We start from the raw sequence: 72089 nt of genomic DNA on the forward strand, positions 1-72089 counted from the left end.
CTCTGTGAATAATTAAACTAAACCTTCCTCAGTGGACCAGATGGGTTGACATGGCAAAAGAACACAAAATAATGCAAAGGTAATACCTACAATTTAGTGCCTAAAATGTGGGAAATAACTGAGTTCTAGAGAAAAAATATTTGATGTATTTAATTATGATAGTAAAGACATGTGACTCAAAGGTTATTTGCAATTGCTTTTGGTAAATTTACTTTATATTACTTATTTTTACATTATTTATTTTAAATTTCTTCAGAAATTGAGACTAAAGACTTGTTCCAGTGAAGTGAAACTAAGCTAATGCACAAACTGATGAAATTAATTAAGAGATTTATGTTTTTGTTATGCCTTCTGGAAGAGTGATTCAGAAATCTTTTACACATTCTCATAGGATTGTCTGTACAAAAAATGCAAGAAATTAGCAAACTGGCTCCAGAAAGGCAGCTATTACACTCTGTGCCCTGACACGGGCCTTGGTATGCTAAGCGCTTTAAACATTTGCATACTTTTAAAAATGGAAGTGATATGGGAAAGTTCTGTGTTTATTTTTGAGTATGTTGCTGGAGTGAAATCTTGGGGGAGTCTATCAGATTTCATTTCACTTGTTGCAGGAATCACCATTAGCAAATGCATATGGCCAGGAGTCCATTTATGAGAAGAAGAAAAAAAACCTAAACTCATATTATGTTTGAATGGAATAAGGATTTGCATATATCCCTCTTTGGTTTCTATACTGAAAAACAGTACATGCTGCGCATGGCTTAATACGGCTTTCTGTGAAGCCAGTGGAAATACATCCATTGACTTCAGAAGGAATTAGAGCCAACTCCAGAGAATCCTCCTGAATTTCGTATATTGGACAGACTATGTGGCATGATTTTTTTTTCCCCCCCCCATCTCTGGAAGCTCGGATCTAGGGGAGTGGGAGACATGGACTGGGATTCAAGAGCACAAGTGGCCTCCAGAGCTGGGCAGTGCGGTGGGAGCGGGGAGGTCCCTCCAGAGCTGGGCAGCGCGGTGGGAGCGGGGAGGTCCCTCTGCGTGTGTTCAGATGCCTCCCGGGCTGCCCTGCAGGGCCTGCTGCAGGGGAAGGGCGCCTTGCAGAGCTCAGTGCTGGCATGGGGCCTGCTGTAACCACGGTCTGCTGCCCTCAAAGTCTCGGAGGACTGAAAATACCTTCTCTGTCTTTAGCAATGTTTATTTCTGCCTGTGGAAAGAGATAGGGGTCACTTTAGATTGAAAGAATACTAATGCAAGGATTTTTTTCAGACTCTTTTTTTTTTTCTTGATTTGAATATTTGAGTCTAATGCAGTTAGAGAAAAAAAAGCAACTAGCTTGATTGTAATGAAAATAATTTTAATGAGTATATCAAGTGAGTGCAATTAAAATCTGGATACATAAATAATATGCTATCCTAATTAGAAATAATGTGAGGGTTTTATTTTCGAGAATACACTTACTAAAACTTCTTGCTTTTTTTTTTCTTAAGATTAACTGAAAATATAGGCCACTCCATACTGGGAAAAGAGTATAAAAGAAATTAATTTTTATTTAAACATCAGCAAATACCTAGGGTCCTTGGTTCATCCAACACTATTATTTTTCTGAAAATATTTTTCTGCGCTGTCTTCATTAAAGGTCCTGCTATTTTGATTTGTTAACATTCATACCAGTAATGTTACTTTACACCTTTTCTTGATTGATAAAACTAATTCAATGTATTTTATTGAGTCAGAGTTTCCTGTTTAGGCCCAGTCCTCCATTAAGGTGTGCATGAGAGGAGAGAGAGTGCAAAGGAAAAGAAAGGAGAGATATCACTCTTTGCAGAGCCTTACTAAAACAGAGTGGGATTTGTCCTGCGTTACACAGGAATCCACAATCTGTGGGATTCAGTGAGAGCATAAAGCGCACAAGTGACAAAGGTTTGTGTCGGTGTACCAAGATCTACTTCCTAAAAGCATTATACAAAAGTGCTATTAGATTTAACTATGTAAATGTTATTTTTTCTGCCCAAAGCCAAAATCTTGGAAAATTGTAAAACAAATTAGTGCATTGGCAACATATGTTTTGGTCCATTCTGCAAAAAATTATTGACTGGATATAAATGACACATCACAGAAGCAGGAGGACATAGTTTGTTTTCAGAAGTCAGAGATTTACAGAGATGAGAAATGGAATGGCATATTAACTGGTTCGCATATCTGTAAGTATAGGACTTCTGTCATACATACAAATTACCTACTTTTTTACAATATAAAATGAATCATTCTATTTTGTTACTTGGTCCTGACTTTCTGCTTGAAAAGTTCTACTTAAATACTAGTTTGGATTGCTACAAAGGGATTTTTTTTAGAGGTTAGTAAATCAGTGATGCTTGCATTGACTGAGCCAAGAAAATAATAGCTTGAAAGGTCTCCCGAGTCTCACATACCACAGCATGATGGCTGCTTGAATATCACAAATAAGGTGGATATGTTTGTCAAGTAGAAAAACCAAGAGATGATTGAGACAGTTCAGAGACTGATGAAATGCATCAATAGAGAAAGGTACCTACCGTTTTGCTGTCATGTCCTGTGACTAGTCTCCTGTGAGCTGGGTGCTCAGGAGAAAGACCATCTGACTTTCCATGGGAGGCAGAGATGGCTAGATGCTAAACAGTGCGAAGCCTGCTAATCTGCAGGAGCAAGAGTTCATCTACATTCACTCCTATATGTACTTTCATTTCCATTCATGAAACTGTGAAGCAAAAGGAAGAGAAAGAAGTAGGCTAAGCCTTAGAAATGGAACTAAAGAAAGATAATCTGGACTACCAACCAGGAGACATTAGGTCCTGCACTGCGCATAGTCATCATTTGTTCTCAGAGGGGGACCCTCAAAGTTAAGTACTTCACTTCCATTAATGCAAAAAATTAATAAATTTCACTTCCTGCTCTGAAACCCATCCCTGGATTTTGATGCTCTAATCAACTAATAAGTGCAAAAGGACATAAAAGAAGATTGTCAGAAATGGTCTCCCATTAAAGGCCTTACTGATTTTTGAATGAAAACTTGTTGCCTTTTTTAGTCACACTGAGTTACACCGAGTTCCCAAGGAAGAGAGGAGCGGTCTTGCAAGGAACCGTGCAAGATTCGGACTCCACAGGAGTATATAGTTTTCCCTAGCAACGTTGTGCTAAGCAGCTTAGCTGGAAAACATTTCACATAAATAACAATTTGTCATTACAACTGTAGTAGAGAAAGGTAAGGTTAAATAAAAAGCATTCAGGCTCTTATCAGGAAAGCCAAATGTATTCGTCATGTTGAAAAAGCATGTTTAGACATTGAGTAACTGATGTATTTAGCTTGCACAGCGTTCTGTAAATGCAGATAAACTTGATAAGCAAAGACACATCTGCTGAATGGGAGCATGGTTCATTTTTCTCCTGAGGTAATGACTACCTATTCAGCCTCCCCTGCCCCGCCAGCATCTATAAAACTTCTCCCACATCCCTACACAAAGTGACAGTGCAAGTTGTTCTACTTATTATTCTTGTATTCCCTGTGCTTGCCTTTTTTAATGATGTATGGGTTTGCCTTAGTGGTGGTTAATCTAACGATGGACTAACTCCCTGGAGGCTACAGGCACCATTTTCTGTGTTTCTAGCCAGCAGCCAGAATAACATGGTGATGGATGTCTTGGGTTCCTCCCTCTCCCTGTGTGGACTAGGTGCATATTTAATACCGTATGAAATTACAGGTATAGCTTCAAAAATAGCATTTTCCTGGTAAAGGCACTCTTCAGTGTCTTAAGTGCTTCATTCACCAATTAGACCATATTAAAAAATGAATTAATTAATTCAGCAGAGCAACAAAGTGCAGGGGTGGCTCCGGGATGAAAGCAATGAAGTTCCTCAAGTGAAGAGTAAAAACAAGCTCTAAGACTTTCTTAAATACTTCTGCAGATTTGATTAAGAGCTCAGGCCCTCTTATTATGCTTTAGCCAGCAATCTTCAGCATGCTGAGACATTATTGGACTAAAACTTGGCCAAGCAGTTCCAAAAGGAAACTCTGTATAGTTGAGAGAAAAGGTTTTTTTGTTTTTTTGTTTTTTTTTTTTTAAATACTGATTAATGCATGTCCTGTGAGCTCCCTTTTTGACAGAGGAAAAATAGTCAGCCTTGCCTAAGCTTCTCAGGAGTACGATTAACTTCTCTAGTAATGTAAAGCAGGTAATTATATTCAGCTTGGGATTTTAAATGGTAATTAGATAATGATTATTATTACAAAGGGTTAAAAACACTTAGAACTCTGAAATCTATTGCTTATGGAAAGTAAAGAAGCAATGTGATTAAAACATAATTTTGTAACATGTATGTTTACATTGCTATCCTGAAAGATACTTGCATTTGTAAAACAAGTAATCCCAGTGCATACCTGAAAGCAGTCCTCAACATTCACCATCACACTATGTAGAGCTTATTATTTTTACTGAAAAGCTACTACAATGCTGGCTTGCTCGTGTGCCCTGGCCTAGGTGTTGCCTGTTATTTTATGGCCTTTTTGATTTCAGCGAACCTTGACGTCCTTCACTTTTTCCTTCTTGGGTGAGTAGTTTCCATTTTACGACCAGTCTATGTCCTGACGAACTGTGTCTTCATTGCAAACACATACTGTGGGGAATGTAATATAATTTTGCCATTGTGCACTTACCAGCTTAGAAATCAGGGCTCTGCTACTGCAGGTATTGTTTCTTCACCCTCCTCTCTACCTGACAAGATCTAGCATATTATGTCCCAGTGCCGATTTTTCCACAGAGCTCCCAGCTTCTGTTTCCATTCATCTCTCAGAGAATGAATACTCCAGAAAAAAAAGCAGTAGCCTGTCTTAAGGTATACCTATGCCTTAAAGAACATACTGCCACGAAAAGCTAGATGAAAAAAAGACATCAAAGATTCCTCAAGGAGAGATTCACTGCAAATGAGGCAATGTTTCTCTGCAGATGTCAGTGTGTGAGAGCTCAGAGAAATAGTTTAAAGACATTTGGTGTGATTGTTTGTAAGTGCTAATACTATGGGGCACTTCACTTTCTGAATTCCAAGAATTTTGACTACATTATTGCCCCAAGGAAAGCTAGCAGATAAATTACTTTAATGAATTTATTTTAGGAACATTCTTTTTCAAAGCTCTCTTATAACTGCCATTTATTAATGTCAATATTGATGCTTCGGCTTGTGGCTCTTCTCTTACAGTAACTGTTGTACTAGTATACTTCTGTCATACAGGGACCGATAACAAGAAAGACCAACAGAAAACCAAAATGACTGACAGTGGGCATTTACTTAACTTTTTATTATTATTATTATTTCCACAGAATGTGCAAGTCTCACAATCAAAGAAGCATAATTGCAAGATCTTAAAACATTGAAATTTAAACCTTGTAATGCAGTTTTTGCAGATATCATTTCACAAATGCTGTTGAAATCCCAGTCATGTCCTGACTTGTGCCAGAAAGCACTTTACAAAATTTTGCCTGTGGCTCTGGCTCTTTGGTTGCTTGTTTTGTTTTGGGATATGCTCGTCTGTTTTTGGAAAAACTGTTACAAAGGAAGCCGTGAGATGCAGCAGAAACAATCGAATGCAGTGAGCTCCACCCTGGGTCTGCCTCCACCCGGACCGTCTGACTTAAGCAGGTAAGTGTCATTAACTAGGTCATTAACTATGATTTTTTGATCATGCATGAATTTGTTAACACACGTAGCTCACAAATACGTATTTTGTTGGAACATACATAGCAGAATTGTAATATTACCTCTGATTAATAGTTATCTTCAGAAATGGCTAATCAAAAAAATAAGGAATTGGCCCAATTTTCTCTGTAAAGTGAAACTGAACAGAATTAGGTTTGTGGAAATGGAATGTTATGTTATTTAGGGGTTTCTTTATTTTGCATTTTTTTCTTATATTCAATTTTTACTTTTTTTTTTTCTCTCAGATTTGAATGACCTCAGAATGATTTTTTCAGTCATTTTTTATCCTTGGTCAGACTTTTAGCTGCTAAGGGAACACTAGCTGTTCGTGGTGACTGTTGATTAGTGATTTATTGGTACGTTTTGAACTTCGGGATTCCTTGCAATTGCATTTCAACACTTGTGACTTTGTTAGGCTAGATGTGCAAAGATAAGTAGAGCATAGTCTGACTGAAATCATTCATTGATCCAACTGCCCCTGCTTGCAAATTCCCTTGCAGTTCATAATGTGTATGGGCTTTGCAGAAATTTATTCATACATTTTAAATAACGACTACATTTGAGAATTTCCTGTTCAGTCATGCACAATTTATAAACATGGAGTATTAGGTAGAAATAATGAAATTATTCCTGATAAGGCATTTGCTCAGATTTAACTGCCAGTTCTTTCTGCTGGCATTTATTAAGCCCAGCCTAGTTTCCTACCTCGGTTCCTTCCGTGGACTTGACTGTTTTTGCTGTAGTTTCCTCCGTGATCATCCCAACTCAAACCCAAAAGTTTTTACTGAGAAACTATAAACTGGGAAAGATTCTGTCCTCTTAGGAGAGAGCAGGACTGGGTTTAGATTAAAATTCATAGAATAAGTTCTCCCATTTTGACTGGATTCTTATGTTCAGTTTTTTTTTTTTGTTTGTTTGCATAGAGTCAATAAGGGCTGCAACAATTGGGTTTAAATCCTCCAGAACTCAGCTGAAGACAGCAGTATACTGTGCAAATTTATTACCAATTTAATGGCTTAGAAAGCCACTCTTAATTCTGATTTTCTAATGGCTCCATGGAGGAGCTCAGGAAGAGACGAGATAGTCAGACTGAAGAACACTTACAAAGCTAACCAAACAGGGAGCGAGCATTTTCAGATCACAGCACCGTAGTGCTGGTGTTTTATATTCCCATGACAAGCTCAAGGAAGGTTGTAAAATCACATCTTTTTTTTCAGTTTACTCTAGTTTATACTTCCCAAAGACCACTGGGATGCTAGGTTCACCGAGACAAAGCAGAAGAGAAGTCTCAAAATAAATCACTTATTTCTCAGCATGATACAGAAAGCCTCTAAAGGCTGAGGAAAGAAAGGCCACTGTAATTTAATGGGCAAAATGCAGAGGTCCCTTCCCATCTCTAAGGTACACCACAATGTGTAAAGGACATTTTGTCCCTTATCAGACACATGCTGAACAAGGAGATCCTTTTTTTCCCTTGTCTGTAATGCTCCCTTGCACCTCTAACAACAGGAAAGTTGTTCTTTAGTTCCTTCCTGAAGTAAACATCCAGAAATCAATACTGTTTTTGTGACTCTTCATAGCAGACATGCTCTCTCCCAATCCCCTTTAAAGAAACTAATCTCACTTACATGACGACTTAAACAAAATTATTTTTATCTTGAACACAAGTATTTTCCCTGTATTGTGCAATATGTGGGAGAAGCCTACTGGGCACTCTTTGTTTTGGATATCTATGAAAGAAACATGCAATCTAGCTTCAACCAATTGATCCTCAAAGCTAAGATATAAATATTATGATGTTTCTCAATGATGCTAACAAGATGGCCTTTAAAGATTAATGTATTTATGTCTTTGCAAACAACCCTATTTAGGGCTGATCCAATTACTTAAGAATTCATTAATCTGAGATCTGAATTGTTAGATGGGCAAGTTTAGAGTTGTCTTTAGAGTCAGCTACTCATCTCTATTATTTTGGACAAATACAATCAGACCTCCTGGGGATCGATATTCAGCTGACTTAGATTTACAATTAGAGCATGGCTTCTGTCAGTACTGGAGAAGGTAAATGAAGAAGCACAGGAATGCAAAGCCAAAGAGCATTTTCAGTGCTTATCAGTGGAGCCTTTTCTTTCTCTGAATTTCCCAGCCTGAAAAGATGGAGAAAAAGGTCTTTAAATGACACTGCCATCTCATTCCAATCTTAAACCGCCCACCCTTAACTCTAGGCCTCAATAAATATTCAGCTCAAAAAATGAACGCTTACCACTTTCAAGAAAAGACCTGAGGAGCTGCTGTGAAATTACTTAAGCTTTACATTTTCCTTTATTTATGTATTATTATTCCCCTTCCCTTTGCATTAAGGAGCTCTAATCCTCACCTTCATTCTCCCTACACATTTCTGCTCTAGCAGGAAATCACATCTACCCAGAACAAGCCGGCAAGAGCTGAGTCCAGGCAGGAGCAACCCTGGGCACTGCTTGGAAACGCTTTCTAAGCACTCCAGTGTTAAAGGAGGTGTTAAATGATTGCTTATACTAAACATTTACTGAAAAATAATCACCTACTGCTAGCTGACATCCATCTAAAGTAGAGAAGATTCCCAAGGTGATTATCTACTGTTTTATGTATGGTACTGTTACATTTAAGATGGATTTAAAGGACTAACTTGAAAACCTAGTATCTTCTTTTGAATCTTTATAGTAAGGCATAATTTACTTTAATGACACTTCATATAATTGTGTTTATATTAATTCTTAATGGTCTTAACATTTCTAAATAATCTTAACTAGCTAAAAATGTGTATAAAATAGGCAACCGCAAAAAAGCTGTGATGTAGATCCTCTCTAGAGTTTTTTTTTGCTTGAATACATCAAAAACCATTCTTACATCTTATTTTGTTATATTTTATGACTCTGAATTTGCTCAGTATCAATTCCTCACATAAAAACTAGAATAAACCCACTTGTCGGTTTAATGTTATAACCACATCCACATTAAATGTAATGTCTCTGAAGATAATTGCAACTGGGCTCAGGACCTATAACCCTTGATCCCAAGGGATAATTCAGTTAATGTGTATGTATGAATAAACTGAAATGCACTCTAGCTTTTACACATGCACCCACATGCATACCTACACACACAAAATCCCATCTCAATAGGTTATTGTAATGAAACAGGTCATGCATAGAGGGCTTTGAAATTTTCTACTAGAGCAGTAATTGTTTCTATCAAATACCCAGTAACTTAATTTGACACCTGTAATGTCTCTGCTTTGTCTTCATTTGGGACACCATTGCTCCAGTGGCTAGAAAACATGACAGTGAATCATAAAATTTAGCAGTTCAAAATACTAAAAACTCAGTGTGGAGGTCATTAAAAAAGCAAGTTAAAAATATGTGAGAAGTCTGTGTATTTATAACAATACCTTTCTAAAACCCAGCCTTATATAATTCTGGGCTGTCAAAAGCTCCTTATGAGCAGTGACATTTTAAGAACAGCTACTGCCCATCTCTCTTCCTATTAAATCTGTAGAATGCTTGCATTATCCCTTGCCACTTTCAGTGAGGCTGGCCTTAATAAAAGGGGAAATAGTGAGAAAAACACTTTAGAAAAAGGAAGTTTGTAAAACTGCCAGAAGAACCACTCGCGAGGTGCAGGTCCTGATGGAGATTTTCTGGCATTTGTTAGTGAGGTGCTGTGCTATACGATTGATATTTTCTACCTCAGTCCCAGGTGAAAGCCTAACACTAGCAGGTGAAGTATGCATTAGCATCAAGGTACAACTTCATGGAATCATTTATCTCCAGGAACAATGCCCATCCACCACATAGATACTTGACTTCAGCAGGACAACTGGCATTAGGGAAAAACACTCCTTATATTCACCTAGAGACTATGTTGGAGAGGGAGAAAGACCCCAGATACAGCAGTCATTGATCTCTCCTTTTCTTTCCTCAAGGCTTGCCAGCTTATCATCTGAAAACTGCCGCTGGAGATGGTCCTAGTCCCATGTCCCTGGAAGCCACAGCTGCAACAAATACACAGGTAGAACAAGCCATGCGTGCCAGCGCTAGGAGGACAGCAAACCCTACTTAGTCTGGTCCTCCTTGGCTTTTTAGTAAATTTCCTTCCTGGCTTATCCATAACATGAAGGATCTAATAGAAGCACAGCAGGGGAGGAAGCAGATTTGGAAATCCCCGATGCTGTTCTGGCAAAATAGGTTACAGCAGGGCCTTAGAGGAACCTCTGAAGATTGAAAGAGTGGTGAACTTAGCAATAGCCAGAAGAAACCCTCCCCCGGGGAACATGGCCCTTCCTTCCCTTACACTTCTGTCCATATGCCTTCAGGCCTACACAATCATACCTAAATGCTAAGAGCAAAGTAATTTGTGGGAAGATACAAGAAAGAAAGTAGAGAAAACATAAGCAAAAGAAAACAAACCATGAAGACAAATAAACCTCAGAAATATTTTTAAGATTTATCCCACGTTAAAAAGTCACATAAATGAAAACCCACCTGTTTCTGAAGATTCATTTCAGTCAGTAGGACTACTCAAGAAAAAAGTTATGACTCAAACTAGGAAATGTTTACTCACATCTGGCCCTTTGCAAAAATGCAAATCTGCTAGTAGCTTCCAGAACTACTCTCAAGTAATCAATCAGGTAAAAGAGCCTTTACATCTAAGAAATGTTTTTTTACATCTTACCGTTTAATTTCCTGTAGTTGAAAAAGACAGTTTTAAGTTAATAGAGGCAGCAATGTAAGTTATGTTAGTATCCAGCTAAAAATAGTAAGCTATTCCCTGAATTGTTGTAGCTTGAGGATGCCATTCCTTTTAATGGTTTAAATTTGCATATGCCTTGGTAATGCCTTATTATGATTTACAAGAAGCAAATGTAACCAAATCACCATTACTGGTACTTACGCAGCTTTTAAATGTTAAGGATGGCAATTAGCACTTCTTTCCAGTGTTAAGTTACTGCAGGTAGGACTTTATGTTGGAAATTATCTGTTATTTTCAGAAAATCTAAGACAGTTTTGTCATTGGCCACCTTAGCAGTTCAGCACTTCCCCATAGGGAGGTTGTTATGCAGAGGTGACGGTTTGTGAAGGCAGTCACTAAGTGTGGGCTATTGAAAGACAGAGGAAATGGCATCCAAGCTTCATGACAAGTAAATTATTACAATTTTAAAGCAAAATGTCCTCAAATTCATCTCAAGTTTTGTAAATTCATGATGTTAAAAAGTTTAGAGTTTAAGCAACCTCCAGATATAATATGCTTACAAAGTGTAGGGATATTTGGAAAGACAGTAGTATAACAAACTATTTCATTTTGGAGGTGGGCTTGCATGAGTATAAATCATGTCATTTGACTTAATTATACAGAACCAGTGCTTACTGTTATTATCTGATTATTAACCCCCACGCGAGCTATTTACATCTCAGTCTTGAGCAATCAGTATAATGATTACCTGCCTGTTGCGGGTAATTAAGTAGAAAAGCCAGCAACAAAATAATGAGATTTTTTAATATTCTTTTTAGGTCAGACATAATGAGCACAGAGCATAACAGTGGATCTTGAGCATAATGCAATTGAGATTAGTTTTTAAGAGGCCTAATTTTCTTTGCTTACAGATATTTATTTTTCAGCAAGGGGAAGTTAAAAATATTTAGGAGCAAAATAAACTGAAAGGTCTGATTCAATATAAGACTTAGATGCTTCAGAAGACTTAGACACTTCACAGCATGACACTGCAGAAGAGGATGGGATTATTTACACTTGACCCTTTCTTATGCCTTTCTTATTCATACACATACTTAACTCCATAGGCAACCTAGCAGGAGATCCTCACTGGGGTGAAATGTCATGACTTCATTTCCCATGTGGCACTGCGGCAGTTTGCGCCAGCTAATCAGCAAGCATTAGGAGTAGTTCCTTTGAAAGCAATGAGTTCATTCATCAGCAGAGATTTTTCCAGCACCTAAAAATTATGGGCATCTAATATTTATTCAAAAGAAGAAAAGGTACTTTCGACTTAGTATCAACATACTATCAGGGTTGATTCAGCTTGCAGAGTTGTCTCCAAAGGGAAGTGGTAGGAGCTTGCTGGCTGTGGACATTGGAAATTAGATTCAATGATGCTCTAAGAAATTTACTGCAAGGTACTAATAGCACAAATGTTCTTGTACAGCATATGGCTCTGATCTGAAAATACTGAAGCATGAGCTCATTTTTACTTGAGCAGTCCTGTGGGACTGGCATCTTAAATTCATCTGAAATTCTGCAGCTGGTGTACAGTTTGGAGGATTACTTGTAAGAGTTCATTTAAGCCACTGTTGTATTGCATCACATTTATGCTATTAATCCCAAATTATAGATTATTTTACTTTAACTTCGTAGTATATTCTGCTTTTTTCTTAGTGTTAACATCCTGATGAACGTATATTAGCCATATATAAGCCAAAATGACTGACTGTAGAAAGTAGTTGCCTTTGGAAGACCAGTATTTTTGTTGATTTTTCTCTGAAGCTCCTCCATTTTGTTTATGGTTAACTATCCATTTTTCATCTGAGGACAACTCAAAGTAACACCTTCTTCCAGCCACATTAGGGATATACACAGAAGGACTTTTATCTCCGTTCTTGGTAATGAGATGCCCTGGTAGTGCAGCCTACATGTGTTATGTCTTGGTTTTATTTGCTACCATGTTGCAAAGAAATCTTATATATACACCATACTGGGAGAGCTTTTTTCTGAATGCCTTACTTCATCTGAATCAGTGCTTAAACCGTACCTCATTTTCTTCTTTTTATGTTTCAAACAAATTTACCTTGTTTAATAATATTTCAATTTAAAATCCATCTTTAGCACTGTTGGTTAGTTCAAACTTGCAAACTACGGTGACAGACCTATGCTAACCATTTTTAAATGTATTTTCTCTGTTTTTAGGGAAAAAAGTAAATATCAAGCATGAATCATAGATGGTATCATCTTTCATAAGATTCAAAAATGAAAGTCGTCTTTGTTTCATCAGAAAAACATCTTCATGCAGGATAGAAGTTACTGGGAAGTCACTAAGCTATCTGTGGGTTAATAAGGTTTCAGTATTCTTATCTGATTTTGATTCTGATCCCTCTGAAACACTGATGATCTGTGATCAATTTCCAACTCTGCTCTCATATTGCCTCTTTCACAGGCTCTTTGACTGCAATATGTAACACTCATATAGTCCAGCATTAGTTCTCTCTTGAGGGTTTTCTCATCTAGTTTTGTTCTTTGTCTTTTTGTGTTTTATTTCTCTACTGATGGGCATTTTGGGATGTTTCTGGCTTCCAGTGGGAAACAGTAGTAGGAGGTCTTAGCTCTGCAGTGAGTAGCATAATCAGATTGTGATAATTGCAAGAGGGCTGGTGAGGCCCATCTAGAGGTTATTGCATGACTGAGACCAAAACAGAGAAACAGAAGTTATTTTATGTATGTGTTAAGGAATGTGCAGCACCAGCTTATTATAAAGTCCCCTGATGTTGCAAATACTTGTGTATGTTTATCTTCACAGACATAAGTAATCCACTGACAATAATGGAACTACTTGTGTCCACTTCAGATGAAGTATTTGCTTATCCAGGAATGAAAGTTTCGGTCCTCCGTCACACTGCAGTTCCTTTCCTTGGAAGAACGTTTTCACTTACATTTCAGCTCTCAGTACAATGATCCTTGCATGGACCCTTCATTAGAAGAGCTAACTCTTTAAATAGAAAGGAATTATGTCTTCTGATTTTAATGGATACATGTTTTATAACCGTGGTGTTTTAAACCTTCTGTCTGTTTTTTTTAAACAAAGTGAGTGGAGATACTTTTGCTCAGTGAAATAAAAATACTGGGGTTTTCCTTAGCTCTAAAGTGTAGAGAAGAGCATTCCACATGATATATAAATGGTTGGAGGGGAGAGATGAAAAGGCCAAGGTAAAGATGGAAGTAATAGCTTTTATTTCCTAACCCTATTTTTTTTTAAATATGCATTGTTAAAGATGAACATGTTTGCGAAAAAGATCAAACTTCAGCCAAGCTTCGGCAGATTGAAATAAAGATGAGCTAATGTCTAAGATTATCTTTCAGTAATTGTGAATACCTTTTTTTTCTTCTTTTTTTCTGTTTAGCTCTGACAGCTAAATATAGCTCAGATTTTCACATTTTTATAGACCATGTGAGTTCCCTGCAGGCACTTTGTCTCTTTTCAGTGATTTGTATAGTTAGAATTATAGCGGATGATAAGCATTTGCTGTTCAATAGTGTAGTTAATGCTCAGCCCCCTGGGTAACAGAGCACTGAAGCATTTACTACTCCGTGGTAGTTCTGCAACAATCAGCAGCAGCGTGGCTCTATCACAATAAATTTACGTCTGTACGCTTGGTCTTCAGGGAGTTGAACATTCACTCGCTAAAGCCTAGGGAAAACAACCAGAATGGAGGTTGTCCAGGCTTTCAGAGTGGCACAGCAAGAAAAGTGCACTATTGTAACAGAATCGGGAGCAGAAATCACAGATGGCACAGTATGAAAATAACCCAACTTTTATTTTCTCTCCTTTTTCCCCCAGCAGCATAAAAAAGAACTGCCTGGACTAGGAAGTTTTTGGAAAGCTAGATGTTACAAGAGATGCAGCACTGACAGACGCACTGCTCTTCTGGTGCAGAAGACAGAGACCCTGGGAGGGCTTTTGGGGCCCTTCACTCCTCCATCAGCGAGTCGTCTGCCTTATTGTGTTCCAGTCCTAGAAGGAACTCTGAGTTTAAAATAGTGGGAGAGGTGAGGGGAAAAGAACTACGAATAAAATCAAAAAGAAGAATGAAAAGGGCACACTTAGAGTAAAAGTAAAGACAAAAGGGCACTAGAGTAATAGCAAACCAGCTGACCATGAGGCAGAATCATATTCTCAGCAGGTTTGGGTTAATGAACTTAAGACTAAAAGGCAGGCCCTTGGGGAGAGTGGTAGTAATACCTGAATACATTCAGGAGTAATATCTGAAAGATAATCAGAATAATGAAGTATAAATGGTCACAATTCAGAATCTGGGGTGTGAAAAATAGGAGAGGAGCAGCTGTGGAAGGAAGATACAATATTAATGTTATAAGTCTCAGTGCACATGTATATAATGCAAAGAATCTGTATCGCTTTATCTCTGATAAAGCACTCACCTCTGCTGCTGCCTCCATGCTCTTTTCTGTATGCTTAACGCGAAAGAAGTGAGCTGAGGTATAATATGGAGTTACACAATACCAATGAAGGTGAGGATGCAGCACAGAACATGTATTATAAGTGGTAGTGTGTTTGATCAAAAGAGTGATATCTCCTACTCATAGGAAAAGATATATGCATATTTCTTTAAACTTTGTGTAGCTGAGAGAGAGCTCATTGATCTAGTCAGGATGGAACTATATCAGACCTTTTTTTTTTTTTTTTAGGCTCTTTCCAGAGTACAATAGCATATGGAAGCAATTTTGGATAATGAGTTGTAAAATACATTCCAGGGAGTAATGCCGTGCTGGCAGGGATTTAACTGAACAATTTCATAAACCTTCCATCCCTAATTTCTCTCTGTCTATGATTCTTTAAGCTATAGCCAGATAATTTTACGTTCTCTATAGCTCTATTAGTCATCTAATATCTTCTGATTTACAGCTTGACCGGTGTATGACAAAGCCTAGCTTGTCTGAGCACACCCTAATCATAACAGCAGGTTTCAGATATGACATTGCCAGCTCACGACCCTCATTTTATTTATTTATTTATTTTTTCCTATGGATTGAAATATACTAATAAGAAATAGCAAAGGTGGCCAGCCTCTCCTAGGGCCTTTATTAAATCCTTATATTGAGAAAGTATAAAACAAAGGAAATGACAGAAAAATAGGGGCCCAGATAAGCAGAAATGGAGTGAAACAGGTTTGAGTGAGGTTTGATCCTCATTTCTTAAGTGTGACTGTTGGGAGGGCGTGGTGTCTTAACATTGAAAGGATAGTGGGCTCTGCGTAGCCACAGAGGACTGCAGACACTGCACATCAAAGGCAATGACGTGGATCCAGAGAAAACAACCCGTTGCTTCTGAGCACCTTAGAATTTCTTACCTCTACTGGGAGTCATTGGCAAAGTAAATCTTTGGCAAAATGGTAGATACCTGTAGCCTCAGTTTGGGACTAATTATTATGGAAAACAGGAGTTTGGTCTCATTTTACCGAGTGTAGACATCTAAATTTTATAATGAGAACTACTAGCTTCTGGAGGTACCATGCTCTCTGCTACCTCTTGTAGCCTTAACAGGGGGAGATGCAGGCACTTCCAGAGGACAGTTTATCCCCCCTATCTGTCCTAAGGAAGATAACTTCAAACGACTAAGAGTAAATCCTGTCCTTCATGTTTCAGTGAGTGAAGTTTTATTGGATGAATATCAACTAACCACTGGAATACTTCCAAATTTTTCCTGGAAAAACAAAACTCATTTAAGAAGGTTGAAGTATGTAATAAGGTTGTGATAAACTCTGAGGCTTTGATGACCTGTATTCTTACCAATGGGAGCACGAGGAAAATTGTAAAAACGCTAGGAAGTATAGGTAAAAATCTTTCAGAAATACTTTGATCTATGTAAGACTATTGCTTGGGGAAGATTTATTTTAAGAAACTGTCAGGTGAGACTTCTGACCATTTTGTTAATGAATGCCATAATAAAAGGAAGTCGCACGAACTGTTTTTGCAAATAGGTGAACTAAATAGAATTATTTATAACTGTGTCATATGAAAAGTACAAAGAGAGACACCAAAAAAAATTATATTCACTGGCAGACTGAATGCTACACTTTCCAAATGATAGCATGCATAAGCAAAGGAAGGACATGAACTGCATCTAATTAAAAATGTATATCTAGAATTTTCAGTGGATAAAGGGAGGAGAAAAAGGAGGCAAGAATACAAAAGCAAATAGAGTTTTTGCAGTAATTCTAAAAGTGATATAATTTCTTTTTTTTTGTAGGGAGTAAAATAGTGTGGAGATTTATTACAAGTAGTAAATCTATTTCAATTTCAAAGGGATTCCGGGTGTAATCCCAAGTTTGGAAGAACTCTCTTTTGAATAACTAGAAATGGAGTAGTTTGTTTGTTTGTTTTAATTCAAGACATAATTGTATCACCTGTGATTGTATCAGTAAGTTTATTTCAATATGAACATATCAAACATGGATATGACAGCATTGGTTACTTAGGAAGCAAATATGCAAAAGGTAAGTGACTGGAAATATCTCCCATTTTAATTCTTCTATCAGTAAAAGTTTGCTAGACCTTACTTAGTAATATATTTGAGCATAAATCAGGATAATTAAATGCATCTCTGATAGACTTAATCCTGCAAAACACAGCAGTCAAACTCTGCTTTAATAAAGCACTGAACACTTAATTTTAAGAATGGTTTAAGCTGGAATGTTCCTAAACATCATCACTGAGGAAGCTCACGCTAGTGACGGCCTGAACCAGCATCCCAGATGTGCGTGCACAATGGTATGGAAAGTCCATATTCACTGTCCTGTGGTTTTGGATCAGTCTGAGTGAAAATTCATTATAAAGGACTAAATATGTAGTCAAGAAAGAAAGCCAGCTGCTTACTAGCATTGATTAAAATCTCAGTATAGGCTGTATTTGGACTAAGATTTGCCACATAGAGGTTCATGTAAACATATGAAGTTTTTCATGTCAACTACTCATGCCAGAAATGTGTTTACAATCATTTATACACTACAGTCAAAAAAACTAAAATAGGCCTGTTTCCTTAAAATGACTATGAAAAGATTTTCAAAACTGTGGTTGTTGCTAAACCTGTCCCAGGCATAGATACAACCTCAAACCCAGTCCTACCAGAAAAGGCATTTGCTAACTTCAACCAGGGGAGCTCAAGCCAGCTCCAATAGTAGGAACTTAGCAGTAAAATCAAAACTCGGTCGTCTTACCTGTTTGATATTGCATTCTGGATGGCAAGAAAGGAAAAGTGCTCGAGCAGCTGAATGAGAAGTGGGAAAACTTAATGTCTTTGCATTTACCTTCTACTGCACCAATATACAATCCTGAATCCTGAAAGAGCTCCAAGGCCCTTTATGGCCTAAATGTAAACCAGTCAGAACTGCTCTAATAAATGAGTCAGATAAGGACAAATGCTATTTATCAAAGCCATACCAGTTTGTACATGTGATGTTCATGTTATTTGGTGATGATGAAGAGGGTTCATGATTTTTACTTCTTTTCTCAGAATAACAGATTAGAATTTGAAGCCACGTTTCAGAATCAAGTGCAAGCTCAATGATGAGGTAAGAGATGAAAAGGCAATTGATTTGTATTTGCAAACTATGTCTTTACCTTGATCAAAATGAGGTGGTCTAACTGTGTTGTAGAGTTAGCTTCATTCAAGGTAATTTGATATTGATCAGCTTTCAGCTGTAGTGCCGCAACAATCAAACTGATCAAATGTAATGCTACACAGACATGCTTTTTCTGGGATATTATTTCTATGGGAAATCATTGCATCAGAGAGGAACAAAGTGGGCTGTCAAGTAAAAATATATTTATAATGCTTAGCTTCTTTTTCTCCTTTTTGATGTTTATGTATTGAATTTTATTTTTAATATTTGCAAAAGGTTGAGAAATATGTGGTTATTTCACACATGCCCTGAACATAGGTTTTTTTTGATCATCTTATATGCACTAATAATGTAAACAAAAAACACAAAGCAGGCTTTTCAAAAAGAAGCAGTATCTAAGCATTTCTTTTGAATTCAGTGATTTCCCCCAACCCATCTCTGAAATTCAATAAATTCTCTAAATTTAACGGAACATTTTCTCATTTACTTGAACGACAAGAGTGTTTAGATCTTGCCAAAATTCCTATTTATAAATTAAACACATTCATCTGGTTTCTCATAATTCCTCCATCATAGCAGTGGCAACTGCACCCATTTCCAGTGCAGAACTGTGACTTTTCTATGCCTTATCCTATTTGCTGTTTGCAGCTGATCAACCCAGTGACCACGTACATTGCTGTATAGGCTCCCATATATAGTTCTATTACTCCTGCTGTGAGAGTAAGATTGATCCAAGATATATCAATTCCTGAAAATTTTATTGGGGCTTTTGGCCAGTCTAATTTGCATTGGATTGCTACAGCCAGACAAGTTTTGAAAGGTATTTTACTTATTATAAAGATGTGAGTGTCTTATCTAAACTGTCTTGTTTCTACATCTTCAGTATTCTCTATGGCTTATTTTTCTTGAAAAGCAAAAGGTGTTTGGTTCTGTCTTCAACTTAGAAATAGAAGTTCTGAATAGTCATGCAATTAAATTTGGTAGAGATTTACCTTAATATTAAGATGAACTTAGAATTATATACTTTGTTCTCATGTTCAATATATAAGTAGAGGCAATCAGTGTGATTGCTTAAAATAGTCCATTTTCAATGGGAATTGTAAGCAGCATTCAAAATTCATCAAGGTTATGGACATATGTTACTCAGACAAGTAGTTAGCATAGTCTTTTTAGACAGTTAATGGCATTAGAAGCTAGCATACTGTATTAGATTCTGGCAAACAATCAGTCTTGAGCAAGCCTGTTAGACGAGGAACATAAAATATGTTAATGAATAAGTCCAAGTGCCAAAGTCATTAGCTTAAATCTGCATAGGAGAAGCATGAAAACAATTTCGTTTTTCGCCTTAGGATGACAACTTCACAATTGTAAACAGAGCTTGGGAAGATATGCTTGCGAGGCACTTCTTTCATATGAGTTAATTAAGAATGTTCTACTCATATTTGTGTATGCCCAAGTGCACAGTACTATTAGGGCAGCAAGAACTGGATAGTTTTTAAGTCCTGTTCACAGTTTCTAAGTGGTCAAGCTTGGTTTCAAGGCAGGGTTCAAACATGGTGTGGACACATTTTATTCAGTATAATTTTAGAAGATAATAAAAATGCAAACAGCTCCTGGAGGTAAGAGGTAAGTCATATCACCTAAAGGAGAAATTCAGATGTCCTCTTTAAAACAAAAGCACTGAGTTAGAAAAAAGAGAAAACATAGCAGATTCAACAGGAATGGATCTAATGGTCTAACAGAAGAATTAGAAACCGCGGTGTTTGGAATGATCTTGTCCACTACCCAAGAACGAGAACTTAAATAAGTATTTTTCCAGTGCTACATTTACACTTACAGCATCATGTCTTCTGTTATTGAAAATATATGCACCCATCAAAACAAATCCCATTGGTTAACTTTATACTTTCTTTTGCTTTGATGCTTTGCTACCTGACAAGAATTGATTCATATCAGTGGAATGACCTCAGCAGTAATCTCAGCTGGTGTATTCATCTGTGCAGGAACTGAAAATATACCTATACAAACTTTTCTATTTGAGAATAATTCTTTTTAGGATGGCTTGTGAGGACTACGGAAAGCAGTAATATTAATAATAAAGTTGTATAGCTGCAGGTATATGAGCATGTAAAATTTCACAGCAAACTTTTCCATTGTAATATTAAGGATTGAACTGCCAATGCTGCAGGGCAAGTGCAACAATGCAGAAAGAGTGTCTCCTTTATCACCTGCATGAGTGGGGTAAGAACCAAGGCACCTTTTGTAATTAGGATACCTGTAGCTGAATGGCCAGAGCATATTGTGTATCAGTGTATATGATGTGCATTATAGGGACATAGAAATCACTGTGCTCGATCACAGCATTGACCATGTCAACATGCCATGTTGGAAATTATACAAGTGCTTGTGTTACTTTACACTGGCTTAATATAACAATGTTAATTTATTTATTCTTGTTATCAAAATGTATGGTAGCCAGACATAGACTGACTGATTCTTAGAGCATACCATTGAAATTAGCTGGTTTGCCCAGTGGAGGAAAGAATGGAGTCTCCACAATTCTACTTTGCTCACAGTATTTCTAAGTATGTCTTTTCTGGTAGGAAAGAAAACATTTCGCCTGGCTTGAAGACTTAATATGCTCCCGTCCACTTTTTATGACTTAATAATTAGAAAGAAACTGCTGCATGATCAGTGTAACTTCATGAAAGTCTAGTGCTTCTTTATAGTCCATCTTGAGTGCAGGAAATAGAAAAATCTTGCTGGCAAACCAGTAAAAAAACTTGTGCACTTATTTAGTAACTGTAGAAAATAGTTTATCTGACTCTAGCTCTTGAAATTAAATGAAAATATTTAGTAGTTTCTTGTTCTGAGACAGGCCACTGTTGAGCAGTGTTGATCCTGATGAGATTTGCCTCTTGCTTTTTGTAATTAATACAAGTTTTTTGAAAACAGATAGCCACGTGAAAGAGGGAATCTCTACTAGTGTACCCTTCTCCAAAAGTAAAATATGTGAGCTCTTTTATTGTTAAGTACCAAATAGTCTCTTGGGAAGAGAGACAGTAAAAGCATAGCTGCAAGGGAAGATTCAGTCAGACCTTGTATCACTAAGGAGCTCAGCCACAAGATACGAATTCGTAGGAAACCAAAACTCCAGCTGCTCATTTAATGACTTGTCTCCTAACTCCATCCCGTGGTCTCTCTCTCTTATGCACTGTAGTTTTTCTGTAGTCAATAAGTTGTTTTTTATGCATTCCTGCAATTCTCTGACTTTTAACACTGCCACTACATATCAGGGGAGGCAAAGATATTTTTACTTTTATATGGATAGAAAAATTAACCAGTCACATTTTCATTCATGTCTGACCCAAATAACAGTTCAGGTAAATTCTCTGAATTCACTTCCCGTGCAATTGTTCCAGGATCACAGCTGCTCGTGACTGAAAGTCACTGGAAAGTGCCAAAGCGCTTGATCGCAGTTCTTACTTTTTTTAACAAGAATGTTTTCTTGAGGGTTCCTTAGATTCCAGCAAAATTTCATGAACACTTCTTAGGAGCAAAAGCTCCCTGCTCCTTCCTAATAAAAATAGGAAATTTGTCTACTGGATACTCTCTCGTGTTTTCCCAAGATTCACAAGTCTATTAGAAGATAATGTAAGCAGGTGAAATGGAAACTGTAGTGCAATTAAATTATCAGTAAATTAATAGCCAAGGAATTATGCAGGAAATCATCCAGGATCATGAAAAGACAAGAGAAGGTGCTATGGTGGTAAATTGCAAATGTCTGTGAGGTATATTGTTTCCTACTTGAGAAATGCTAGTTATGCTTGAATTAAACAACTTATTGCATAGGAAAAGAGATTTTACATCACTTCATGTCACGTGTTCATTGTTCTGCTTCTTAGCTTTATTCAGCTGTTTCACCAAAGTAAGAGTTTTGATCTTGAAATGAAATACCAGCCTGAGCAGGAAGCTGGGGCCTAAATCTGGTTATACAGCCATCAGTGTAAATCTAAAATGAATTGACTAGAAAAAGCGAAGTCAGAATAAATAAACCTCCTGAATAAGGCAGACTACTAAAAATTTATTTTGTTCAATTGAAAGTCTGTAATTCAAACCAGTATAGCTGTACTTGTCTAACCCCAATGCCTGAATATGATTGTACAACAAAATCTTCTTCTTCCGCACCACCCCATGTTATTGTGTGGTCTGGGGAAAAGGTTGAGCTAAACCAAAGAAAGCCATAGGAGGAAGGTTTTCCAGCTGGAGAAGGAGGTCTCAGAATCTGCATTTGTTATTTCATAAAAAATCCAAAATTTAAAGTAAAGTTGCGTACATAAACATTCATACTAGCTTCTCTGAACAAACAAAAAGTGATTCATGGGACTGTACAGAGATGGGGAATCTGGAGACCCCAAGAACCAAGTCTTCAGCTAGATTTCCTGGAAATGTGGGGTTTGTTAGATGGCTACAAAGACAGTGAGCGAACTGGCGTAAAACCACCCGTTCCTACCAAGTCTTGTCCTGGGGTGGAGGTGGTCATGGGACTGGTGTTAGTCAATGGATGGTGATGGAGTTTACGCATGAGATAGAACACCGGATTTTCTCAGTATGTTCATAGTTTCTGTGCCCCTGCATGGGTTCATGAAGATACTGATCGTAACCTAAGAGACTTTCCTCCTAATGCTAGACTAGTAATAACAGCCTCAAGACTGCTCTCAAGCCTGGACCCACAAACCATCTGAATTAAACCTTTTAAATCAATTAATGCTGGAATAAGAAAACTATGGAGAAGTTTGATGTGGATTACAAGATGTGATTCAGTTTTATGTGGTTTGAGCTGGTTGAGAATTGACTTAAGGTTGACTTTAAATATTGCTGGTTGAGCATGTGCCAATTCTCTTTGTGCAGGAGACATTTAGTTACTCGCATGGATAGCTACATGGCTGTTTAATGAAAACGGGTCTCTAATTAAGACCTAGGCACTTGAGACCTTCACGTGAACCTTTCTGTATGTATTTGTCTGTGCGCCAACTTAATGAAAAAAATCCTTTATTTCTGTTGTGCTCAAACTGACTGTCAGAAGTTAATCTCTGCTCTTCAAACTTTAATCCAATTGCTTATTTGGCAAAGTTGAAATATGTGTAGGTATAGGAAAAAGTATTACAGATTTCATCTTGACACCAAATTAAAAAGAAGCAATTTGCTCATCTGTGCTGCCTGACACATTCTGACTTTATCCTTTCCAAGGATAAAAAGTAACAGAGGAAATTCATTAGTCACAATACAAGATGAGCACAAAATGATGGAAATAAGTTGACTTTTTAAAAATAGAAACAGAACTTGTTTTCAGCCTAGTAATTTTTACTCCATGGCAGAATCCTGTAAAAGAGCTGAGCAAAAGAGTTCCTGGAGATGAGAAAGGATTTCTACTGTACATCGTTTACATCCATCATAACCAGCTTTAGAATTCTGCTGAAGGGATCTATGTGATGGCTCAATTTCCTTTTAAAATTGTAACTCATTTATTTCTTTCTTCTCCACTCATGGTAAATCTGAAGATGCAAAGTTTGTGACAAAAGGCAGGTAAGGAGATAAACTAAGCAATGATAAGATAGGAGAATTAAGATAAAGAAGTAAATAGGTTGAAATATTGCAGAACATCAGCATATGCTTTCTAGAGACTTCATCTGGTGACCAGAGCTACTAACATTATTAATGTGTAAAGAAGATGTAAAAATATCTTCTAGTATCATTGAAAGGATAGGCCATATATGTTCTTTAATTATCAAAAGTACCACTGCTAAGCAATGGAACTTTTTTTTTTCTGTTTCCATGAAGTGTTATTGTTGTTTTGTTTTGTTTTTTAATCTGTGTAACAGTACATATCAAATAGCAAACCAAAAACAAAAGAACCAATAATTTATTTCCAAATGCTGTAATAAGATCTGAAAAGCAAAGATCAGAAGCAGAGGTGAGCTGAATATGAAAAATATTTAAGTAATATGTCAGCAAGAAGTATAAGAAGCTTCACCTATTAATAAAAAGTGATTGAAGATCTCTAAGGTTAAAAAAAAATGATGAAAGCCAGAATAGCATGAGTAATTCAGTCAGTCTGTGGAGTGATTTTAAAGGCTGAGGCAAAAATCAGTGATAGATATTTTGGGCTTATTCAAAACAGTCTTTTTATTGCTAAAGGGAAATAAAAGACAAGAAGGTTGGGTTTAACAAAACAGTTAATGAGATGAGACTAGTTAATGAATACTTTGGTTTTATTTAAAAAGATAGCTGTACTTTGAAATGGCTACACTTTTCAACAAAATTTATTCTATTCTTTTAAAAAAAATGTGGTGGAAATACAGCCCTTGCCTTTCCAAGGACTTAGGGTTTAATTAGTGAAAATATATGATCCTTAGAAGGTGTGCTGAAAATTGGCTTAAGCCGGCTGTGAGGCTGGAGAGGAATGGTTTTGTGTTCCACTGCAAATTCCTTCATCTGGTTCCTCTTTTGACTTGTTAATGTCATAGTTATTTCAATGTTGTTTCAATAGCAGCGTATTAATTTGCTGCTGGGTCTCTTTTCATAGCTCTGTTTTCCAAGTTGGAGAATTCACAGTGATAATGGTCTCTACCCTTAGATTTTTTTTCATTAAACAGGAGTGGTCTGATATGCTTTCTTTGCTCCAGTCAGGATGAATTGTGCTAATGTATGATGAGAGAAATCCAGCATTTTTTGCCACATATGGGGTCTAAGATACAGCCCAGTGAAGCTAATAGGATATAACTTGCTCAAGTGATCTTCAGGACCTCTGAGTTGAAGACAGTGGAAACCCAACATGAGTGAAGTTTCAAAGTCTCCCACTGCAAGGTAAACCACTGTACTAGTGGTATTCTGTGTGCAAAATGTTTCATGGTGTTATGCGAAGGGTATGCTGTACTTTCAATACAAAAATGTAATGAACTCAAACTGACATGAAAGAGGGTAGCGATTTCTCTTGTTAACGTCTGGGGGTTCCTTCTCTCTTCTTTTTTGGGCAAGTAGACCTGACCTTTAAGAAGAGTCTCACTGGATAACTTCACTAAGTAGGGTTTGAGGAAAACAATAGTTTAAAGTTTTTTTTACATCAGAAGTCGTAAAAGAAAATCCACTGGAATTGTAATAAGTAAGATTTGCTTATGAAATGCTTCTAGACCAGCATATAATAATATATAAAGATTAACTAAGACACATATGTACACATTCAAATTCCGTAATTATAATAATGTAACAATAATAAAAATAAAGCTAACCTTTTAAATATTTTGTGAATTCCAACTAGAGAGGAACAGAATATGTTTGCTGGACAGTGAATGATAGATTTGTGTTTTAGTGAGGGGTCATATTACTTAATCCTTGCATAGAAAAACACTTCATATCATTTATCATTTGGAATCTTACAATAATGGTTTTGAAGGTAGTTCATTCAAGAGATATGCCATGGTCTAGATTATTAAACTGTGCAAGGTATAATCAAGTAATTCAGCTAGCAACACGTGTGTTATAATGAGAAATGGTTGTTTAGACTCCAGTTTATAGTAGTTTGTTTTATTATTTTACCCTCAGGACAGAGTTTAAGTGTTTAACTCTGAAGCTTTTCTAATATTATACAAAGCACATAACAAAGCATAAGGCATTTTTACCTAGTTTATACTTGCATTTTTAATTATTGTTTTTCTTTTAATTGCAAACTGAAATTAAAACAGAAGAAAAAGAGAAAAATCAGCATTAGGAGGATTAAACCACACAAGCTCTCTTTCACATAAGAGACAAAAACTCTCATTTGTTCCATTGCAGGACGATCCTGTCTTTCATTTTACCTAAAAACTATTTTAATCTGTTGCGTTTTTGTACCTGAGTTCATGGCCTAGTCACTTATCTAAGCTCATCCCCCTGATGAATTATCTTCACAAAATTCTTGCCAGGGAGAAGATGATGATTTATTTACACTTTGTGGATTGGAACAAGGCACATCAGAAACAGTAAATATCTTTGTGGATCTGGTGCTGTGTTCAATGTTATATGAAGTGACATTTCCTCTACCCCAGTCAAATGCCCATGCCACAGAACTGGTGTTCGGTCTTGATGTGCTATCAGCTTTTGTATTATCAGAACCTCCATCAGTATTCTGACAGAAGGAACAACAAAAGTTTGGAGAGCTTTTGCAGAATACAATATTTTGCAAATTGGAAGGGAATCTGCTTACGCGGCCCAGTTTCAGCAAACTATCTCTAATGGCAGGACTGTGACCTGCTGCTCCCACATCAGTGTGGGTGTCAAGGATGCCTTGGTGTAACCCTTCTGCTACACCTTTTCCTCTCTGTCTTGGTTTGCTCAAACCACTCATTCACTTGGAAATTGAAGAGAAAATTAGCTAGCTAACTTCACGTAATATTTTCATGGGCACCAATGGGTCCCTGAAAATGGTAGTGCTCTTTTTACAGAGTGTGAACCTGAAGATGTAGCTCCAAACAGAGCTAGAGCATGCCTAGGACTTCCTATCACCGCTCTACAGACACAGGTGAACATGTCTGCAGTCGCAATTACATATGATTGCATGTGAAATGCATCTTCAGTAAAATCTGCCCACAAGCTTGCTAGATTGAATTTTGAAGCTGGCTTGAAGCTACCTGAAAAACGTCATCTCAATATAGATGTCCATTGCTTGGCTAAGACAGAATATAGAACATACAGAATATAGAAGATGGAACCAAGGTACAACAAAAGTCTTGCCCTTTGCTAAACTTGGAATTCTTAAATATGTGCATGCTTTATTAAAAATAAGCATATAAACTAGGTGAAATAGTTCAGGCAAAAAGAGCCCAAGATGGAGACAGTAAGTTAGAGGCAAGCTACTTTTCTCCTATTCTAGGAGCTGAAATGGGAAATTATGGCTTATTTTCATGAAACAGGAGCCTAATTCTTACTGCATTCCGCACCTAATTGTGCAGACTCACCAGTTTATCCGGGTCGCAGCTAGACAGCTAAATATCTAGACACTTTTTTGGTTTTGTATTGTTTCTTTCAATGTGATGTGAACTGATTTGTTTGAGACTAGACTTCTACCTTGCCCTTCAGATTTTATAATTCCTGACCATGAACTCTTCAGTTGTACCACCCATTAATGTACAATGTTTGCATCATTATTTCTAGATGGAAGATTCATTAACAACCAAATAATACATAAATGCAAACCTACACACACACACACACACACACACACACACACACACACACACACGTAGTTTAAGAGATTTTAGCAGAAAAACAATAACCTGGATCCCTCTAGAGGCCATTTGTGTAATATTCAGTAGTGAAAAAGAATTAAGTCTCTCAATTCTCTGTCAAGGAAGCTTATCCATCTTATGTTGCTACTTATTACCTTACCAGTATGCTTTGATCAGGGGAGTGAATGCTGCCTAATTATTGAACTTTTTTTTCCTTAAACCAATTCAGACTTAGAACTGAGTAATGAAGGAAGAGTTTCAGTGCGTATTAATTCAAAATTTAAAATGAGTTCCTATAGGCACATTTCCTAGAGGAGTGTTTTTAGAAAATGAGTGTTTTATGTGAGATGCTGATTGAAGCACCAGAAGGATAGGTTTCCATTTGCAATAGCATTGCCAGGGAGCTAATTAAACAGGGCAGACAAAGAGGATACTATTACTTTCCCATCTGTGTGCGTTTTTCAGCAAATCCCTGCATTGGGCCTGACTCTGATCTCAAGTATAGTGCCATTACTCCTGCATATCTTTGAAAAGTCCGGTCTTAACTGTAAAAGACAAGAGAGGCCATCGTGATAAGTGAAACCTACACCCACTTAGTCAAAGCATGAATAGTTTGATTGGAAAGAAACAATTCTCAACATAGAAAAGGAATGAACTGAGCTTTCAAACTCTTTACGTTGCATCTGGGATAAATGTGATAACCAAATCCCGAATTTAGGAACACCCCTAAGTTATGATTAACTCCATGCCAGTTGAACACTGTGTATGATAAAGTTTCCACTTCAAATGCTTCCTGGAACTGAGAGCATTGCTAGTCCACTGGCTCATTAAGGACTATATGCTTATTGGGCTGTGTATGTTGATTTAAAGGATAGAAGTAACTCCAGTTTAGCATCAGCTCCTGTGAAATGGCAAACCGTGAATATAGTGTATGAAGTTCCAGCTATGTTCCACAGTCTGTTCTTCATTGATTAAAAAGCCTTGCCACAAATAATCGAATCAATTCAGACAGCCAATCTAAAAAATTAGAATGTTTTTGTAGTGATCTTGGTAAAATTCATTAAGTAAACTTTGCTGCTTATGATATATGCATCTTCATATAGTTTGAGTTAATGACGTGTAAATAGTTTAGAATTAATGTCCTTTAAAATATTTGTAATTCATCTCAAGTTCTTGCGCTATTTCTCCTAAAAGTTTATCACTTATATCTTGTTCCAGTTAGTCCTCCAGCACTGTATTATTCCACAGCATCCAAGCATCAGAAAATCAATTTTAATTTTATAATGAAATGGTTGTACAGAGTGGTATACTTTTATGCTCACTTCTGGCACAAACCAAATTTGTTTTTGATCATTAATTACATGCAAAATATCCTGTTGTACACCATGAAATGTAGTTTCATCCACATGAGTGAACACTGATTATGTACTTTTGAAGAAATGTTGAGTAAAATTACAGGCCATATTCAACTTTGCTGTAAAGGTGAAAAGAATAATGTTATGAAGAAAGATAAAGATGCAGGAGAATACTCATAAAGGCAATTTACAAAACGATTTACCAAGAGCAGCATAGTTTTATGCAGCACTGAGCTGCCTTGGAATGAGGTCTGTAACCTGCATTCATATGCTACAGTATGCCAAAACCTAGACAGATCATGCATAATCTGGACAGATTTTCTGATCTCGAGATATTGATATGTCAGACCTCAATAACCTGGTGTTCACAAAAAGTACTGATGGTGTCAAAATATTACCCTTCGTTTCACGTTGGAGCTGAGCCAAAAACTATTGACAGCAGTGGAAAGACTCTGGTGGGCTTTGCGTCATTCTGCACTCTACGCTTCACCACTTTGCTCAAGTGCCACTTTACATTTTCGCCTTGTGCTTGCTTGTGATAGAAGTTTCATTTCAAACCAGGAAGTATATTTGAAAGGATGTGAGCTGTCACCAGGTGCTTTCAAGCAATATAATTCTTTTATTCTGGGTTGATCCTCTAGGCAAATGATTTGTCGCTGCTTACTTTTGACTGGGTAATTAAGCGGAAAACAATAACTCAGACGCTGCATCTGCCAGTAAGTGGAGCTCTTTGCTAGTCCAGGAAGGTGTGTCCTCACTAGGAACCTTCTCTTTTTTTTTTTTTTTGTTTTTTTTTCTTCCTGAACTGAAAGTACTGTAGAGTTGGTATTCAATTTGTCTTGAGCCCTTTTTCAATTTTCACATTATATTCCAATTCTATTAAGTTTATAAAACAAGAGGATAATAGCTAAAATCAAGCAAATTCTAAATTATAATATTTGCATGTAGATTTTATTCTTTTTCTCTTTGTCAGCCAGCTTTGAATTCATTCCCTCTGTCCCTTAAAAGAAAGAGGAGAGTTTTTAACATTTTAATTCTATTCCTAAGAAATATATCTTTGCATTTTTGGTAAAAATGGTCTGGTTTGCTGCACCAGAGATTTTGAGAGAGTGAAGGGTTGTTTTCCTTTTCCTATTCTTTTCACAATATGGGCTCATTACCCACTGAAGTATATTTACTGTAATAGTTCCTAACAGTGCAAAATGTCAACCCGGCTGGGCCGTGATCTAGTTTGTGGTTTTATAAGTGGTTTACAGTTTAGGACTTCTGAAAGAAACACAACATGGAATAGAGAACACAAAAATAAAGAAGCAGCTGTCCTCCCCTTGTGGAGATTCCCTCTCAAATGGGAAGGTATAGGGATACCTTCCCATAGATCAGTGGATCTAAAAAAAAAAAAAAAAAACAAATAAAAGATTTCTTAACAATCAATGAAAAGGGATCTGCATTCTTACAAAGAAACTGTGAAACAAGGGGAAACATTGTGTTCATAAAATGAAAGGCTCGTGCCAGCCTTCCACGATACTTTCACTCACTATACTCTATTATGTTTCATAGCCTCTGCAGAAACCAAAGCTTACCTAAACTTTCTCTCAGGGTTTCAAAGGATTTTTTTTTTTTTTTAAATACAAAGACTTACTTCATTTAGCTTTTAAGGCCTTTCAGTGGTGCCTGTGAAGTTCACTCATATTTCTAGAAAAACACACTGGTATATCTCTGCAGGATCACATCATGTTATTGCTGGTACAACATAGTGAGACTGCATTTCAGATCACTCCTAGGCAAACCTGGCTTTTGTTCCAATTAAAAGTGAGGTCTCCCATAAACCACAGCTCTCTGGAACCACGCTCAGGGACTGTTGTCTTTTCCAGAGCAAGGCAGGCAGTGAATAGTTTCATTCAATCAAAACAACAAAAAAAGAAACTTCCTTGAAAGCCCACCGTACCAGTGCGATAAGCCTCAAGGCTTCAGTAACTTACACTCCTCTCAATTGTGTGTGACTTTGTTAGAGGATTCATTAGTTAACGCTAATGAGTGCTTGCCTGTACGCTCTTATCTTCATAACTAACACACTAGCACTTGTCTCAGAGCATCAGAGCAACATTACATCAGCCTGCATGGCTAACTGTGACTTATTAGACTGCAAAACAAAAGCAATGTAAAAATTTGTTGGAATGGGTGCTGGGAGGAGGAAAAGTGTCAGAATCTGATCTTACGTATTTCCTTAAAGGAAGTAGCAGCAATTCAATCCAAATCAAGGTCCTTGTATATTCTTTGCTTTATCTTTATACTTAGAAATGCCATCTACAGCAAGCTGGATTTTACAATTGCATGTAAAAATCCTCTGTCAATTCAGAGGAGTCAATCCTCTGAATCACTGGAGCCATTTTGAATCCGCGTCCCTGCAGGAGAGCCTCTAAGTGCTGCGGTGCAGAAAGCCACCTCGCTAGGTAATCAGGTGTAGAAAAAGGGAGTAATGCTGAAAGCCCTGACTGGAATTAGCGTTCACCACCAGAATGCCTGTTTATAACTAGCTTCCTATTTTAAGGGCTTAAATGAGGTACATACCTTATGGCAGCCTACTCCATGGGGCAAAGATCTATCTCAACAAAAGTTTTGGTAAGCATATTGATTTCAAATCATTATTTTTGCAGGTTAGGCTCTCAGCTAAATGTAGTCTCTGGATGTGTTGCAATTCATACCAAAGAGAGCTAAATTCACTACCAAGCAGAAATGGCTACTTTGTACCAGGCAAATCACGGAAAGCAAATATAATTGAGGTCAACTTCACCTGTTCTTTTGATAATTATCCTGTAGGGACTTAGGGCAAGCACTTATTTCTCCATCCTTTGTGAAATTAAAAAAAATTGCAGGAAACTACAGAAAATAAAACAAAAAAAATCTGAGAGTTCAATCATGATGAAAAATGTTTGAGTTAAAGATTTCCCATAAGCTTGCCAAGAATATAGTGAACCTATAAAGAAGAGGACTAGGCTGACCTCAGGTACAGTCAGTTGAAACTATGAAAAGGTATAATATCTCCAACTTCAAAAAGCTGAGCATTCACGTTTGGAGAGTTCTGCTATTTCTTTAAACATGGTTCTGAAAACAGGTTCCTAAATAGGCAGTGTGAGATCTACTGATAAATGTTACAAAAGCCATTTTCAGATCCATTGCAGAGATAGGACCAACCTGATGCTTAAGTTAGATGCTCATAATGGTAAGGTAGATTGGCTATGGATAAAGCTACTACCTTCCTGCTGTCCTATCTCATAAGCAGAGTTGGAAAAAAATAAGAGATGTTTTCTTCATTTGGAAAAGAAATGAGCAAAAAATGAGCTCTTTCTGCCTTGCTTACGCTTAGGGATTCCAGATATCCATTTATATTATCGCCCTCCAGTTTTATTTCCAGCTCTGGTACAATGCTTAGAGAATTATTTGAATAAGTGATGTAAAACTTCAAGGAAAAAAAACGTACCCTCTGTAAAAACAAATATCAAAAATAGGTCAGTCACCTCTTCCATAAATCCTCCGTTATGCTCTTCTGGTAGTGCAAAGCATAATGAAATGTGGAATGAGAAGAAAGAGGGTGACGACCGCAAAGGGGTCAGGGTAGAGTGGAGTGGGCGCGGAAGGCTCCCGTGCCCACCCTGTGCTGCTGGCTGGAGCCCATGCTCCCTGCCGCAGCCAGGCGCTGCTCCCGAGCCTGCGGGCGAGGAGCTGCAGAGTCCTCGAGCTTTTTTGTGAAGCAGGTCTGCCAAGAAGTGCTTCACTGCTGACAGAGAAATTTCCTTTGGGACATTTATATTTGTATTAAAGCCTTTTGCACCTTTCAGTCCCAGCTTGCAGAGCTGCAATAAATTCCTAGTTAAGATTCTAAACTATCTAAAACACTGAAAAAATAGCTGTTCTCTTAAGCATGTTAATGCATCGCTCTCGAGCGCTGATGTTGCTAGGGTGACCGTGCGGTAGAGCAGAGAGCAGGGGAATACTGACTCTGCGTGTTTTGGGGGAGACGGCCTGCAAATTGTTCTTACTGCCCTTGCCCCTATCCAAAACAGATCTTGTTTTAGACTGAGTGGCTCTTTGACTGTCTCTAGTGCATGTGTGCAGTGCCTTTCTTGATGTGAGCTACAGGAACTTCAAATATCACTGACTGGAGGCTGCAGACCTGCTTAGATAGAAATCCACAATTATTTTGCATTTTATTTCCCTCAGTACTATGTGGGAAAGTGAGATGGCATATCTGAAGAGATACGACTTATCAGGAGAGGTGCAGCCTGACTCCAAATGAGGTGGGAGCCTGGATTTGTGGGCAGCATCCAGTAATGTCAGGACACCTTTTATACGTGCAGTTGATTTCTGTAGTGTATCTGCACAGGCCGGGCTTTCTGCATGAGTCCAGACCCAATGCATGACGCTTACTTGTCTAGCTGGGGTGTCATTTATGCAGGAAGCCAAACATGCACAGCATGGGGAGGTGTCACCGCGTGAGATGGAAGGGCTAAAAGCCCAGTGGTCCCCTAGTAAATCTGCTTCGAAGCTGAGAAGGGCTAATCTGCTCTACCGAGCTCAGTGCGGTATTCGCACTGGTGTAAAGGGCAGGCCAGGCTAGATTTACTGTGCCTCAAACAAGGGCAAGTGCAGATCATCACCGGTGCATGTGGGGGTTTCTTTGGGGCTCAGAACTGGGCACTCTGTTTGCAGAGGAACTGCACATTTGAATCCTCGCCTCTCACTTACATCCAGAGGTTTTTCATTTGGGTTGTACTTATTTTCTCATCTAAGCTGTAATAACATTGAAATTTTGCAAGCTAATTGTTCAGGAGATCATCCATGCAGTGCACTAAGTCAAATTTCTGCCAGTTCTGTTTTCATTCAGGAATCACTGTGGGATTTTGATGCTATGAAATCTGAGCTGTAATCTAAGCAAAGTTGAATTTCAAGCATCAGAGTAAATGCTCTGTCTATCTAAGCTTAACCCATGATCCTTTCCCTCCTGCAGCTGCAGCATAAAACCCCTCCTCTCTCTCCCACATTCAGCACAAAGCATTTTAATCATATAGCAGAGCTGTCTTGTAAAGCATGCTCGTATTGCACAGGCATGTCAAGCGAGTCGAAGATGGCAGTGGTTCTGCTAGAGATCTACTTTCTAAAAAGTAGCTTTCCAAATCTCAGAATGACTCTACTTAGGGCAAATGTGCTGTGCTGAGTACAGCTTGGGCCCTAGGCCTAATGGCGCAAGGGAAGCGTTTGCCATTGCTCCTGATGGGCCTGGGAAATAGAGATGCTCTGAGGAATCCTTCCCACTGCCCTTGTCGTGGAGCTCCTCGAGGGCCGGCTCAGTGCCATGGTGCTAAATGGGAATGGTGCAGCAAATGCACGCTGCTTAAACAGTCGCAGCTAAACAAGTTGACCTCAGTGATGAGCCTGATCTATCCTCTTGTCACAAAACACACGTAATGTCTGCAGGAAAAAGGCACTGTGACTCACTCTGGGCTTGGGGTCATGACTTGCTTTCTTGCTGTTGCAAAAAGCCAGTTCTTATTTGTGCTACACAAATTTTCAGACTACGGGAGCAGCTGTACCATGCCTTACTAGTCTCATTGCTGAGCAAAGGTTATTGCATCCAATGGTAAATCAAGGGGTGTATTATGCTACGAAAATGTTGTTTCACATAAGCAGCCTTCCTGAACACTCACAAGAGTCTCTATTCTGTTTCTGGGACAGTTATTCCATGTTATTCCTCATAGAGGAACCCATGGCAAAACCACAACCTGTTACTTAGCAGGATAATATATTTTGTCTTGGTATTTTAAGGTCAAAGTTGTTCAATATGCTGTCTGTTACTTAAAGGAAGATGGAGACTTATGTAGAATACATTTTCTTCTTTCTGTTTTTTAATAAAAATCTCTGTCCAAAAGCCAAATGTAAACATTGCTATTGCTTTAGTGCTGGTAATTGAAACTGCTAAACTAGTGGATAGCCCTATGACACATGCATATCATATTCTGGTTCTAATTTCTGAATATATGAGCCCTTTTTTTTTTTTTTAAATCTCCAAAAGGATGTAGTTGTCCAGTAGAAGTTTTGTCCTGCAGCTGCTATCGCTGCCAGTTTCTCATGTAGTAAAAGTATATGATTCCAGTAGTGCTGTAAATTTCATCATTTCTGAAAGTATTTCTGCACATGCTGGACTGTAAAGTGACACTTGCCAGGTGGTTTCTGTGTTCAAGTACATCTGCTCTGCCTGTCACTGAGCAGATCCACTCAGAAAGCACATTTTCTAATTGCAAATGCTGTTGGTCCTGGGCAAAAGTCTCCTCTTGTTTTCACCATTGACATGTTGTAGTATCTCCTTTCCAGTGAAATGAATTATACCACTGTCAGTGACATGGAAGTACTAACGCGGAAGTAGCCTCCGAACTATTAAGGCAACAGTGCTGGCAGCACAGAAAAATGAAGTTTCTGTAGCCTGTTCTGACATTATGCCGAGAACACGGTGCTCAGGATGAAGTAGAGGAATTTTGCACCATTTTGTGTTGCCTGTGATTTAAGGTAAGAGAATCCTGCATTATTGGACACGGTACCGCTTATTTATGCGATGATTCCATTCAGTTTATGTACATAAAATGTTTTGCTTTATAAAATAATTGTTGAAAGAGTGTTAGACGGAACTTTATTCATTTGTAGGCATATTCAGGCTCTTAAAAATTTAAGGTAAGCTTGTTTAAAATGCCAAAGTTTTAAATGTGCTATTTTAGAAGTATTGCAGGCCCTTGGAAACTTGCATATCACGACTACTCAAAGAAATCTAGCTGTTTAATTTAGCTGCTGATCATAGGATTCATGTTCTTCAGACTGACAGTTTTCAAAAGATAATCTGGCTTGTTTATCTAGATAAAGTAGGGATACAGCAGGTAACTGAATAAACAGTGGTTTAGCTAATCTTTCAGTCTTTCAGTGTAGTTCATTTGCACATATGAGTGATAACTTTGACAGATGCTGGTTTCAGATCATAAAGCAGTGTTCAATTACAGGGACAAAAAATGTGTGTTTCAGTCTCCATCTCTGCTTTACTTCTGAAGAAAGCATTGTAAATCTCTTTTCTCTTTTATAGATAACACAGAAATATTATGATGTGTGTTGGAAAGCCGAGATTTTATGGCCTTAGATTCTCTGTTTAATAGTAGCTTGTCTTTCACTTCAGCGTGAACTAGACCCGTTTATGGGGGAGGGCAGCGCAGGGCTCCAGACCCCATTTGCCCAGCACTTTCGTGGCTTCCTCAGAAGCGCTGGGCTGTCGGCAGACCAGTCCCACCGCGGGTGCGGCTGTATGCTGGCCTGGGTATGTGTGTGGACAGCAACAGACAGTGGTTGGGTTGGCAGGGTCAGATGCAGCACCATAGGAACATGGTTACGTTTGTTTGCCTTCTGCCCTCTGCACACATAGCTGGGAATAAGAGAGACCTCTGAGTGCAGAGGACTTGGCCGTTCCTGCTTTAAATTCTAAAATATAGTTTCAAGCTTTGGGGTTGTGCTTTTGGTTTGTTTTCTGCTTGTTTGTTTGGATTCTTTCTAGTGAGGCAAACAGAGTGCTGGTAAAGTGCAGATACGTTTTGAAAAACCACAATAAAATGAAAGAAAATCACAATAATTACAAAGCCTAAGGAAAGGTCAAAGATAGAGTTGGTCAAAGTCATCACCCAGACTTGCTCTGTAGTTTTCCTGTGGTGCGTCACAGGCCCTCCAACTTGCCCTGGACACTGCTGGTCTTGTTTGCTTGATTGTCTTTCTCCAAGTCCCAGTCTTTTTTTTAGAAATTCTGAGTCCACAGCTGCACGGAGCAATAATACCCAAGGCAACTTCTAGATTTCATATTAAACACACAGTTTTTTTTGATCCTAAGCTAGGCTGGGAGAGTTAGGTTGAGAGCTTAAAGCCTCCAACTTTTCTCAGACTTGTCTTTCAGTTCCATTTTTAGGATCCTGTTATTTTTACCATCCTAACTTGTTCTTTGACATAGATTCTGGGAAAAAGGACAAACTTGAAATTACTGAGCAACTGCAGTTCCTGTATCATTGACACAGGTGATCTAGCAAGATGAGAGATTTGGCTGGAGGGTCACAGGAATAAGCAATTTAGCATCAAGTACAAAAAGATCTACTTAGGGAAGTGCAGGCTTTGGTGCATGGGATTTTGGCAGTTTGAGCTGTTTATTGGATGTGCAATTACCTTGTAACTACCTAGTACCCTTTTACATTTTTCAACTCCATTGATAAGGAAATACAATGAAGTTCTAACGGCAAAAAGAATTTCTTGCAGAGTTCATTGAAATATGAAAAAACATCAGCAGTATGATTTTATCGTTGTGAACTGACCTAGCACATGACAGAATGTCATTACATATACAATTTACCTCGTCTAGCAGCAGCAAAAGATTATCTGGAATTCAAGCAAACAATTCAAGGTCATTTGCAAAGAGCTAGAAGGATAATTATTGTAGAAACTCCTAAACAAGTTCACATCTCTCTGTGTTAGTGTTCTGAATGTTGGATGCCCGATCCAATTTACATCTGTTTACAATCTGTTTACAGATTGTTCTGATTTATTTTTGGAGCATGACACTAAGCTCTAGATGTGTTCATGAATGCTCTGAAGAGTTCTCTTTTCCTGTCCTGTGTTACCAGACACAACATGCAACAACTCTCTGATCTTGTTTCCTTTCGCTTTCTACCTTAGTTTGAAAGATATTTTCCTGGCTCCTCTGCATTATGTTCCTTGGCTTTTTACAGAAGTTCTGTGTGCCAGACTCTTTTCACATAATATAACTCAATTCATATGTCCAGTTCACATAATTGAATACAAATTCCTGGCAGATGTTCACTGAAAATCTAGCTGCCACTTTAATATCTATTGTCCCATGTAGGTTTTAAAGGGATTTTCACACATGCAGCTTTAAGTTTGGTGGCTGGAAATAAAAGCACCTTCTTTCCTCCTATAGATTTAAAATATTTCCTAAAACATTAGCTCCCAGTTTTTGTGTTCATAGCATACTGTCCTTGAAATGAGGTGTTCTGTTTTCCTAGTTCTTCCTACTTTCCAAGAGAAGGTTAAGGATCCTAAGATGTCTTTTCAGAATGTATGGAAACTCCAGCATTTTATCTAACGTCCCTCTGTCCTGATCCAATTTGTCTGAAGTGTGGATTGGATTGGCAGCTTGCGCTTAGTTGCCGTTATTCTGCCTCTCATAGGCTGAGGTGTTTGAGCCTGGAGGAGAAGAGAAGCTGAGGGTTTTGTAGTCTTATTCCATCACTTTTTAGAGAAACTTGACTTCCAGATCCAAATTGGCTCCACCAGTTTTCTGCTTCTGCTTTAGACAGAAAGAGCACAATTTTTGAGCTTCTGCTACAGTTAAGTTCCCTTATCTGGAGACTACAATTTTGGCTTATATACCTGGGAAAAAAAAGTTATGTTCTCATGCATCCTTGTTCTGTGACCAAACTCTATAGATGAAAAATGAAAAGATGAAACACAGAAAGACATATATACAGCGTAGTGCACCAAGCTTTAAAAAAAATTAGGCTGTAAGAGCTGTGTCTAAGCTTCTAGGAGAAGTTATGAGGCAAGCAGCTGTGCATCCAAAGATATTTAGTGAGAATATGTGCTTATATAGTAAATTAATTTCAAACAAAATGATTTTTTTCTTGTTTGGAGATTCACATGGAATTCAATGCAATTGAATTAGGAAAATAAGAATAGGATACTCAAAAATTCTTGCCCATTTAAAAGCTGCACTATGCACTTTCTATTTTAGGACTGGATTTAATTGCATTCTGTAAAATGCATGGGCAGGACAGTCATTTTCTCACCAGCAGGTAACAGCAGTTCCAAAAAATGTACTCTCTCCAATGTAGCTGAAGGAACCGTTGCTACTAAGAAACCAGCATGGTCATTTATCAAAATAAAAAGAACAAACTGTTATATAAAGCAATAATTTTACCAGACAAGTATTTTGAGTCTGTCTAAAACAGATGATCAGAACATATTACACGGTTCTTGGTTTATTGTCGCCATAAAAACTTGGAAAAATACGTCTGGTCAATTTTTTTTTTATTTGTTTCCAGGTACAAATGCAATTTTCATCTTTAAGTGGCTATTTTATAAATCTTTCTGTTTCTTGCAACAGTTTTACCTTATCTATTCCTAACTTATTACTGTGATACTTCCAACATGCATTTCGTCCATAAACAGCAGTGCACTGAAGATGTTGAAAATGAGTGAATAGCGAGAGGAAGTTTTGCTGGGGCTGTTGTTCATTGGTAGGTATGTGACTGCTGGTAACCATGGAAACTTGTTTAGGATGATCTGAAGAAGTCTAACAATGAGTAATAGAGTGAAAGTAAGCTAAGGGACATTTAGGCTGATTCTTAGGAAAAAAAAATCTTAATGTTGCATCCTGTTAAATTACATAAAGGGCTCCCTAGGCAACAGGTGGATATTTGGAATCATTTAAAACCAATTTGGATGAAGGAATTTGAGATTCTATTATAGACAACTATTTTGGCAGGAGGAGGGTTCTGTGATCTCATATTAATCTCAGATGACATGAGTTGCTAATGTTGTAACCCCTCGTGCCTTGCTGAGCACCAGTAACTTTCTCAATTGAAGTAATGAAGTGTATGGCACGTGTCTTTCAGAATGAGCACTGGAAGTCCGTGTTCACTGGTGATAATACCTGCCTTCCAGAAAATGTTATTGGAAGTAAGAGACATTTCAGAGAATAAGCCACCATCATGCTGCCTTAGCAAATATAAAAATTAAACAGATCTTTTTTAAGCAGAGCTCTTTAAATAGAGTTCAAGCAGTCAGTTTTCTCCTAACTTAAGTAAATGAGAGAGAGGAAATGATTTAGTTAGAAACTTCAATTTGAATAACCAGTTTTTGGTGAGAAATAATGTAATAGTCATTCAGCTAGTTATTTTGGGTTGATATTGTTTCAGAGTAGCTGTGAAACAGGGTATGCTGCACTGCTGCAAAGCACTGGGGCTGGTGTTCATTATGATCCTGGTAAGAAAGGCACTCAGACTCTGTAAGGTATTGATTAAAATACCATTTATTGGAGCCAATGCCTAAAAATATAGGTCTTCCATTGTATTGAATTTGTGCAAGTAAAGAATTATAGAAAGAATTTGTAAGGATTTTCCCCCATTTGCTTGAAATAACAAACATACACACAAACAACAAACAAAAAGAGATTGCTTGATTCCATATGCACACCGAGATGCAAGGTAAGTTACTCATGTCCTTAAAAAACAGTAATCCTTTTTGCGGTATACTCATGAATGATGCCTTGCACTGTGCCCAGGTTAGAAAGGAATTTTTTTTCCGCGTTATTTTGAAGAGTGAGATGGCAGTGAATCAAATCCTTTCACTGAAGAAGCCAGTAGATGTTCTGGACATTACCTCACTTGAGTTATCATATGATTTTCTTCTGATGAACCCATACAAGTCACAGAAATTTCCTTCTAAAAGTCTTTGAAGTTAGTTTATTTATTTTTAGCAGAGAGAAATACTAAATGGGTTAATTTCCAGTTCATACTTACCGAGGTCATAAATAATGTTGTATCTAGCTGCTGCTTAAAGCAAAATTAGCAATAACTCTAAACATTTTCATGTAACAAGGGTAGACTTTGTTGAAACTGATGGGTAGAATAACTGCCTCCCCCTCTCCTTATTTGCTGCCTTCTTTGCTCAACAGTTGGAAATCAGTGACCTGTAAAAGTCTCATGGAGATCGCAGCGTGATACATAGGAAGCAGCCAAGTGTCACTAGTGGTCTCTGGTTTGAGCAGCTTCTCAGATCCCGGTGGTGCGACTCGCTTAGCTCTGAACGTGCTTTTACACAATGCCTCTTGTAAGGAAGCCAAATGGACCTTCTGCAGTGCCCTGAATTCATAAAAAGCATAAATGGTAGAAAGCTACCGGGAGCCTTCTTAATACCTGCTCAACCCTAGACTGAATGCAGCTAACCAAGGCAGAGCGCTCTGACTGTATCGAATAACGCTACAATGAAAGTTTTGGACTGTGTTCTGAATACGTTTAGATACGGATGTTGAAGATAATACAATATTTAATTAAATGTCATTTAGAGCATTTTCTTCTAGTTTTTCTTCTGCAGTTGCCTTTCTTTGACCACCCTTCTGCCTCTTTAGTTATGAAGTCAATTCATTCTCAGAGCCACTAGATGAGGATCCTGAGGCAGCAATTTGAAGGAATATTCAGACCACCACTAAAAGAACAACATATATGGACGTTCAACCTAGCTACTTATAGTCTCCCTGTTTGTTTACCTATCCTGCAATATTCACCTACCTCCAGTCAGATTAAATTGTTGCACATATTTTCCCCTCAGAAGAAGCTTTTGAAGGAAAAGTACTGCCTTCTGTGATTGTTTGCTTTATGCAGACCTTTATTGGAGGTCTTAAGTGCTTTTTTTTGTTGTTTGTTTATTTGTTTTTCCCTACTCCACAGATCTGTTTAAAAATCATGCAGATCCTGCAGATCATGTATGTCCAGGTTTTCTCTATAAAATTCTTATAGACAATATGGATATGTTTTGTTTGTCCAGGGATATGGAAGGCGACGGAATTGAACATATATCCAAACTAGTGCAGCACTGTTCCATTTTTCAGCTGCAGTGCTTCTGTCTGTAACTTAACTTGTGACCAGTGCCTACTGCACAGCTCTTCATTCTTCTACATCCTTTGACAATATAGTAGCTTTTGATGTTATTTTAAGAGGCATTGTCCAAGATAGAGTTTTAATTTAGCTACTCTGACTTAAAACATGCAGAAAATATATGAGCAAGTAAATGCAAATAAAATGTCAGATTGAAACAAGATTCTTGACTCAGCAGACACTGTTTAATTTCTTCCTGTTCTTCCTTTGCAACAGAAAGCAGACATATAAAATTGCCATTCCCAATCTCCTGCTGGCTCAGTCGGTATCAGATGGGCTTAAGAGCTCAGCCTTGATACTTCCGTGTTGCTGTCTTGGTGGAGAAGCTGGTAGTGGCTATGAAAACTTCAGAGTTTGGAGTTGCTTAGAAAAACTATAAGTATTCCTGTGTATCACCAAAGTACTAATTAAGAATGGAGTTAATATTCGTTACAAATTCATTACAAATGGAGTTCGTATGGAGTACTAGGTATGAATGGAATTTCTTCTCATTCTGAGAATTCTCCAAGTCTAAGAAATAAGTGGTATTTAATTGTAATTTATAGCTGGATATTTTTGATTCCAAAGATTAGGAGGTGAAGCATTTCTGTAATAAAACTGATCTTTGAATATACATTCTGTTGCACATGCTATCTTTCCTTATTAGGGGAATTAACCTCTAGTATTGAAGAATACCTTAAACGGTAAAACTTAAAGAGGCCTCTAAAACCAGAATATTAAAAGGGACATAAATTGTTTTAAATGTAGTAATAGGTTTTCTAGTTAATCTGTTTATTACCATTCATATTACAAATTTATTGGAGAATAAAAATGTCAGTTACCTCTGTGCATCTGACCATCTAATTACAAATTTATACGTTAGTCAGAATAACGAAGTTCAAAGCACATACATCCGATTGACCAAACCAACTAAAATTTAAAGGTACTTGAAATTAATCACAAAGACAACAATATATTTTAAACAAGTCTATACAAAGTTAATATAGCTGAATATAAATATGTTAAGAATGGTTAACTATTAGATTACAAATTGTTACCTTGAATAAGAAATCTTTAGCCGCTGGGATTGTTCATAACAAACCTTCCACTGAAATATACTTGAGTAATTCAAGAGTAATTCAATCTCTTGAATAACAGGTATAAAAAGTATCTGAAAGGTAATATAAAATCATTGCTAGTAAAATTTGCCAATGACACAAAAGCAATAAAGTAGCAAAAAGTAATGATGGTAGATCAGCTCTACAGAGCAACTTGGCTGAGAACACATACTTATTTAAACAATACAGCTCCTGGGCTCAGGGCAAGAATCATTGGGTAACAGTCATTAGCTTGCGTGCTGCAAGAGATGAGACTAGATGAGCATAATGATATTTGCTAGCTTTAAAATCTATGAATAATCGTGTATTATTTAGTACCATAAAAGGGCCCTCTGTCAATCTATACACCAGATGTCTCTGTAAATGATTATGAAACTATAGTCTGTGCAGAACAATTTTTGTTTTGCTTTGGTTTTTACACGTGTGATTTTTGTCGCTTCCAAGACTACTAAGATCTGCAAATTTGCGAAAACTACTTTTATTGTTTAAACATTTGGGGAAAAGTATACTTTACAACCTGTGGTTGTGGATGGATTCTGGCTATTAACTTTCAGTCTTGCACCATGTTCTTGTGATTGTTCCTCTTGTTGCTTTTCCTTTCTACCACTGTTAATTTGATTATTTATGCAAGCAAAAGCCATTAAGACGAAATACACAAGTTTTTAGTTATTTTCAGTGGAAGTTTGCTAAGCTTGGCCATGTTCTGACAGGTAGGGCCTCCTGTATTCCCTTTTGGGGAATCCTCCAAATTCCCTTTTAGTCTCAAATTTTGCAGTGTCAGCTGTCTGGAGTTTTGATTTGAGTCTGGGGTTTCAAAAATCTCCAGAAATTTGAAATATATAAGGCTGATTTTCACATTACAGTCAAATAAAAGTGTAAGTTTTACATGGTTTCAACATGAAGCCACAAACCATATCTATTTCACTTAAGCCTGATCCAAAAGCAGCCATAAGAATCTAAAACCTCTGCTGTGAATCATACCCTATCTACTTATTTATGAAACCTTATAAATTTCATGTAACCTTCAATGTTATTGTATGTTTTCCATTAAGTCTAGCAGTTAGCCTTTGGCCTTGTCCTTGCTAAAATACAATTTCACTTCAGACTTCAGTTTGTGATGACTCACCCTCCAGAGATATCTTTCCTTTTCATGACAACATTGCTTAGTCTTTGTTCTTTACTTCATGAGATATTTCATGCTACCTAAGATGCAATTTCTTTTACTGGGCTAAGCTAAGTGCTCAGCAGCTGAGACTAATTCCTCTGTCACCTTAAGGCAAGACACTTAAGTTCAGTATAGCTAAGTTTCTCATTTGTAAAATGTGAATAGCACCACTTCATTTATTGCCTAAGAAGAAAGCAACAAGGAAGCTTTTCACTTCAAGCGCTATAATGATGCACACTGACAGATGTTAGTGGTCACGAGGAAAGAAATAAATGAGTACTACTTTACCACCGAGTAATTACTTTGTACAAGTCCAAGACTCTGAGATTTCTATCTAGACACAAGTGTTCCAACCTCTGGGTCCTTATCTGGATATTTGTGAGTTTGCTCATTATTACTTTAAGCCAAACAAACATTCATTACTATTCATTACTGAATCTACTGTGTGAAGAGTTCAATTCTTGAGTGCATTGCATTCAATTTGCTTGGTGGCTGGAATAAAGATCTGAGTCCTTGAAGGCAACAGAGAGCTGTCTGTCAACACATCATTTAACATGTCTTCAGGAAAACCGCAAAGTCCACTGCCGAGGGCCAATGTGTCCATTTTCTGGGAAATGCTGTGCAGATATCACCATGAATGGGCTGCAGCCATCTATAAAGGAGTGCTTGTTTTCTGAGGTATGAGCCTGATGAATGCATTTATGTAACAATGCAGTAATGATTTAACAATAATATTTTAATAATCAATATTTACATCTTTCAGAAGGGTGTTGGTAAACACAATAGGCACAAATTTCTTCCGTAACTGTGAGTAGGGAGAAGGATAAAGGGTACATTGCCAAATTACTTGCTGTTTTTGACGTTTTACAATCATTGTCAATTTTGAGTATTAAAACTATAGAAGAATTCTAACTGCACCACTTTAAGGAGTGATGTTTTGATTCATTTTTCTTCTTCTTCCAAACTACTCAAAAATGCAGTTCATCCTTTAGCTGATGGTTTATGATTTGAAAAAAAAAAAAAAAAAAAAAGCAAGCTGAATAGCATCACTCACTATGGTATCAATGGTATCAGATTTCCCTTATCCATAGCTCAGCTTCATCTTATCTTGCAGACTTGCAGGCAAGTTTCTCCTTTCCCAGGTCACGCTTCACCTCACATACAGGTAACTACCTACTGTGAAGGCATTAATAAACGGTATGCTGTTGTATTTCCACCTGTGTGCAAATTACAAAGTCTTGAGTAAATCACGGGGAACACAGAGATTAATTTAGCTTACATTTTCTCTGTAAAAGCTTGTAATTGTTCAGCATGGTAACATGTTTACAGAGCAATCCTAAACCTCATCACAACTTAAAGTTGGGCTTTGAGAGGCTTTCAGAGTAGGACAATGCTTCTGACAATCTGCAGCTACTCACTCAATGGTTAGTTGAAAGGATTTCCTCACTCTCACTTTAGTTACTGACTTTGAAAACCTCAGAGGATTTATTGCTGGAGGAGAGATTGAAGAGAAAACTGAGATGGAAGTTTAATGCAAAGAGATCTCTCTCCCATCCTTTTTAAAAGGGTCTACATAGTGGTATAGAGACATCTCAGGCTTTCACAGTATACTTATAAAATAACCATGGTTTGGTCCTTACATTTTTTAACTAGAAAATTTGCTGAGATAAAGTTATCATAAAACAATATTCTTATAATTTGCTATTTCTGATAACTTGCTATAGCAGTCAAATTTAAAGATATCTTTAGAATATTATGCTTTACTGAAAGATTTTTGCAGTATGCTAACTAGAGGGATAATGTTTGCCTATTAGAAGTACTGGCCTCATCTATGCCAGTGAGACTTTGGTACCCACCAGTAAGCCATTTCCTTCTGCTCTCTGTGCTTTGATTTTCAGGGGAAAGAAAGCCAGGACTGCTCTGACCGGAACAACACGTTGCCTTTCCCAGCCACATTCCTGAACAGGATAATTAGGAGCCTGAGACACACTGTAGCGTGCACCTTGAAAAAATACATGATTGTCTGACTTTGGTTATTGAACTTCTATTTGCTTTCACTTAAGGAACTTCTTGATGGGCTCTAATTAACCGACATCCTTATTTAGTGCTATCTGATGTTCAACTCTTTTTGTTTTTCATTGTAAATTTGACTTCACTTGGGTGATTCAGTTTACATGAGACCCAGAAAAAGACAGGTTTGCTATTGTATTGCTCTATTATTGCTATATAATGCCATCCATCGTAGATTAGAGAAAAAAGATGATAGTATGATGTTTCACTATTTGTGTACAATTGATATTCAATAGGCTTCTGGGAGAGCTGTGTGGTTGAAGCCAGAGAAACCAGAGCTTTTCTTCTGACCTTTCTCATGTCCTTTGTATAATTGTGGTTCTTAAATCTTTTCAATTTTTTTAAGTGCTAGAGTGGGAAAATGACTTCTAGTTCTATAAGTTTTATTTAAGACAGGCAAAGGGATATGGAACACTTTGGTATTGGGTTGCAAGTATTTTGAAGAACAAGAATAGGTTTAAAAGTTGACATGATTTGAGCCTTTTGTTTAAATTCAGATGTGCTGCAAGTAAATTTTGACTGCCCTGAAATCAGTGAAGTGGAACAGCCATGAAAAGTGTCAATGACTTTATTACTGTTAATTAGAGAGGTGCTTTTATTTCAAGTATTTTCTCATCTCCTCTCCTACACAGAGAAGGGGACACCAAGGACAAGACCAGCAGTCCCACAGCAACCCTTGCACCCTGCTCGGGGCTGCCCTTTTTGCTCCAGGTACTTTGCAACTTCTGCACAGCTTGCAGGCAGGAAAAGGCTGCAAGAATGCTATCTCTCTTGCTTGGTTTGGTCTGTGTAGGTCTGATCTGTCTGCCAGAAATCCCCTCCCTCCCTTCCAAAATTCAAGCAAATAAGTGGAAAAGGGAAAATACTAGTATTACTTCACAGCTGACTTGCATGTTAGAAGCTCATCCTTCAGCATGGTCTTTACATGTATGCTAAATGACTGAAAACTCTAATAGAAAAAAAAAATGGTATTTTGCATGTATGTGTCTCAGGACATGATAGAAGCTGGGCAGGTCCATCACTATTTTTTTAATCAGCTTATGAAGTTGCAAGGACGGGAGACATTAAACCCTATTGAAAATGAGGCCCTGTCTTGTGTATCGTCACACAATGAGAAAGAAGAATGAGAAGATAGTATAAGAAAACTGTGAAAGAGTTGATAACACATGCAAATCAGCAGTGTGACAGTTAACTGGCACTAAAAGCTGCTTGCCTTAATAATGATATCTTGAAAATATGCAGTAATTAGGCATGATAGTCTTGAGATGCACTTCTTGCACAACATCAGGCTTATGATGAGCATTTAACTCACAGAGATGTTTTCTTTCATTAAAAATGATTACTCAAGCATGGTTTTAATAATTTTTCAAGGAAAAATGTAAGCAGGAGTTAAATTTTATGTGCCTCAGAGGTTCCTTTCTGCTTCAACCCTGCGTAAGCTGACAGGCTAAAAAGGAGTTTGAAATTATATTTTTTAGTACAGTGCAGATTTTTTCCAAGTCTTAATATTTATTAAAGGAAATGTAGTACCTAACTTGAATACTAAATCTCTTTAACAATGTAGTACTATGGCTTTATATCCTATTCTCTGGAGTGAGCTAAGGTTTCCTACCAAATAATACAGGAATTAATTTCCTTATCGAATTGTGCAGTACATACAGACAACATTTAATTTATATTTCTTACCATTATCTTGAAGATTATTGTTAAAATGCATTATCTTCCTGCTGCTGAATGACATGGAGTACATCTCTGCCTTGGGAATAGACATAGCTGATTAAAATCTGTCTCCGTCCCTCCGTCCCTCCCTTTCTCTCAAAAAGCTTCCATATTATTGTATAGATATACTGATGCTGTTATGTTACTGCTTTTAATGGTTAACCACATCAGCAGCTGTTAGTAGATGGTGCAATGCCAGATCATGATGGGGAGGAACTGATCTCGTCACCAGTTCAAAAATCCTCCCATGTCTATTTGGTCTGGATGTTTTCCATAACTTCAGGGTAGCATAATCTCCCGTCTGTCCATTAGGAGGAAAAGAGATGACTCCTTAAAACACAGCCACCAACTGCTCTGCCTCTGGAGTTCACGAAAGCTTAGATGACAGGATTTCACTACTGTGCAAGCCCGATAATATTAGTTGTTTTGCTTAGGTTTTAAGTTAGTGCAGAATGTGACTAAACCATTTTTACTGGTGTAATGGTTCGATAATACATACAAAATTCCTATGAGCAGATGGACTTGTTGGATCTGTATTAGAATGACAGACTAATTTTTCAACCCTGTTACCATGCAGAAGTTGAGGCCTGCACCAGAGTGCATCAGACGTTCTTCTGAGCAATGTGGACAACGCGGACCTTGTACAGGCAATAATGAACATCTTGATGAGTTTTTTATTATTAGAAGAAAATAGAAAGAGACAGGCTGTATCCATTAAATTACTGGACTAACTTGCAATTTATAGATGCAGTGTAGGTTTTAGTGATACTCTTACTGATTTTCAGTATACATTTTTATTAGCCGTAAATATTGAGGACATACCATTTGCATATATGGATAGCTTTTGTCATGCACCTTTTATCTGTCTTATTCTGATTTATCCATTGCTTTGCCCACAATGTTTCCTCATAATATATTTTACATAGTACCCATCTTTCCTTTAGCATTATATGTAAGGAGATAGCCCATAGGAGATAATACTCAATGTTGACATGCTACTGAATAAAAATAATTCTATATCTCCGCTCCACCAATATCGTAGTTACAGACAGACATAAGGAAGTAGTACAAATTTAATTAAACTACTTATTTCATTGTTACCCTTCAAACCCAAATGGAGCAGGGAAAGAGTACTATTAGAACTGCTGCTAAGCCACATGGTCATTAGTCATTTTTAAGTCATTTACAATTTCATAAAAGAAAATAAACGAGGTCAAGGCTAGTTTTATATGTAACTGCAGAGCTGCAAGTCAAAGGATAGGAGATGAAGTTTCCCCGGGTTAGGTTCTCCTTAAATAAAGGCATGCCTGGCCAAAGAAGAGACATGAAACAAGAGGTGAGTATTGATACATTTAGCTATTACAAAGTCCCTGGGAGCCACCTGTAGCTGTTCTAGGGATGCTCAGACTTAACATAGGTCTAGAAACACAAGAATATAAAAGATGACTGAAAAGAGTTTTTGCCTCCTCAGTCAGTTTCTGTGCTGAATTTTGCTCAAGCACAACAGAGATGCAGGCCCGGGGTGTATCAGGTGGAGATCTGAATGCTGAGTCTATAAAATATTAATTAAAAAAACCCTGAAATCAGAACCTGACTGTCAAATAAAAAAAAAAGATCAAAGTAATATAGTAAATGAGGAGTTCCCATTACTGCATGTGACATAAAGCATGAGAATTTCTATTAAATAATTGATTATTGAAAAGTAAATGAGGCTTTTTCTGATGGGACAATTATGGTATTTCATACTGTATGAAACAGTAACAAGAAAGATATTGTATTCTTGTTAATGGCTCTATTTCTTATTATAAATCTAATGAGCGTGTTTGATCTTCCCTGATTTCCTCATGCTTCAGTGTTTCTGTCATTGTCAAAACCTACTTTTTCACTTCTCTTGTGAAACAGTCTACATAATACAAACTGACTGTTTATAGAGCACAATGAATTTTCCACCAGCAAGGCAGGAAGAGCATCATTTGATAAAAGCAGACATATCATTGAGACAGCTACCAAATTAGATAATTTTAGCAGAGAGCAGATATTTTCTGCTGTCAGTCAAGATTTAAACAAAGGAATTATCCAACATTTGGCAGATAATTATGTTTTTCCAACGGAAAACATAGCATAGAGTGAAAAGAGTTAAGGGTTCCTTTTTCTCAGATAATTTTGTTCTTTGAACATTTTCAATTGTTTCATGCAAAAGCTAAAAAAATCTGAACAGTTGTAGCAATTATTGTTACAGGAATATGAACAATGTTCATGTTGTCAGTTTGAGTTCATTTTTTTGTTTCAGTCTTCAGGCTCCTACATCACTAATTTTTGCTTTTGGTCCCCAAACCAGCAGGTACCAATGTGGGAGGAAACCTGCCACCTCCCATATTGCTGGTGTACAAGACTGAGCAGATTTCTTGGAGGCATTGCCATTGGATGGTAAACACAAACCTACAATGTCCTCTGAATGTAAAAGCCCAAAACACAGTCCCTTCTTAATTTTAATAGTGATGAGTATGGGCTTACAAATCTTGTTTTTTGTTTTGGGTTTTTTTTTTTAATGGGATTTATTATTAGCCATATGTCTATAAGTAACAAGAGGAAATAATTTTAAAAGGATGCCCATCCTCCTCCTCGCCGCTCCATGTACCCAGATCCTGACTCCTCCTGTCCCAAAACAGGCTGACTTTCCAAACAGGAGGCACACGTGAAAACAGCTGTTTGCTCCGACACGTTGGCCTGCCGATCGCACATGTCTGGGCGCTCCGAATAGGAGGGCAGTATGCGCAGTTTTTCTATTTTGCTACACATCAAAGTGCTCTTCTATAGCAGAGGAGAGCTTTCAAACTGAGAGTCCAGCTGCGGACTCTGTGCTTTGGTCAGCAAGATACAGTACTTGTTCCTCTGACCTTTATTTGTCTGGAAGGGGGAAAATAACACAAAGTTTGTCTTAGGAAATTATATACCAGGTGCAGAGTATGACATTTCCAAGAGGATCATTACACTGACTAAACTGAAAGAGCCATGGATTACTAACTCATTGCTATGCAAAATATTAAACACACAGTCTTTGAGCATACAGAACATACCAACTTGAATCTTATGTGTATTTCACCAACTTGCAAATTGAGCTGAAAATTGGATTATCATTAATAATAATAATGCACATTAAAATGCATATGTAACGGGTTGAGACAAGTGCTTGTTGGCTCAGCGGAAAAGATTATGCAGACTTTAGTGGGCACAGAATGGGCTCCAAGTCTGTCTGCCTAAATTAAATGGCAGTCTTCATACGTATAAAACAAGAAGATAAAATGAGTATAAGTATTTTTCATTTGATACTTACAACCCACTGTCCTGGAAATGTGCTGGCTGGAAAGACCGTTTTAGCAGAAGCTGATATTTTACTCTATTGCTATGCATGGAACAATGTCAATGTGCTTTTGCTTGCTCTGTAACATGGATCGGGAGGTGCCATAAACATTCTGAGCTAGTTCCTGGATCTTGCTAAACTTGGACTAGTGAGAAACAGAATCTGAGTCCAATTACAATATATTGACTAAAGCCGTTTAGGAAAGTTCAGCTAAACTGATAAACATTTGTCATCGTAAAATCAGCAGCATATTTTTAACTTTTCCAAAATACGAATTGTGAAATAAATATGGAAGTCACATTGCAGCACATTAATCCAGGTAAAAAGCAGCTCTGACACTCCCGCATTGCCATGGGCTCCTCCTGCGCACCCCTGCAGTGTGTGGGCACAGTGCGGTCCCACTTTCTTCCTATTTCTCCTTCAGGGACATGCAGACCAATACTTACACCTTTTCAACAAGCTTTTCTTCAATGAACAGAGTGCCATCTCCAGCCCAGATCCCGGTCTACCGATTGCTTGTTCTTTAAATAATAAAATAATATTTAGGAAATCTTTAATGTTACTTATCACTTAATGTTACCTATCACTTTTGTTTATGTAAATATCCATATTTGTGTGTTATGAATCAGTTTTTCTTCATGGCCTCTCCCCATCTGGAACTGTAAGCTGTATTCCTCTTTCGTAGATGTATCTGCTAGTTGTATTGACTTCTTTGCATTATTACTGAAGCACAGATGGACTGTTTTAGCAAAGTGGTTTTATAGGCTCTCATATATCTTTACAAGTAACTTAAACTGTTCACAATTTTTCAATTTTTTTTCTTTTTATCTCACTTTTTATGTTTTACTTGGTTAAAAAAAGCAGCTAGTTGCTTTACTGCAAGTTCTACATTAGTCTTAGATTAATACTGAGTACAGCAGGCCAAATTCCAAGCTAAAATGTAGGTGGGGGTATATATGAGTAATTTGACTGAACGCATTAGAGTTGTGCTAGCTTACCTAGCCAGAGTACTACTAGAGAGAAGTTAACTAAATGCTGATATCCCTTTTTCAAACTAACCTAATGGAAAAAAAAGGAAGGAAAAAAAGCCAAAAACCAATTTTTATTCAGAGAGGCAGCATGAGAGAAAGCAAGAAGCTGACTGACATCTGGAGGAAGGGGAACATACTCCTGTTCTCCTGTTTTGGCATATGCTCCCAAGGATATCTTGATCAATATCAGAGCTGTGCGCAATATGTAAAATAGATTATATTTCATAAGATACATTTTAAATTATACATTTCCATATATACTGCATTAATATGAAATACAATTTTATCTGATTTTAATACTTTAATGTTAGCTTCCCTTATGTGCACAGTAGGTAAATGAAGAGATGCACATGAAATCTGGATTTAATTAGATAGGACACACTATCACTTATTAACTGAAATAAATAGAATACATTAAATGCAGACATTGTATAACTTTTTTTTTTCTGTCCTGAGATGAGGAACAACAGCACAGCAAGATTACATTTAATGCTGACAACCAAAACCCTGCCATACGAGTTTTTTTAAGAAATATAAAATCAAAGTTTGGTAGAAATGAGATGTGGCATTGTCAAAATTTTCTTCTATTTTTCTAGCTAGGATTTTCTGGCCAGACTCCTCCAGCTTTCACAAATATTTATTGTCTCTTTCAACCTTACCTTTTTGGACTTTCCTTAATTCTATTCGTAACAAACAAAGTAAAACCTTGCACAGTTCTCCCATAGCTGACAAGTACAGCTATTCCTGTCAGCAGGTGCTTTTCTTACCCCCAAATTTTTGTTATGGTGGTACAAAAGCACCAAAAATAAGAACCAAATTTCTGAGGAAAAGAGAAGGAGCTTTGCAGGAGGGAAGATGGCAAGACTGAGCCTTGACTCAAGGAAAAGTCTGCCTTGAAGGTATTTTGAAACCCTGTTACAGAATGAAATTGCTTTTTCACTTTTTAGCTCCCACAGAGCATGGTCTAAATGTCTATGTGATTCATCAATGTCCCCAGTAATTGGCCGAGACGTCTAGTTATAGCCTCGCTAATGCCACTTACAGTCCTTGTCACCTTGGCAAAGATTGATTTGCAGGCGCAGTGCTGCGGGAGCCGCTTTCCCCGACGAGGAGCAGCGCCCTGGCACTGCCAGCAGCTCCGCACCGTCCCTCCTCTTGGGGGTCCCTCTTTCCCAGTCTCTGCCTGACACCAGCACGCCACCAGGCTGGCTTTGCATGCTGGCTGTGGCAACGCTGCTTCAAAGCCCCTTCGAAGCAGGGTAACAGCCAGGTAACAGCAATTGTACAAGTCTCCCTCTTTGCCACTGTTTTATGGCTCCTGGTGACCAAGAAAAACACAGGGCAGTAATCAGTTGTGGTGTCTCTGTTCATCTCGGGCCGCTTTTTCCTCACTGAGGTACCTCTCCAGTCCTCTCATTACAGTGGCATCTGAGCACCGCGTTGTCTTTAATCTCTTGGTGGAGCAGTCAAAATGAAAGCAGATCTGTTAAATTCCTCTCCACCCCAATGGATCTGATTTCCAGTAGCTCCGTCCACTTCCATGTGGGTTTTTTGATTTTTCCCTCACTGCCGACTCTTTCTTTAATGTCCAGGAAACCTTTATATCTTTATTCATAGCCGCCTACATACATTCTTGGTTGGTTTTTTATGCTATCTTCAATAATACCCCTTTCATCTTAAAATACCACACTGAGCATGTCTTGATTTTATACTGAAGGCTACCCTGACAAAGGCGGATAAAACACACGGAACGCTATTTGTATTTATTTCTAAAGCTGCAGTATCCAGCACAACATCATCACTTCTATAAAGTACTCTCCCCAAAAGATCATTTTGAAAGTGAATGTCATATCTCATTTTACTTTGACATGTAAATGCATTTCTGTCTATCTATCAAAGCCTTTCCAGCATATCCGTCACTACAAGAGTGTGCCTGGTGCCAGTGAATCAAAAGCTACAGCAGCAGTTAACAAGTGATGTACTAATTAATGGCTCAAGTAGAAAGTTAAAAGAGTGATTTTTTTTTTTCCAGCCAGTTCACTGATCAGTGGTTGAGAAGCAAATGCCTTTTTCAAGTTTTTGATATAATGTCATACTAAATGAACCATAAAGAAACAATATAGAAAATACATATCTTGGAATTTATGAGAACATTTTACAACTATTAAAGACCACATTGAAAGGGCTGTTTTTAAAATGGTGCTGAGGGACCTTTGAAACCAGCTTTACCAGCAAGGTCATCTTTAACAAAAGAAAAGAAGATAATCAGGTCTTAAATATCACAATCAGGAATATAATGTAACTTAAAGTCCAGAATCGTTAGACCACAGAGGAAGAAAGGAAGCTACAATGCTAAGGAAGCATATTATGTTATGTATGTGATGTTATGTTATGTAGGTCATATTTATTCAGGTTCAAGATAAATGCTAATAATTGCTCAGCAGTGCAATGAGAACTGGCATTACAGGTGGCTTTTAAACAAAGAGGGTCTTTTGGACCGGTCCTCCTCGCTCACCCCTTAAAACTGCTGCTGTTCATGGTTTACTGGATATCAGGGAAGACACAGCCCTTGCCTAAGGAGGAATCTTGAGTTCTCACAATTTTAGCTTTTTCTGATGAGGTATGGAAAGAACCTCCTCATATGTACAGAACTCACATGATTTTCTTTCCAGCAGTTTCGCCCGTATGCTATACAGTACAGCATAAAAAGCATTTCCAAAGGAGAAAAATTAAGAAAAAATTATAAAAAACACAAGTGATGCTGAGTTTATAGTAGGAAACATTCCTTTCCTTTCCTTGTCCTTTCTCCCATCTTTTCATCCATAAATTCAATTTCTGCGAAATGGATATTACTTTTGCAAAGCAATCTGAGGTTTATACCACAATGTATTGATTTGGATTTGGATTGTCTGGCAACATTTCTGTAGAGCTTTTTTTTTGAACTGGCCTAGTAGTGGGAGCATTACCTTTATTTTGTGAAAGTGAAGGTGCTCCTTGCTTTAAGTGAGGCAGTTATTGTTTGTCTACCTGCCCTGAAAAAAAAAGAAGTGACAAAACCCGAATCATTGTTTCAAAAGGGAGTATAAACAAAGCCAACTGCTAATATTTTTAGTGGGAAACAAAAGGCTAAGCTCTGTCACTATCTGAAAAATGGAAAGCAAAAGCACAGTGGCAGGAGCAAACCTTGCTAACTGCATTGTTGATTATTTTTTGTGATACCTCTGGCCCCTTCCCAGCCATGCGGATTCTCATACGTGGTAGGTAGCCATAATCTAAGTAGTGGCAGATGCTTACTTGTCCTTGCCTGCATTTGTGAGCTCGTGCCCTCTCTTGAGAGCCAGGATTTCTTCAGGCGCAACATGTCACAATTGCATATTTGCACGTGATGGGAAGTGTTGGGAGAGATCGTGCCCTTGGCACTAAATGAGCTGGTAATCCTCAGCCACAACAGTGGTCATATAGGAGCCAGGTCCCTGTAGGTGAGTGTAGGGAATGGAGGGCATTAAATTAGACTTTCCCATATACGATAGAGTAATGAGCACCCTTTCGTGCCTTCAACGAGCAAATGAAGGAATTGGTAAAACTTGCCAGCTGTTGTTATTATTTCTTTTTTTTTGCAAAAAACTGGGAGTAGGCGGAGGAATGGACAGTTTTATGGCTGTTAAGATAAATCTCTGTTTGAAATTCAATAGCTATTTAAATATGTATGCCTTTTACTTTTAAAAAAGATATTATTACTGAAGTTTTTGCAAATAATACTGGCTTTTTTCACATGCATTGAAGAGTACCACTTTTCTTCAAGCAAAGCTCAAAATGAATATATCCAAAATACAGCTCGAAGGTAATTAGCAGTGATAATTGCCACCTTTCTTTTAGTCAGACATTTTCAAGCATTGTAAATAAGAAGTCATGACTAAAGCTAATACAATTTTTTATTTTTATATAACATTGGATTTGCCAAACACTTTTATTCATCAGTTTTTAAAGAAAACATTTTAGAGCTAGCGTCTTGTAAAATTTCAGCCTGCAGCAGACTTCATCATAGTTAATGAGCCTTGAAAAATAAGATATAGCTCAGGAAAGCAGCTAAAACCTTTTTGCAACTGTAGCCTGTACTAGTGTGCTGTAACCAGTTTAAAAAGATTAATCAATTAATCCTGTCCTGGAAAATGAGAAATAACCTATATACTTTTTTCATTTTGGAAAAAATGATGTCAGTCTTCCTAAGGGGTGATGGTAGCTTTGTGCCACGCAGAGGCTGTAACCCTGCTGCAAAGGCAGCCAGGGCCCTGGGCTGCTGGGGAAGCACCGCCTGCGCCCTGCTGCCCCTTCCTGTGCCGCTCGCCTTCCCGCGCCTGCGGCTGCTGGGGCCTCAGAGAGCTCTGGTGCAGGAGAAAGCTGCCTTTCTCCTTCCTCTCTCCCTACCACTTTATCCCAAAGCAACCAGTCCGAAACGTTGTACTTTTTGGTTTATCTTAAAGCTAAAACCAACAAACTGTCACTCCGCAGGTTATGCTTTGTTTAGCTTGTTATTGTAGCAAACCACAAAGGCTAATGGAAACTACTTAAATAAAGAGGAGAAAAGTCTTCTTCTCTGGGTATGGTTAATAAATAGATTATTAAAAAGTAAAAGGAATAAAAAACTATCAATAATGAAAGGGTTTCCCCCACCCCCAGCAAAAGATAATTACGGTGAGATGTTCACAGTTTTCCTTTTCAGAAAAATAGCGCAGTCTGCTTTAATTTTGCAAAAATATTCCTGCTATGGAAAGGGATAGTCTCTGTGGAGCCTATTGCAAACAAAAATGGTATGTACTTCATCCTGAAAACAGAATGGGCCAGATCATCAGTAGCATGAAGTGGCAAAGGGCCAAAAAGTGAAGCTGGCTCAACGTAATTAATGCCTGAGTGAGTATCTTATTATAAATCACAATGCACTGAGCTTAGTTTTATTTCCAGTAAAAAATCCAGAAGGTTAATTTTCTGTTCTTTTTTTTTTTTAGAAAAAACAGAAAATTGTACAAGTCTCCCTCTTTGCCACTGTTTTATGGCTCCTGGTGACCAAGAAAAACACAGGGCAGTAATCAGTTGCGGTGTCTCTGTTCATCTCGGGAGATGAGGGTGCAGCGCCCAGCTTTGGCTGGGTTGCGGTGCCGGGGCAGGGGCTGGCGCCGGCCGGACGGGCTGGTCCCCCCAGCACCGTCCCAGGAGGTCCCAAAGCACCGTCGGCAGGGCTCTTGCTGATCGGGCAGCGCGGACGATGCCGAAGAGCTACGCTGCTTCCCCGGGGTGTTACTGAAACCCTCGTAGCTCACGGTGGGGTCGTGGCATGCGGGCTGCAGAGATTTTTTTTAGGTTTGTGGCCTTTTTTTTTTTCCCCTAACCTGAAAAATGGTAATCTGGCCCCTCAAAAAATAAATAAATGAGCAAAGATGCAGTGATGAGTTTAGGAATCTAGCTTTTGTTATCATCTTAATACCATATCTACATATTTGCTTTGTCAGCATGTGCGTTCATTTACATGATCGAACTATATCTTTGCCATTTTTAATTTAGGATCTTCACAGAAATGCAAAACGAAAACCAGTGAACAAAGAAATCAAAATCCCACTTGCTTTCTGGCAGGGTGAAAGAATACAGTGAAGTCTATCATAAAGTTTTGTTCAATTTTATGCTCTGTTTACAATTTTTGACTTCTAGTTTTGTCCCTTTTTTTTTTTAAGCCAAATGTCTGAGGAAAAACAGAAAACAGCAAACAGCTACTACACTCACCATGCTGGACTCCAGTTCCAAATGTCATATTTTCTCATGCTGCTCAGTAAGATCATTTGAGAAATGACATAGAAAGGTTACAGAACTGTCACTTCTTTATTAAAATGAAATAGCCTCTAGTTTACAGGGCTTCTTCTCAATTTTCAGAACTTAATGTCAGTAAACGCATGGCATACAAATGACATTTCTAAATTCAGTTCATGTTGTTGTATCTAGAAAAGAGAAATGGAACTTGGCACCTTATGGGTGTTTTCTCGATATCAAATAGAAAAATATCTGACTACAGAAAGAATTATTTATCAAACCTAAACTTGCTATCTATATGTAAACATCCCTACCTGTTGCAGAGATTACTTTTATATGGCCATTTTTCTCCAATCTTGGTGGCATATTGTAGCATTTAAAGTGCTGATAAAAATGATTGGGTCCTGCTGACCACAGAATGGGAAATGTCAAATAGATCAAAAATCACAGATAGAGTGAAAATAATTGCTAAACTTGGTGCTGTCGCTTGCACATGTTTGCTTGGCAACACAATGTTCACATTAAAGAAACAAATGTGATTGATAGATAAATGGCTCTCTAGTCTTCCTATCTCTGTCCAAGAAAGGATGCCTTACAAAATGACTAGCTGTAACCATTAGCACTGCAGCGCAGAGGGAGAAAGCTGTTATCAGACTAGGCACTACACTTCCCACGCTGCTTTTTAGGCACCAGCTGCATTCCAGTTGCTGCCTGTCAGCACCAAAGCGCGTATGACAGTCAGGTCCAGCTGAATACATTTTTCAAGGTGCATGAAAACATGCGCGGTGTGGGAATGGGTGCACTTCTTTAACATGTGGCAAAGGAGCGCTCACACTCCAGACTAGTATAGTTTCCTGACCTGGAATACAGCAGAGAATCCTATGGAGAAACAAAGGCCGCAGGGCTGAGCTGCTACTGCCTCCCGCGTCCTGGTAGCGCAGGCAGGCACGCTCATGACTTATCAAACGCCAGCCCAAGCCTATGCAAACCGGCTGCCTCACTTTGCCTAACTTGCCACATGAGCCGTATACGCCGTTCACCTCCCCTTGCCTCACTCAGAACACCAGTAAAGCAACGTATCAAAACCTTATCTCAAAAATATCTAAAACAGCAACATATCTAAACAAATACCTAAAGCTATCTAAAGCAAACTTACCTACACTCCAGATAATTTAGAGTTACCGTATTTAGGTAAAAGAGAGAGGTGGATTGAGCTGACATTCTCAGGGTTGCTTTCAAGCTATGTCCCTCTATGTCTTCAGCTCCTGTTGCCTTCCTCCCAGTTTCACGGTCCAGCTATCGGAGGCAGGAATTGCATAACTTTCTTCTCTAACCATTTCCCCATTTCCCTCCATTCTTTACTGTCAATACCACACTCTTTTATTCACAGCAATGAGATATCACCTCCATAATTACACCCAGCAGCTGAAAGAATTATTAAACTCCTTTTTACAGTCTTGCAACATTATGTGCCAGCTTTTTCAGTCTTGTGGGGTGGAATACAAAGTCCTTTGCTATGAATGTATTGAGCTCCTGCTCAGCTGTCATACTTTCTAGCTGACATGCTCTTGTATGAGCTGCCCTGTCTTTACGCCCATACGTGACATTCATGTTCCTACTGTAAATGTAACATACTGTTATCCTGTAGGAGCGTTCCACATATTACCTTGAATCTCCCATCTCCTGTTGTTCCTCTTCCATTTGGCTAACCAAGATGTTACTGTGTTCTTAATTTCCTTTGCAAGGTCTAGCTAAGCATGCCTTCTAACAGCTTTCACATCCTCCTTCCCCTTCCTATCTCCCAAGATTTAACTGTTAATGCAAATAACGCTCCTTCCATTCTGGTTTGCTGCTTACTCTTTATCATCCTTCTGGAGGAGGTTATTTGTCCAATAGTCCCTCAACTACTAATTTTCACTTCTTACTGGAACACAGATTTCAGTCAGCTTTGCCAATATTTTAAATACACCCTAAGCTCTCCATCTCACATGATCTTCATTAACTGTTCCCGCTACTTTCTAAAAGTCTTCCCTTTTGAAATGGAAGCTTATTGTCTTTGTTTATGCTCCTGTTTAAACAAAAATAATATGTGAGTTCTATGTCGCTTCTACAGCCACCCGTTTCAAACTAATCTGTCCACCAAAATGCATGGCTAAAAGAACAGCAGCTTCCTTTACTCTGGGAATGGTGAAACAAAATCTTTCCCTGTCACATTCTGCAGTGGCTGAAGCCCATTGGCAATATCAGTGCTCCAGTCTAAGAGATTAAAGTATCTTATGATAATACAGATCCTAGCAGTATTTCTCTCCCTAGTAATATTAAAAGCACTTTATCCCTTTTCCTCTTTGCTCAGCGACAGCAATCCTCCAAAGTGCTTTGGCTCCCAAGATCTTCTGTTTAACTCCAGCTTTCCTTCAGTTTCCCTGACAGAGTCCCAGTCACTGTAGCTCTTCTGCTATCCCTACAACATCTGCCTCATTCCTGCAGCAGGAATTCTAATTCCTGCTTTAGTCTCTTGAGTCTTTCTTATGTTTTTTAGTAAACAAATAGCTCAGTTGTTCCTCTCTGTCCTTAACATATGGCATGACTGCTAAATAGCTTGAAGCCCCTGCTGCTAAACAATATATATTTTTTTTTTATTAGTAAGGTCTGCTTGCCATATTTCTGCAGCCCCATGCATCTCTAGAACGTGGAGTTCTGAAGCATTTCTCTCTGAATCCTTGGAAAACCAGTCTGTGTTTAAGACGTATTGTAGATTTTTCTTGATTAAAGGAGATGATACAGCAACAGATTCTGCTAAATCAGAGCTCTGCTGTATTCTTTCTATTACTGTTCAAATAAGGCATAAGAATGAGACAGAGAGACTCTACTTCTTGTCAATAGTTCCCGAATTTTTTGAGTGACTAGCGTTCTAGAATGGAAAAGACAGGATTTTTCAGTGGTATGCTTTCCTCAATGTTTGTTCTCATGGGTGCAGGCAATTTTTTTTTTTTTCTCATTGAGTAGAAAGAAAATGGAAAGAACACTTTGCTGCTCCTTCATCTGCAAAAGTGATTTACTATTGCTTTTATTCCTTGGATGCTAAGTTGGAAAAGTAACTTCTGGAATTTGGAAACTTACTTATACCCACTGAAATTAATGGCAAAATTTCTAGTCTGCTTAGTGGAGGCCAGACCTCCCCTCAAGAGTATGAGAGAGTCTTCCTGCTTTATAGCAGGATTTGGTTCCCATCCTGCTTGCTAAAGAAAACAATTATAGCTCAGGAGAGAGGGAATTATCGTATTTTCTATGTCCGCAGCCAGTCTACGGAGTCAGGGTAGTGAAAGCTGAATATACAGTAGAAATGAGAAATCTAAGGAGAGTTAAGAACATGTCAGCTTGAGCATCAGTAAGCCCAGTTATGGAGCAGAAACTGAACCAGTTTATGCAAGAGGCAAAACTGCCAAGACCATCCCCAGGCACACTAAAGCACTCAGGGATGCAGTACCTGAATTACTATCTCTGGTTTACAGCCTCTTTCTCAAAACCACCTTGGTGCTTTCTGAGAGACAGAAAAGTGTTACAAATGTGTTCCACAGTAAAGTCACAAAATTAAAAAACAGTTAATCTGATGTCTGGACCACGCTAATCAGTAGAAACTATAAGAAAAACAGAAATAGTTGAATATAGAAGAGAATACAATATGGCTTTTCTTAAAGGGAAGTCATTTCTTCCACCCTTATTGTAATTCTTTGAAGGAGATAATAAGCATGTGATAAAGGAGATCCATTCGATATAAACTATTTGATTTTCCAAACAACTCTCAAATTGTCAGCGGCCAAAACGGAAGGGTTAAAAAGAACTGAAAACAAGGAATAAGACTAGAGATGAGAAGTTCACTAAAAGACCCCTTGAGATGGGTGACTGGGCTTTGAAATGACAGATAATATTCAACAAGGTAAATGTGAGATGATACAGACGATAAGAAAAAAATATCATAATTCCACATATAACATGATCAGCTTTAAATTACTGCAGAACGTGACTTGCAGGATAATTATAGGCAATTCATGAGACCATCGGCTCAGGCAGCAGAAGTGGGTAAGAAGAAAACCACATGTTAGGAACTATCAAGAAAGGAATGGAAGAGAGAGAGCGAGAGCAAGCGAGACGACGACAGACAGAGGGAGAGAGAGAAGAACTTTCTTATGCCTCTGTATAAATCCATGGTCCAAACCTCATCTTCAAATGCTGTATCATTTTGATTCCAAAATCATAACAACTATGATAAAATAAGGAAAGATTCAGGGAACGGCACCAAGAGAGACTAGCGCAAGGAATGGCTCCGACACCGGCCAAGTGAGCCAGCAGTCCCTGGCCAGACGGCTGGAAGGCAGCGGTGACCTACAGACAGGATTGGCAGGGAGAGGCGGCAGGACTATCACTGTCTTTTCCGAGTGCAAGACAATTAAATGCATCTAGCAGCTGGCCGGGTCAAAGCAAACACAAATGAAGCTCTTTTCCCACACTGAATAGGTAAGCTATGGCAATTCTTGCCACAGAGTGTTATGGCTAATAAATTTTACAGGGGCCAGAGGACATTTTCTCATTAAGACAGCTCCATTTAGGGTTGCTGAATACATGGTCAATAGCTCCGACTCAGGTAATTTCTGATTGCATGTTTGTTCTGGCTGAGGCGTCTGCCTTGGGTTATTGCTAGCGAGAGCACACTGAGCCCTCCGGTCTTTTACCCAGCATGGCCATTCGTATGGCTTTCACCAACATGCCTCAGAGAATTTAACACTCTATATCAACTACTGCAAAGGCATTTTAACTGCTTCAGATGCAAGTCATTCAGTAACAGCCTTCCATAACTAATATAACTAAGCCTAATTGTATCAGGCTTGTTTTTATTTCCCATGAGTATATCTGTATATCTATGTCTATATATCTATATTTTTTCATTCTATTTCATTTTTCTAATCTTAAAGTGCAATGTTGTTTTTTTATGGCTTACATCTTCTGTATTTAACTCAGCCTTAAACGATTCTAATGTGTTCCTCAAAACTATGGCTCTAACCAGGAAGACTAAGGAACATTTAATCAGCTGTACTGAACTTGAATGCTCATAGTTTAACTGGCAGGTTGCCTTAAATATTATGTTGCTCTCTGTGTATCCATTTGATTTTAAATAAGACATTTCCCTGAAGCAGCACTTACATTATCATGCTCTCTCTAAGACAGGTTAATTGCTATTCTTTTTAATTATTCTCTACTCTGCTTCAGAAGAACTGTCAAAATACACCTTACAATGAATATATTTGACAGTAAGGTTGGGATGGGGACTGGACTATTAAAATAGAAAGTAAAAATTATTACTCTACATAAATTAGTTTTCTTCATCAGTTATCTTGGAAGAAGTTTGAACAGCATACTACATTGCATACGTCTTTTGGATATAGCACGTATGCTATGAAACAGCTTATTGAGAGTGGCAAATAATTAAAATAAAGTTTGGTGGGGAAAGATGCAAGCATATTAAGACGCATAAAAATAGTACATTTTAATTAGATCCAATTCATATAGAAAATTGAGCTACTTCAAGTAATGTCCTCCTTCTGATGATCCTAACCCAAGCTCAATATCAAACAAATTTGTGTAAAATTAGCTTCTAGCCTACCAAATTTCTTTATCACTTTACTGTAAACTGCCAAAGAACACTATCTGTATTGTAAATCAAGATCTACTTTGGCTCTTACCAAGCTACTCTCCATCTCCCCTTGGCCTTTGACACATATTTTTCTCTTTTGGCTTAAGCCATTCTCAAATAGGCACAGTTTTTCTGTTACTCATCTATATCCCTCAGCATTTGAACAAACCTTGCTTTACTTTTCCAAAGCCCACAAGCCTCAGGAGTGTTTCAGTGCAGTTTCTTCTGAAATGGGCACAGACAGATTCAGGCTGAGGCTTCATTATTATTTTAAGCTGCTCTAGATCTGCTCTGTTATTAAGGCTCATCTCCCCCTCATTCCCACAATGGGTTCCCACATCAGTGCTTATCTGGTCACAGAGAACAGCTGATTATAAATAAAATCTATTTGCAAAAATGCCGTAGGTCTAAAACCGGGTCCTCTCTCCTGCTTGGGGCACGGCGCAGGTGCGGGAGCACAGCCACTGCCCCGCGGGAGGCATGGCGGTGCGTGATTCAGGCTCCTGGAGGAAAGGGACCTGCATCAGCCAGATTTACTTGGCTTCAAGCCAGTGGTTCAGCTCTGCTTCTGCTCAGCCGTAATGTACAGCTATTCTATGATGCCTTCCCTCACTGCACCATCAGATGGCTCCAGTTTTTTTGAGCATTGGAGCGTTTCATAGGTTTTAAGGCCAGAAGAGAGAATTTTATCATTATGTATACCCCAGACCTTTAGCTTTCACACACATACCTTATCATTAGCCCCAAAGTATTAGAGTTTTGATGTGGTTTGAGAGGTATAAAAGCGCTTGCAGCTCCCATTGCCTTTAGCAGAAGCTGCAGGCGCTCAAGAGGCTGCGGATGCGGGCGCAGCTGCCCAGTGCTGCATCCGGGACTGTGTCTTTTGGCTCTGTCGTATGGCAGGGAAGCCAGGGAGCTCCAACATTACTCACGTCTACGCAGCCCTACATGCACACCTGCAGCGCTCTCCAGTTGTTAGAAATTGCACACAAAAGGGAAAAGCACAGATGTAAAAATGAAGCTGCAGCTCTTTCAGTGGCCTTTAATCTTGAAGCAGCCCACTCTGCCGGGATTTAGACAAGTTCAATAACAAGGAACACAAAGCTAAATTACAGAGGTCAGCAAACTAATCAGAGGTTAATCTCTAAGGTCATGTCTGAAGTGTGGTTAAAGATATTTTAGTGACTTGCTTTTACAAAGCACCAGGCAATTCAAATATTTGCCATATATCACAATTACTACAATCTTAAAACTTAACATAAATCTTCCAAAAAAAGTAGATCAATAGTAAATTAGTAAAATTACAAGGCTCTGTTACTTCACACCACACTAAAAGAGCTTAATATCCATGGAAAGGAAATTTTTATTGAATTGCTTTGGGAAAACAAGGACCCACAGAAAAAGACCACTATCTTTGAGATTATTCACTTCGCTAGCATGTGAATTACTTCAGACTGACAGACACTAGCTGGCATACAGATACTAGTTGAAATATGTGGTACTTGGCCAGCAAATGAAAGCTATTGAGCTATACTCATCTCCCACAGAAATTTATTCCCATCCTCAGCTGAGATGTTCAAATTTGGTGTCTCATTCTTAGAAAAATAAGCAATTGGCCAGTGTATTTAATGATTTACAGATATGGTGAAAGACACGGATTCTGTTCCAAGGAGGGCTAGTGAAAATAACACCAATCACACTGAATTGATGCTGTTTCTATTTATATATATGTTTTATATAAGTCTTACTTCATTAAGTAGTGATGGTGCTCCAGGTTGCCTTTGCTGTGGGGTGACTCAGGCCGACTTTGGTCACGGAAGGGGCTGGAGCAGATGTTCCTGCACAGTTGAAAACGGCTGCGTGCTTTCCTGAAAGTCTGACATACCCATCACCTGCGGCTCTTCATACCAGGAATCCCCAAAGTTAGTCAGATTCGGTGCCTCTTTTGGCTGAGGGGATTGAGGCAGCACCATCTGTTGTCAGCGCTGGGTGCAACATGGAAAAGTTGGAGCTGCCTGAAGGCTCCGCTCTGAAACGGCTGCGGCATAATAGGGCAGATGCTCAACATTTCAGTAGAAGTCTTTAAATGCAAGTGTTTGTTTATGTTTTTTTTTTATTTTTGTGGGAGGCACACTGCAATGTTCATTTAGGTTTTTTAGATATTATTTCTACTGTAGGATTTAATTAGGCTGTTGCTTATTTTTTGCACTGTAAGATTTACTTTAATTTTTTTTTAAAATACGCTCACATTTTGTTATAAGACATCCATACTTTTGAGCAATGACTTCTACAACTCAATAGCTGCTTTGCTGTGTCATCGATTCCAAATACTTTCTGTCTAAGGGAAGAAAGCATTCCATGTATTTTGCCTTTATGTTAGAAGAAAAAAAAAAGATTTGAACCAGGAGCAGCTCACACCTTTAACAAATTTTAACCATTTAGTATTTTAATTTGATAATTTGTAAGCAGTCCACTTTTAGACAGTATTTTAACAAAAAATGCATATATTATCTAGTCCAAATAATCACCTGCTGTTAAACTATTCATTTTTTAAACTGGAACATGAAATAAAAACTTACCTCCTTCTTGTTTCAATTTCTTTTCTTTTTTTTTTTTTAGGTGAAAATATACAGGTTGGAGCAGAGCAGCCAATATGTGTTTCACCTACACATAACTTTTATGTAAAAAAATTATTTCATAAGTACAGAGCTTTAGAAATTTCTCTGGAAGTAGACTAGTGAAACATCTCCAGGAGATCATGTGTCCTTTAATATGCTTGTGCCAAAACCAATAAAAATCTATGTCAAATTAGACATAAAAAACATTTGTTTTACTACTTGTTTGGATATTTCAGAATCAAACTCAAGGATATGCCTTTGGATCATTTTCTTTTTCTCTTCAGTCATAATCAAAACCATTCATCTCGTAAGTTAAGTAAATCTGAGCGTTGCCAAGAAAACCACAGGCCTGTGTTGTACGTCCCACTTATAATTTCTTTATACCCAGGAACATCTTCTGTTGGGGTGGTAAATGCGTGGGGCTACCACGGTTGCACGTTGCCCGTGTCTCCACTTCTCGTGAATGGCTGCTGATGCAGCCATGTGCTTTTTTTATACAAATAATCACTGTCTTTGCCAGAAAGCTCTGGCACTGCTGAAACTAGTCACTAGTATCTAACATACCATACAATTTTGGCTTAAGTTGATCTCTTACTAGGATACAGTAATGTCAAACAGCTTTTTAATATGTCTTTTTTTTTCCATGTGCAGCTTTCATTTTTCAAACCTATACAGCTAAACAAATAAGGAAGAACTAGTTGAATTCTGAACATCATATTTCTCTGGAAAATTAAAGTGCTGTTTGCTTACATGATTATCATTCTAATATGTTCGTTAAAAGAAGTTTAAAACATGCAAGTTTTCCTAATACTTTTCACTTTAGTAGAGTTCTAGGAGTCTCGTTAAGTGTGCCCCATTACTAGAATTGGAAGGTTTTGCATGAGAGCTCAAACCCACCCAGCCCTTTAGGGCTGCAGAGAAAGCTCTTAGGCTGGAGTAAGAGCAGCGTGTGCTTGCGAGAGCCCACGTCCTTGTGTGAAACCATGCTACATGACAAGTCCCTTAACCTATGGTAGGAATCTCAAAGGGGAAAGAGCACTCCAAGTTCTAACTAGCAGGCATCCATCTGCGTACCCGTGAGCCCCTGAGAGCATCTGCAGCAAACCTTCTGGTCCCACTTAGCAGCTTTAACTCAACAACCTTACCCTTATCACTCTGAATCTCAAATACTGGAAAACATGTTTTTTAACACAGGAATGCATTTATGCAACAATATTTAACATCGAGACAGAAGCTTGTTCTATTACAGAGGGAATTTGTTTCATTTCTCTGCTTTCTTCCTTTTTTCCTTAGCAGAGTGGCGTTTATTCTGGAAGAGAAAAGGCACTACTTTTGTGCAGTTTTTGTCAGCGTTTTGTGGTTGTTCTCAGTCTCTTATTTGGGAGCCTTTTCCATGGAATTTACCCATTCCAATGACACTTTGTAATTTGCTCTGTTAAGGAAAGATTTTTCAGTCGTGCAAGTAGCATACAGGCAAAGAGCACAGCAGACCAAAATAAATACTTTTCCAAACAGAGTGATGTTTATATAGAAGACTTACTGAGAAGTGAAGTAATTATGGGAGACATCCAAATATCCCGTAGAGGACTATCAGCCACATATGCCTTTATGAATAATGCTTTGTGTTGTGCAGAATACCTATGCCAAAAAAAAAAAAAGAGAAAGAAAAGAAAGAAAAAAATAACCCACCAAACCCACATGAAAACTAGAAACCTTTGTCCTGCAATTTTATGGGCCTCTAAAAATGTCACAGCTAAAATAAAATCTGAAGTAGAAAACCCTCTGAACCATCAGAAAAATGTATTGTTTCAGTGCTTTTGTTGTCATATTTCAATCTGTCACTACAAAAAAAAGTCACTCTGGGAGAAAGGCTATTTATTCGGGTAATGGTAGTGCCTAAGTAACACAGGCAGGAAAGAGGATAGGCACTGCATGTGCACTAAACAGTGCATGTACATACATACAATAACTGACAAACCCAGCAAAAGAAATGGCATTATAATAAGAAGTGCCATGCAGATCAACTAAATGCATATGTTTAACTTTTATTTTTTGTTAATATACACATATGAAAAAAATCAAATCTTTGCACAAGCGAGGACTATTCTTGTTCTGTTCCATCTCTGTAAGTGCTAATGCAGTTCCACAGGGAATACCATGCAGGCAAAGGATTCTTTGCAATGCTGCAATTCTTTGCAATAGTTAGTTTGGAATTTTTTTTCCTCCCTTAGTAAAGGCCTCTCACTAAGAAACATCATCTTTACCATCATTTCAGGGTACACGATCCTTACATTCCTGACTTTTTTCTTTGTTTCTATTTTTTCAGTAGCATATTTACCATTTGCAAACACCCACCTTCCAAGCCAGGAATATGCTCAAGGCTCTGTAAGATCCAGGTCTCAGGGGCTGCAACTGAGCAATGGAATTTCTTTCCCATGACTGCAGTCTGCAAAACACGTGGCATGTCTAGGCCCTGCCAGCTCAAGCAGACCATTTAATTTTTAAGTACAGCTTAATCAATAGGGGTTGAAATGTGCAATGAAACTCCAATACCTGTAGATGAGATGGTTTTCCATCCATCCGTAGTGTGTTTTTACAGTTATTGTAGATCACTTTTTCCTGCATTCCAGAAGAAACTGTCTTCTAGCCATTTGCTTTTCAGATATACAGTGGAAAATGTAAAACCACCCACAGTGATGACAGCTGAACGAATATGCAGTATAATGCAAATAGCTGCACAAGTTAACTGGAAAGAGATAAATTCCTTTTATATGTGCCACAGCATTTTCGAGTAGGTTTCACCATTACATCAAGATAAATCCAGTTACTCCTTCTAAAGGTTGAGGAAATATTAAAGGAAAGTTCACCAGAGTACCATCATAGTATTTTCTATTAGAACGCACGTCTTCATCATGCAACATTTAGAGGTTGAACTATGGCACAAAATAAGGGGATAATACTTCTCTGAACTGTACAAAAGACTCAGTCTTGATCCATATATGTCACCGCTGTCACCCATTGTGTGGTATGTGCGTTTTTCTAAGCTTGACTTTGTCCTGGGGCTTACTTTCTTCTGTAGGATTTGACTGTGCTAATAGCATCTTCTAAGCTTTTCTAACTGCATGGGGAAAAAGCAGTACACCTTTACTACACAGCAAAAACATGGAGACTCTATCCATAGGAAACTATGCTGCATGCAATGATTTTATAATTTTGTTCTTTTAACTTTTCATAGGGGTTTTCTTTTATGAATGGATAAAGGAAAAATAAGGAGCATTTACAAACATGGGAAAGATGAGACTTTCACATGAAAAGAAAATGTATGTAGATTAAAAAACAAGCGGTTTCAAGCTTACTTTTTTCCCCCTCTGATAAAAATTTTAATATTTTTTTCTTCCTGTAAAGTTATAGTTTAAATATTTCCCCCATTCACTCCTTTATTCATTTCCAATGAAAAAGGAATGCAATACTCAAGAAAATACCTCCACAAACATTACTCTTCTACTTTCTCTGGCTTCAATTTGTCTCCAAATTTACCCTTGGGGAAAAAAAAAAAAAAGAGTTTAAAAAATAGAAAGATGCCACAATTTTCTCAGTATTTTTCATAAAAAAATAGAAGAGCTACTTGATTAAAAAAAAGTTGATAAGCATTGGGCATTTCCCTAAGACATTAGCTTTGAAAGTAATTTTTCTAGGAGTTCAACAGACTTGATCAGACATATCTGCGGTTTCATGGTATCCATAGTTTTGGACTTCTTGGAATAAACCTAAAAGCTAGAGATTTTCTTTTCTTGTAAATAAAGAAAGAGAGGCTTATATCAGAAAATCTCTAGAAAAGTAGAAATGGCATATGCTATGTTATCCTATGCTGGCCTAGTCCAGTCTTGCTGGCAAAAGAGCCTTAAATAATGACTTTTCCTCCTCTGTGTGGTAGAAGATGGAGGATTGCCATTATGATCTCTTACAACAAAGAGTATAGTGGGCACCACAGTAACTCATAATATGTTGCAACGTTGATGTTACACATTTAGGGGAAACAATTTATTGTACCTCCTCTGCTATATGGTAATTTTACAGCTGGAAATTTCACAAGAGACAGAGAATACAGTCAGTTCCATGACTTTCCACACCTCAAGGTTAAAGACCATGAAAGTCCAAACTTTTTTCAAGACTTGGTTCATCCAACATTGAGTGTAGGCTGCCACATTTATATCACCTGTATGAAAGCACTGCTGGCTGAGTTCAACATTTTCCTGGTGAGGTCACTGAACTGTATAACAGTAGCTGAACGCATTTGGCTAGCTGACAGCAAGGCAAAAAGAGATGGAAATACCTCAAAGGAAGAAGTGAACTATATGAAAAAATCTGCCTTAAAGTTTGAGATCTATGACTGGCATTGGAAAAAAAATATGGATGGATCTAAAACCAATGAGGTATGAATGTAGTTCACATTAGAATTAAATTTTGGTTGTAGTCCCAAATCTATTGAACTCAATGGAAGGACTCATATTGGCTTCAAAGGCTATGAACTGTGGCATGGTTCCTGAACTACCTTCGGGTTACAGAATCACAGGAACATGTGACAAGATTTCAGCCATCTGCTAAAATTATTGCTTGAATAGAAAAGTCAAGGGTGCGCGTTAAACTGTCTTTCACTTAGTACAGAAACATTTTGTATAGAGTGGAATCTCTTCTTTTAAATAACATGGCAAAAAATGTCTTCTGATATCTATCAAAGAAATGTCTGCATAGAAACATATGCCACATTTGAGACTGGCACAGTCACCACTCTGTTAGATTCAACTTAGAAGGTTTCACAAGTTTTTTTCCCAAATCCATTTTCATTTAATCTCATTTGTGTATTACAAATCATCGCATACGCAACATTTAAATTATTTTGACATTCAGTCTTTTTCATGAATGTGTAAAACCAACGTAACCTAGTTTTCAAAATATAGCGTCTGGATTTCTGCAGAGTCTGCACCTGATTGTTTCTTCTGCAAAAACAAAGTACTTTCTGATGTACCTTTCAGTGTGTATTGTTGTAAAGCTGATTGTTAGTTTCATGACTTTAACATTAACAGCTCCTGGAATGGAGTCATTTGGAGTCTGTTCTCTGCCCTTAATATCAGAAAGACTATGCAAGTGTCAAAATTCTGCATCCAAATGCTAAACTACAGGCAGGTGGATCAAAAATAGCACTTCCAATACGATATTGGTTTACATCAAAATGAGAACAATGAGACTGTAAATATACTATGTTAATATAACATTAATGTATTATAATGTTAGCCATTTGGCCCTGGCCTTTTATATGGCTTTGGTGAGACATCCAGCCTCCATATTCACTTAGGGTGCTCCCAGGTGTCATTGAAAGAGGACAAAGTGCAAGAACGGCACAAGCAGATAATTATATTTTTTTTAAATCTATAAAGTATGTTCTCAAAATCAGTGATCTCACCTAGTGGAATCTTTGCTTTTATGCTCTTCAGTTGAGAAGCGGTGAGAAGCCAAGCACAGGTTTAAATATCAGCCAGAGAGGCTGAACTGGAGTACAGCAGTCAGGATTTCCTAGTCGAGCAATCCAAGGTAGAAGAAATTTGCAGATGTTTGCAAGAATCTAAATATGGGATTTCATTTAATTTAACTTTTTGCTCTGGGTGTTCTAAACCTTTGGCAATAAATAATTTTTGGCTTGGAAGAAAGCTGCCTTAATTTTAGCTTAACGGTTAGATTATCTCCCAGTTTAGCCCATTAAATGTTATTGGATAGGAAGTTTTGCAATCCCAGAGCAAACAGTAATCATAAAAAATTCTACAACTTTATGATTTGCATCATAGTGAAAATGAAGACCCCGCGCCCCAACAACTACAATGGATTTTAAATCAGGCTTTCATACTCCAATAACAATTTTTTCCACACTTAGGCAATTTTGCAAATCAGACTCCTTATTCAAGAGACAGACTGAGTTGTGTAACACGGCTTCAGTAAATTTCTATTTGAAAATTGAACATTTGCTACTGACTATCAATCAAACTTGAAAACTGTTCCCACAGACTT

The 72089-nt window shown here is 37.9% G+C and overlaps 1 long non-coding RNA gene across 1 annotated transcript; it reads left to right on the forward strand.

Annotated features, from left to right (window-relative positions):
- The first annotated feature begins 24796 nt into the window (after positions 1 to 24796).
- On the forward strand, positions 24797 to 41700 carry LOC138068142 (uncharacterized). The gene is made up of 4 exons (XR_011142789.1): positions 24797 to 24992; positions 35110 to 35301; positions 38933 to 39069; positions 40505 to 41700. It is a non-coding gene; the product is annotated as an uncharacterized lncRNA (long non-coding RNA).
- The last annotated feature ends 30389 nt before the right edge of the window (positions 41701 to 72089 follow it).

This window comes from Struthio camelus, chromosome 9, assembly GCF_040807025.1.
Source record: "Struthio camelus isolate bStrCam1 chromosome 9, bStrCam1.hap1, whole genome shotgun sequence".
Lineage (NCBI taxonomy): Eukaryota > Metazoa > Chordata > Aves > Struthioniformes > Struthionidae > Struthio > Struthio camelus.